General features: G+C 40.5%; 2 protein-coding genes across 8 annotated transcripts; one reads left to right on the forward strand and one right to left on the reverse strand.

The window, feature by feature from the left end:
- Positions 1-649: 649 nt before the first annotated feature.
- On the reverse strand, positions 650-6,785 carry CINP (cyclin dependent kinase 2 interacting protein). Of its 6 annotated transcripts, XM_078383795.1 has the most exons (6): positions 6,583-6,719; positions 4,390-4,549; positions 4,045-4,171; positions 3,381-3,504; positions 2,100-2,240; positions 650-961 (listed from the first exon to the last, which is right to left on the reverse strand). In XM_078383795.1, the coding sequence occupies exons 1-5, from the start codon at positions 6,587-6,589 to the stop codon at positions 2,125-2,127; spliced, it is 534 nt and encodes a 177-aa protein (XP_078239921.1). In that variant the 5' UTR covers positions 6,590-6,719; the 3' UTR covers positions 650-961; positions 2,100-2,124. The 6 variants fall into 6 exon arrangements, with proteins under 6 accessions (XP_078239921.1, XP_072842790.2, XP_020649279.1 ...); XM_072986689.2 differs by lacking the exon at positions 4,390-4,549 and having other exon boundaries at positions 6,583-6,785; XM_020793620.3 differs by lacking the exon at positions 2,100-2,240.
- TECPR2 (tectonin beta-propeller repeat containing 2) lies at positions 6,669-56,210 on the forward strand. 2 transcript variants are annotated; one of them, XM_072986687.2, is made up of 20 exons: positions 6,669-6,808; positions 10,838-11,084; positions 11,847-11,975; positions 12,297-12,428; positions 13,807-13,964; positions 14,784-15,096; positions 17,238-17,370; positions 18,820-19,299; positions 19,887-20,881; positions 22,091-22,274; positions 23,409-23,582; positions 24,072-24,252; positions 28,046-28,187; positions 29,687-29,915; positions 34,219-34,308; positions 35,584-35,817; positions 42,486-42,634; positions 50,873-51,014; positions 51,466-51,615; positions 53,986-56,210. In XM_072986687.2, exons 2-20 carry the CDS (start codon positions 10,866-10,868, stop codon positions 54,141-54,143), a joined length of 4,392 nt encoding a protein of 1,463 aa, XP_072842788.2. In that variant the 5' UTR covers positions 6,669-6,808; positions 10,838-10,865; the 3' UTR covers positions 54,144-56,210. The 2 variants fall into 2 exon arrangements, with proteins under 2 accessions (XP_072842788.2, XP_072842789.2); XM_072986688.2 differs by having other exon boundaries at positions 6,705-6,808; positions 10,845-11,084.
- Positions 56,211-71,821: the final 15,611 nt, after the last annotated feature.

A 71,821-nucleotide genomic window follows, 5' to 3' on the forward strand; every position in this document is an offset into this window, starting at 1 on the left:
TTTTAATATCTTCAGACCATGGATAAGTGATTCAGTGGATACTGATCCCATGGATAAGGGGGTTCCACGGTATACAGTATTAGCAGATATCTTGTTCAGAGCAACCTCTAAATTCACTTCGTCTCCCACATTTTATGTGCATGAATAGATGCCCTATTTAACTTTGTAGCAAATATACTTAGGGTTAAACATTCTAGACAGTTTGTAAGTGGGACTTGATCAAGTAGGTTTGTGACATAAAAAACAAAATGCATATATCTTTGACATGGCACACTGCAAAGCATGCTGCTTATGTACCACCCCATAGCACTTAAAGCACTCTCTGGGTAGTTTACAAGTTAATTACACAGGCTACACATTGCCCTGCCCCCAGCAAGCTGGGTACTCATTTTACTGCCCTCAGAAGGATAGAGGGCTGAGTCAACCTTGAGCGGGCTACTCAGGATAGAACCCTGGGTTGTGAGCACAGTTTTGGCTGCATTACAGCAGTTGCACCTCTGTGCCATGAAGCTCCTATACCTTGGACTATATCCTAAACATAAAATTTTTTTAGAAGACAGTGGAATTAATAACTCTATTTTAGAACTGCCTTTGCTACCTAAACCTTTTGCCAGACCAAAAGCTATGGGAAAGATTAAAGAAAAAAAAATTAAAGACTTAGATTTCTTTATTAAAAAGTACAAACACAATATATTCATATATACATCCATATATATTATATGTTCATAGAACACTATTTTCTAGTTCAATGGAAATGTTTAGACTGGTCTGTGTCCTGTTTCTAACAGCATACTTTCCAACAGGACTTTGCTGGTGTTCTCAATGTAGGGCTGGTACAACCATGATGATAAATAAACCATCAGAAGATCTTGATCAGTAGTATGAGCAATCTCTTGTACAATTGTTTGCTTGAGTTTTATTTCATTTAAGTACATATCCAATAGTTTGACAGAAACATCATCTGAAATGGAAAAACAAACCAAGTAATACTTCTGCAATTGTGCCTTCTTTTATATCTTATTCGTGGGAAGTTATTTCTGTATGATTATACTATTATCCAAATTGCCTGCCTAGGTTTCAAATCTATCAACGTTTCAGTGTCTAGTAAGTTTCTAAATGGGCAAATTTCTCCTGCTGTCCCTCCTTGGCCCCCAGTCTCTGAACAGGAGATCTTAGAACTTATTGCCTCCATAAAATCAGGGAAGCCTCTGGGACCAGAAGGGATTCCAGCTGATTTAATTAAAAACAATCCGCACTAATTGACTATTTTGGTATTTTTCCTGATTCCTGGTTAACATTATCATTATTCCAGTGTTTAAAAAGGGCAGTCCAAGTATACCAGCTAATTACCGCCCTATTAGCTTACTTTCAATACTTGGCAAAATATATGCTAAGCATCTAACGAAACCTTTCTTGGAGTAGATGACTGATCTTAGTCTGCCTGGTAAGGAACAGGTGGGCTTCCGAGTGGGATCCTCAATGCCTGATCACTTGCTCACTCTCGCGTTTCTAGCTGAGAAATATTATCTTCATTTCCATGGCAAGCTTTTTGTTGCCTTTATTGACCTTTGAGGAGCGTCTGACTCCATCAATCAATCTCTGCTCTGGAATAAAAGTGGCCAGCAAAGGAATAGACCCTTGTCTGCTGTTCTTGGTACGTAAACTTCACTCTGACAATAGTTGACAAGTACAGGTCAATAATAAAGGTCTTCTGACCAAAGATCTCAGTCTCTAAAGGAGTTAAACAAGGCTGTTTCCTTGATCCTGCTCTTTTTAATTCATTCATGTCAGATCTACCAGATCATATTACCATAACTGAACATCATGCTCCTAGGATAAACTTATCTTGTTCCGTTACTATTGTATGCCAATGATACTGTTCTCTTATCTACCACTAAGTCCCTCCTTATACAATTACTCTCAGGTTTTGCTGATTTCTGCTCCAAGAATAATTTAACCATCAACACCGATAAATCAAAGATCTTGATATTCTCCAAATCTTGGAAACGTACCAGTGGAAAATAAATGGGAAGCCAATAGAACAAGTGAAATCTTTTCGATATTTAGGCTTGTTTCATTACAAATTAAACTGCCCTTACCATCGTAAGGTGGCGGTTTCTTTGGCTATGAATCAACTTTCTGCATTAGCCCACTTCCATTTCCATAGTGGACATCAATATGTTCCTGTTCTCTCCAAGTTTTCCAGGCGAAAATCACTAACCAGCTCCCCTTTGGGGTCCCTGTTTGGATTACGGCGGCCAACTAAGAGATAGACCGCGTAGCTGCCCTCTTTCTGCGCAAGATTTTAGGCGTCCCAAATACAATTAGACTTGCAACATTATTAAGTAAACTTGAGCTTCATTTTCCAACTATCCTTGCCTGGTTATCCACTATTAAATTTTGGCTTCGTTTACACTTTCAGAAATCTTCCCAACCCTTTTTGACATATTTATTAAGTGATCCTTTTATCTCCACATGGTACTCTAACTCTAAAATCATTTCCATAGGTATTAACCTGAACTCCCTGACAAACTGTGGAGAAACTCAACTTTACCATATTATCCACCAAAGAATTCAGGACATTGAATTTCAGACTCTGGCCTGAATTTGAGACCATTTTTGTAGCTTGCCCCCTTTGTCTGTAACTGGTGCCAATTATTTCACCAATCTCATTAACTCACTGCGGCACCAGGCATTTATGCTGGCCAGATTTAATATATTTCCCTCAACTGTTCTTTCCGGCAGATATCATAACATTCCTTTTAAGAACTGCGGTGTAAGCGCTGCTTAGCGGAACCAGACTCAATTTTACATATTCTTCCCTGCCCTAAATTTAGCGAGCTCCGTCAATTAATACTTTGCTCTGTTATTTCTATGGCTCCTCTGAGAGCTTAATCCGAATGATGTTAGCAGATAAACAACCTGATTTGACTGAGCATGTAACTGAATATCTTGCTATTGTAATAAACTAGGCTGACTGTTTCAAGGAGCCTTGACGTAACTTGACCGTATTTATCTTATTGCAGTGGAAAGTATAATCTTGATTGTACGGTTACTGGTTTTAATGCCAATAAAGGTTTTTGATTGATTGACTGATTGATTGATTGATTGTCTAGTAAGTTTCCAAATTTGAGTTCCTGAAGTTCTGTGCCTTTCCTTCTGTGTGACTAAAATACAAGAGCAACCTTTGAATCATTTACCCTGGCTTCCTTACAGTATATGTAATCCTCTCAACTGTACTTGTGCGATTACATGAAATACAGTTCCCATAAAGAACTGAAATGTGACAAATAAAAACTATATGCCATTACATGCACATATATCAACTGTCATTTTCAAATACATTTTCCTCAGTGGAAAGAACAAAGAATTTAACTCACAAAAATATGGAGTGGGCCATGTGTTGAATAATGGTGTTCTGTTATCTCCATGATGATATGTTTCCAAGTCACAAATCCCTTTAGTTGTTGAACATAGTTTTTCCATTTTCAGGTAGATTTTTTCCTAAGAAGTATAAGATAAACACACATCGAAGACAGCTTTTATTTACGGTACTGATCAATTATTCAATATAATTTTCATCTGTATTGGTTATTTAATCACCGTATTCAGAAGCTTAGGCAATTCAGTTCAACAAAGAGAATGAGCAGTCAGTGCTAAACAAAGTTCAGCAGCCAAAGTCTTACAGGTATTTGAAATAACTTACTGTGGTTAACTGACAAGGTGCATCTTGGTTGTGCAATCAGGTGCATTAGCACCTTGTCAGTCAGCCTCAGCAAGTTACACAAATATATGTGAAAGCCCACAGGATTCAGGCCAGTGCACATCAAATGACATTTTTGAGAGGCATTAAGCATGGTGGTCCTTCTGAATGACTTGTATGGTACACATTCATTTTAAAGCAAGGTGATATTCATGAAGTACGTACTAAAAGGGCAACGTACAGCCTTTCTCTGGGTTTCCCTCCTGAGATCATGGCCTTACATGATCTAGAAAATGACAAGTAAATGTTCTGCAATATACATGTTCTTACATGAGTAGTACCATATTTTTGAAGGTCTCAAGTAGTTCTGTGCAACAGACTTCAAGTTCCACATTGTAGTCAGGTAGCAGCCTTTCAGATTCAAAGGCAGTATTATCATATTCTATCTCCAGCTTGTTTTCCTTAAATCTTAAAAAACAAAAACAAAAACTTGAGTATATAAGAACTAGCACCTTCCCATATTTTCTGCAGGTCTTTTACACCTTGATACATATAAACCTAAAGTCACCCGATTATTGAAAAAGCTTTGTATGTTTTCATCGCCTGTTTGAATATCACCAGTTTCAGTGTGATGGCAAAGATGAGATTTGTAGACGAACATCAATATACCCTTTTGGTACACTTACTCTGTGGCAATTTTGATGTTCACAATCTTTGTGGCTGTGGTAAATCCATTATCATTCAGAGTCTCCCACTTCATCATTAGGTTATGCCAGTCTGCTGCATTATCTTTAATTTTTCTTGCACTGACAGTTAAGACAGGTGTCCTTGGAGTTGAAATTTTGGCTAGTCAAAATCACAGGAGTTAAAATCTTTTTAATGACAATGGTTCAATGAGATATTCTCGTCCAAAAAATGTAGGTTAGAAACCTTTTACATTTTTACACATTCAGAAGGAAAATCACTCAAGCTGCTGCAGTCAACTGCCGTTAGTTTAAAAATATGCTGGATGCATGCAGGGCATACAATCAGGCATGTGCCCAGTACTGTACTGCATTAATGCGCCACACTACTTTCTATGAATCCTCTTCTACACAAATGAAAATTGTAGAATTCCAGCCTTCATTATATAATACACTGGTTACATTTCCACAAATTCAATTCAAGACTAAAAGTCCTATTAGTTTAATGGGACTGTCTGCTTGCATACACAAAGCTGAAACAACTCTTTTAAGTTAGCAACCAGTATGAAATAATTTTGAACCCCTCCACACAGATGAAACCTACTGCTAATAATGACATGACAGCATATTTGAGGAGAGAGGAGCGCATGCTTGTTCTCCTTGCAAATATTACCAGTGCCTTTACAGAGAAGAAAGCAGAGCCTGAAAAGCTACAATCCTATGGTCCCCAAATTTACCTTGGCATTTTGATTTTAAAAAATTAGTCTATAAAGTTATATCTACAGAAACAGTCAGTGACACAGCAGCAATTATGAAGAGCAAATTCCATCCATCGGCTTTGTCAGAATGACTACAATTGTATTACTGTAGTCTTGTTATTAAATTCCGTGGCACATGTACACATTCATTTTATAGACTGCACACTGTACAAAGCAACATTAAGTTTACAAGGTCTTTAAAAAAACTGTTTAGGATGCCCCCCCTTCCAATAACCAAGATTACTGTGTTGTGTCCTAAAAATAGACATCTGGTATAAAAGTTCTCATTATTTGTCTAGATGGGTGGGGTATAAATCTAATAAAATAAATAAAATAAATTATAAGTATTTGTCTATGACTAATAAACTGAATGATGCCCATATATAGCACATTTTCACAACTGATTATAGATATTCTTTACTGTATGCACTATAAAGTTTTGTTGCACTTCCAAGCCTAAAAGGCCACATCCCTTTGTGACCTGTAGGCTACTTGAATGAGTTACAGGCTACAAAAGTTTGTGCCAAATAAAAATTGGCATAAAAATAAAAAGAGCTATGAGGTGTTTCATTCTTTTTGCTTCAATGTAAGAATGCAGCTACTCTCCCAAGCTTTCGCAGCCATGCAGTGCTCCTTATGCTGGAACATTTGCTTTTACCATCATCATCAACATACAGTAGATCAGTTTCTAGGGCCATCATAGGCTTATCCAGGGATATTCTTTTGCACCACGATTTTCACAAGAGAGAAAACAAATCCAAACTGCCACATTAATCCTATTCTAAATTAATCCACAATAACTACCTTGTGTCAGCTCTTAACAATTTATAATATGGGTTGGAACCATATATATATATGAGACTCTCACCTATAGACTCTCACCGGCATGAAGCAATTAATATTGTGGGTACGCGTTTGCACTCCTTGTATTCTGATCCACAAAAGCTCACAATATGATGTTAGTTTTTTAAAGTGCTACAACATTTTGCCTTTTCTTCCCTTTTACTGTATTTTCCCTCTTCATTTTTTATTTTTTTTTTTGCCAGCATGCTAAATGCCCTCCCCTAGTATCGAGACGTCCCAGTTAAAAAAAAGTCGGTTACCTACTGAATACACAAAATCTGTGCAGGAGAGAAAACGAGAGGGGGTTAAAAAAAACAAGAACACCGCTCTCTACCTGTTTTCTCTCCCACAGATATAACTGTATACAACTCGCATTCTCCTGCCCGCAGGGCGATGATGCCCAAGAGGCATCTCTCCCCGCTAAATCGCCCGCGCAGAGGCGCCGAGGGCGGTGCTCGTCCTTCCCCACCTCTGGCGGGCACCCTTGCAAGGCAGAAACGGCGACTCGCTCCCGAGGGCCACGGCGTTACCTCAGGCCCGAAGAACGAGCCGCCGGCCCCGCTCCGCTTCTCCCCGGGCCTCCGGGACCACTTACCGGCCATCTTCGCTGGGCCTCAAAAAAGAGCCGCTCGAAGGCGGTTCGGCCACTCCCTTCGGAAGTGCGCTCACGTCCGGTCTGGCCCTGCCCGGCGCCGCTGCTGCCTCCTCCTGGAGGCCGCCTATCGGAGCGCCGGGCTTTCGCTTCTCAGCGCCGCCAGGCCTGGGGGGCCTCGACCGGGGCGCCGTCCGAGTTACCATGAGGGGCCGTGGGCTCTCCTGAGGTGAGTGGGGTGCCTTGCGGCCTAGTCGGGAGGAAGGGAGGCCGCCGCGTCTCCCTCGAAGTGGGTTGCTGGGGGGACGCTGGGCTGGTGCCCTCCTGGAGAACCACCCCCCATGGACCCCCTACTCCCATTCGTTGCGGGAGAGAAGCACTCTGTAGATGCTCAGGAGCGCTCTTTTTTAATTACTTCAGTGTTTCCAGAACTGTGGCATTGGCAACACGTGGGGGGGGGCCTTGAATCTTAGGGGTTCCCTGCTAAAGCCAAGCCTTATTTGTTTGTTAACGTTGCTGCTGCAGTGGCTGTGGCTGCCGTTTTTCTGTCAGTTATCTCTTGAAACGATGTGCATCGAAAATAGCAACAATTTGCAAACGCAGGTATGTCAGGATCAAAGGGGTGTAGGCTTCGAATCAGGTTGGTGTAAATAAAATAATTCATCAGCCTGATATATTTCAGGCAACTCTGTGCAGAAGAAGGAAAAGGAGTGGTTCCTTTTATTTTCCTGAAGCGAGGGAGGGCATCTGAGGAGTGTTACTGGTTGTAAATAGGGAACCAAACTGCGGGTCCTTGCTGTGGATCATTCCAGCCTGGAATAAAAAGGTGTGGTTTCATCATAGGAGGAGGTGATGGAATAATTGGACTACCTCTCTTTTTTTCTATGTTCTTCATTTCTTGTGGGTTAGCATTGTAACCTGGAAAAGGACCAGAGGGAAATTCATCCAGAAATTACTTTTTTTCCTTTAGTCCTTTTCCCCTTATTTTTTTCAAACCCATTCACTTCTCCCATCAACTGTTTATTGTATCCATTCCTTGTCATTAACAATAAATGATCATTGTCCTGCAGTTCAAGTATTTAAATGCTGACTTTTGAGATTCTTGAGGTCTTACACCAGATCATGTGAAAAGCCCATACATCATGACTATTAGTCAATCTCAGTGGACGGCTACTTAGTTATGATACTGAAAACCCAAATTGGCAATGTTCTTTCTGGATGTTTGTTGTCCTCATTTTTCTTTGCCCAGCTGGAAGTAAAACCAGGTAAAGTTAATAAAGTATATGTATTAGAGTTTCTTTTTTTCCCCAAGCATTAAAGAGCAAAAATTAACATCCCTTTAAGGTGTTTTCTTTCCTTCCATGGTTTGTAGAATTAACATTGTAGTATCCATCTGTATCAGCTTTTGAAGAACTGAGCCAGAACTAAAATCCTGGGGCCTTTTCTCTCTCTGCATGTGTGTGGAGTAGAAAGTGGCCAATTCCTAATCTTTGGGTATATTTGTATGTTTTGGATCCACTTCAAATGTTGCCTTTACTAAAATGGGGAATTAGGTAAGAGTTTCCTGTTGCTGTTTATTTCTTCCATATGGTACATGCTCAGCTGTACTGCCTTTATTTCTTCTGCATGGTGCATGTTCAGTTCTTCTGTTAATAAATTCCAGATATAATATTCATGTTTGATGCACAATTTTGGAAAAATGGTATCCAGTTTGACACTTGTTCTTTAAAGGCAAAACTGTTTGGGGATTAAGATTGACAGCAATTTATATTCATTGATGAGTTCTTCATTTCAGCCTTTCCTTTCTCTATTTTTGCTTCTACAGAGAATAACATACTTCAGAGTTTCCATTTCACATTCAGTAGCTGAAATATGGTAGTAAGTTGCAATTATAGTAGAGTCAGTGGGGATTTGGTGTCACCTCCACCACAATTAATTCAGTGGGCCTACTCTAGTTGCAATTTACCACTAGATTTCAGACATTGTTTTGTAATCTCTAGAACTACTGTACCATAAGACAGCTCAGTTAGTTACTTACAGTAATTTCTATTAATAGAGCAGGTTGATATGTTTATGCCAACTAATACTCAAGAGCATTTTGTTTGAAAAACTCTTTAAGTGTTAAAATGAAGAACTTTAGTGCTTCCAACCCTGGTTGTGCAATTTGGTTGTCACATGGAAACAGATTGTTGAAATTGATTAGTAGGGTATTTAAGGCTAGCCTCACTCATTAGTTGAAACTCTTGTTTTCCTGTGTGTACATTATTCTGGTAAATGAGAACCATAGTCATTGTGCTGCACAATTCATACATTATACTGAACAAGAAGTCCCCTGGGTATACAGAGAGGTTAAACTTTGTCATAATTTATTTGCGAAGGCTTTCACGGCCGGGATCTAATGGTTGTTCTGGGTTTTTCGGGCTCTTTGGCCGTGTTCTGAAGGTTGGTTGTTGTCCTCTGAAGATGCCAGCCACAGAGACTGGCGAAACGTCAGGAAGAACAACCTTCAGAAAACGGCCAAAGAGCCCAAAAAATCCAGAACAACCATTTGTCATAATTTATTTGGCATCAGCTACTAGATAGAATAAATGTTAAGATCCAATGCAAATTGAAAGCCAGGACTCACTAGACCCTCTTGTCAAAAATGGGCAATGTTTGTTGTGAATGTACCTTTCACCAAGGGATTTTGGAAGTTTATTAGCTGGCTCAGCTATTTTTAATCCTACATGTGATTTTTAATGCTATAACCTTTGGGCTATTACGTAGATATTGGTTCTGCGTAATTTATGTGTGCCTGCGTTGAATATCTGTGTGAATAAGCAAGATCGCTTATTGGAGACATAATCCGATAGAGACTCACTTGTGTAATAAGGCAGCACTCATGTCTACAACTGGATGGATTGACAGTGGTGGTAACATCACAGACCAAAATATTTGCTCACTGTCATCTAATAACACTGTTAAGTATTTATATAGCCCATTTCAAGTTAATCTTTATAATAAACATTTAGGTAGGTAGGTCACTATGGTTATCCTCATTTTACCATTTGAGAAGTAAGGTGGAAAGCAAACTCTTCTATGTAAAAACTTTATTTATTTATTTGCTCTTCTTATGCCCAAGAACACCCAGAATGGTGAAAGACATGATTAAAACAATAAACCATTTTAAAGATATATCATACATAATCCAGAAGCAGCATGTACATCTCTAAGTAGCTTTTAGATTAAGCACTGACATCAGGGATTACTTCTGCAGCAATTTCTTGGTTTCAGGCAAGATTATTTGCTTAATTTATGTGGAATTAGAAACAGAAACTGTGGATTAGGGTGTAGATCTTTACTCTTCTGGCACATTCTGCAAACATGGTAATTTTTGATTGGAAAAACTAGACTCTTACACATTAATTCACATTACTTTTCAGAATTTAGTGACCTGGTTTAGATATAGCATTAAGGTATTGTTTAATGTCACATACATGAAGTTCAGATATGTGAGTTTCTTCGTTTTGTGTGATTATGAAAAGAGTGAGCAGGTGGTTTCCATTTACCATAGTTTTGTGTCTTGTTCTGTACTCAACTGTACTAATTTAGCTGTGGTTCATTGAATCATCCCATATAAACCATTATTTCAAAGTTAACCTGTTTCAGTGAACCATAATTAAGATTAAGCAGTTTATCTGGGTTCAGGTACAATGCTAAACTATAGTTAGTTTAATATGGGAGTGAAAGTTTCTGATCTCCTCATAGTACGTATTCTAGAAGCAGCAGCTAAAACATTGCATGTTTATTCATATTAATGCTGAACAATGTCCCAACTGTCAATATATAGAATACCAGAAAAGTAGAACCAGATAGAGCATTTGCAACAGATTGTTATGTCCGTCATATTCTTACTCTTAGAACTGCAGAGCTTGAAGGGATCCTATGGATCATCAGGTCCAGCTCCTGTCAAGAAGACACAGTGAGGAATCAAACTCCCAACCTCTGGCTCTGCAGCTAGAGATCTAAACCCCAGAGCTATCCCGGTCTCTGTAGCTCTACATTTTTTAAAAAGGGGGGAATTGCATATTGTTGTTTTCCCAGTTTATGGGAATAAATTTTTTTACTAAGATTATGGTCATCTAAACAAATCCAAGGTCAGTAATGCAATAAAAACCATGAGACAGACAACATTATTCACTGTTTGAATTTCTTGTAATATAAGCAGAAACTGTCTTTGTTTTCTATGGTGAGAGTACCTGAAATGTATATTTTCCAGCCTTTAGGTAGCATAAACCTCATTGATCATGGCATCGGTGACTCCATCATTTACCTTCAAGGAGTTTTGCCCCCTTTACTACCTGCTCAATGCCATTCCTACAAAGATCCAAAAGGGATTCCGTTCCATTGTGGTATACCTCACAGCACTTGACACCAATGGGGACTACATCGCTGTGGGCAGCAGTATTGGAATGTTGTATTTATACTGCAGGCGCCTAAACCAGATTCAAAAATACAATTTTGAGGTAAGAACAAACCCTTCTACAGCATGGCTTCATGTTTTGGAATGTTTTTCTTCCATTTTTTTCTGAGTCTTTTGTCTTGAGTTGCTTCTCTGCCTTTCTCACCCTGTAAAATAACTTGTTAAGAGATGGAGAGGAACTGTGGCCCACTTGATTCTCTCAAATCTCTTAGTAACCTTCTCCTTCTGATGCTGGCACATTAGCTGTTGAATAGCTTGAACAGATAAGCTCTTCTACCAGCACTTTATATGTTTTAGCCAGGTAAAGTCTTTTGTTTACCTGGCTTTTAAAACAAACTTGTATTTAGAAGCACTTGGGTTATCAGTGTTTGTTTTATTTTATGATCTGAGAATTTGTTTGGCTTTATGTTTCCTTTGCTGTAAAGAAACTTTTAATACTATGTTTTACTATTGGCGATAGGTTGTCTTACTCTTTGATTTATATTCAATGATATCTGTTCACCAACCAGCATCCCTCCATACCATACAATAGGTTTCTCTTTCTTCCTCCAAGTCCCCCAAACCTCACCTCAAATGTGAGTGGGATCACGGAATCTTCCCAAGTCGCTTTTTAATGCACCATTTAATATATCTCCTTGTTACTGTTTGTTTTAAATGTAATGCTACGATATTTGCTTCTTCTGTGAGGCACTTGTAGAGCGTATGCTGATGGGCAATTTGTAAAAATTCATGAAGTTGATAAATAGTGCATTAAAAACATAAATATCAGCATTCTGTTTCTGTTAATTTATTCTTCTCTTAACAGGGGAAAAATGAATCTATTACTGTTGTGAAACTTTTGAGCTGCTTTGATGATCTTGTTGCTGTTGGAACAGCTTCGGGCAAGATTGCAATTTTTCAGCTTGTCTCTTCGTTGCCTGGGAGAAACAAACAAGTAAGTGCCAAACATGGTTCAAAACTGATGATGTTAAAGAGAGATTCAATTTAATTCTCCAGTTATTTAGCTATGATCACATAGAAGATACTGTATGTACTTAATGAAACACTTTGCAAATAGCATCATAGCAAGGTTTTTCCTGCCTTGAACACTGTAATCACAGAAGAGATTCTTCTACAGAAACATGTTTATGTGAGATTCCTGACATGTGTGATAGTGAAATAGCTGAACAGGTAAACCAACCCACTGTAGGTTTCTGTTTCCCTTCTAAGTCTCTTTTGTATGTTCATATGATTTGTTTGTTTGTTTATTTGGCAGCTTCGACGGTTCAATGTGTCTGGTTTCCACAAAAGTAGCATCACAGCCTTGGTATGGAGTCCTAATGGAATGAAACTATTTTCTGGAGATGACCGAGGGAAAATAGTCTATTCTGCGTTGGATTTCGATCAGGTAAATTATTTTTTGGCCCAAGCATTGTTTCCCAGCCTTTGAATAGCTCAGGCACAGCTTTGATTTTCCTATATAAAAAAAACCTCTGAGAATTGTAGCTGAAAATGTAACATTTATAGGCCCTAAAGAGAACATAAAAAGATCCATCCTGGATCAGATCAAAGACCTGTCTAGTTAGGCATTTCGTTTGCCACCATGGCTAAGCAAACAGCAGCAGAAAACTTACAAGTGTGATGTTTAAGCACCAGCCTCTCCTTCTGCTCAATGAGTGGCATTCAGAGCTTGTTTTTCTTGATTGTATAGGGGGTTTATATCCATCATGACTAGCGACAGTTGGTAGAATTATCTTCTGTGAGTTTCCTGATCCCCTATAAAACTTATGAGTTGCTGACCCATCACCACATGTTGTGTGAGCAAATCTCTAGAGATTATCTAGGCACAGCATAGATTTCTGACTGTTCAGAATTATACATTATTCTTCTCCACTGGATGACCCTGGTTCTTGTATTATGAGAGGAGAGAAAAATTAACTCTGCAGAATGCATGTTCTTGATATAGTAGAAGTGGCAGAGCCAGCTTTCTGTCACCAAATGGGATTGGGATTTTACATACATGCAAAATAAATTGTGTTAAATGCCATGGTTGATGGACAGGATCCTGGGCATGTGCCTAGAGTGCGCCTGGTATCTTGGCAGCCAAAAAAACCCCTGTGATTCTTCTTGCACACATGTAAAATCAAGAATAATCATGTAAAAAGATGCATGACTCAGTCCTGATGTCTCACTCCTGCGAGATAGCACTTACTGACCTGCTGCCCTACCTCTGTTATTATTGTTATAATGATAACAATTTGTAACTATTTCCAGCACAGTACCTACCCTATTTGTTGCAACCAGAACCCCAAAGTCTTGTATTAGGCAAATGAGGTTTGTTTGGGTTTTGTTTTGTTTTTTGTATCAGATGCATCTGATAAAAATAATTTACAATCCATGAGACCTTACACCAAATAAAATATATTAACATTTAGGGTACTCTAACTTCATTGCATTTGTAATTGTTAACCTTTCCCAGTGTGCATGCTTAGTCAAGTCCCAGATGAATAAGGTGATGGTTCTTGGAGACATTGACTACGTATTTGCTTGATCATGGCTTTGGCTTTAGCTGTCTCTCATCTTTAGGGTTTTTTTTACTTCTGGTTAGGAAGGCACATGTTTCACCTCCTTCTGCTGTGGCCTTGTGAATGCCAGTTGGCACCTACCACATGACCACGTGCTAGTCAAACCAGCTTTAAGCTGAGCCAGTTCAGACCTGTAGCAAGTTTATAAACATGTTTGTACCTAGAAAAATGATATTTGAATTAGTGATGTATCACCCTCAGGGCCGTTGCAACTCTACTTTGGTACTGGAGGAGCCATCTTCAATTGTACAGCTGGATTATAGCCAGAAAGTATTGCTCATCTCGACTTTACAGCGAAGTCTACTTTTTTATACCGAGGAAAAGTCTGTCAAGCAAGTTGGAACCCAACCCAGGAAAAAGTAAATGTTCCAAGCAGCTATTTTGGTTTCATTGAAAGAGACAGATTTGGAAAAGTAATGTAATCTGACATAATTCTCTTAAAGTCTTTTATAGAGAATGGAAATTAATGGGGCAACTCTAGTTGAAACTTCTGATTTCAGCGTATATTTCATGTTGTGCCACTGTGGTTCTTCCAAGAGATCATGGGCCCCAAGATCATGGGCTAATTCAGATTTCTAAAATTATTTGAGCTATTTCTTTCCCTTTAAAAAATAATTTAATTTTACTTTACTTTATATTTTATTACCTCAAACTCCAAAAAATACTTAACACAACAGAGCTGTGCAGAGCAGAATAAATTCTTCAAAATAAATAAAACTGTTCTTCCAAAAATTGTGGAACTCTGTTTTTTTCATATTACTGTATGAGGATTGAAATTTTTTAATCTTTTTCTTCAGATTTTTTGGCTAGGATCTGTGCAGTTCTATTTCTCTCCCTGTGTGTGTGTGTCCATAGTGTCTCCCACCATGCATTGCACTCTACCCTAGAGAATCTCCTGGCGTAAGAAGTAGCTTCTGCAGAATGGCCAAAGGGGGCCAAAGCAGGAGGGGGGGAACTGAAAAACTCCTTATGTGCACAGAGAATCCAAAGCTATATTCTTCATTTTTGATTTTAGCAGATGATTAATTACAAATATCCTGCAACTGTGTATTTGTACCACACTACACAGATCTTCATTTAATTCTCATTTGGAAAACTTTATCCTCTTAAACGTATAAATGACATGTTGTAGCATGTATCTTTTCTTTCTTAATTCTTCGTTTGCTTTTAAATTTTAGTACTGGTAAATTTGGAGCATGTTTTATACCTGGGTTATGTAAGCGAAGTGACATAACGCTGTTTGCTACAAGACCTGGGATTCGCCTTTGGAAATCAGATGTCCATGGGACTGTTGAAGCCACATTTATTTTGAAAGATGTATTTGCAGCTGGAATGAAGCCCTTTGAACTGTATCCTCGAGTGGAAACTTTTAACAGAAGCAGCTGTAATTTCCCAGAGAGACAGCTTGGACTCATTTCCTGCTTTTTCCAGGAGGGGTGGGTGCTGAGCTGGAATGAATATAGCATCTATCTATTAGACACTGTAAACCAGGTGAGTGAAACCTGAAGTGTTGTACTATATCTGCAGCACTTAAACCTACATTAACTGGCTGGTTTTCTGCAATGTTATCACAGTCGGGATCTGAACAGTGCTATTTCCATCTCTTCTGCCAGTTTTGGCCTGTGATTTCCTGGTCTTTCTTCTTGATCTTAACATATGCATTATGGGCATCTAATTACTTCAAAATTGAAACACTTTCCACATTGATTGGATGCCATGGAACACCTGAAAATATTGCAAAAGGGTTCTAGGGTATGTTCTGAGATGTGGTCTCAGTTCAAACAGGTTAGTCTGTTGGTTGCCCAAGGAGATGCCTAAAATAATCTCCAGTGTTCTGTTTTAATTGTGTTCTATTTTAATCATCTCCAGTGTTCTATTTTAATTGCATATCTGTAAGAGAAGATTAATAGTGATGGGCGACATTAAAGTGTCTTTCATGGAAGCTCATTACTGATCCTCCCATTGGGGAAACTTTGGTAAGCTAGCAAACCATTATGAAAAAACATTCTGCGAACTGAGGCCCTGGGTGGAATTAAAACATGTTTAAAGAGTAAGGGATGATTCAGTATCCCCAAATCCAAATTTTGAGGCCTGAAATAATAACTACAGCTTGCAAAATCTAGATTGTGTTTTCCCAGTAGACTCCAGTAGATGAGTGCCTGGTTGTTAGAAATCAAATGGAATGTGCAACCAACTCAGGAAGATGAGATTTCTAGCGCTGTTCAGTTATCTTGTGGGGGAGGGGGTTCAGGAATGGGAAATAAATCACTTCCTCCCATGGTTTGAGGTTATTTGTTCTATGGCATTATCCATCTTGGATATGGTTGTGTGCTCTAGACCTGAGAATTTGATAGGAACATAATGAGTGGAGAAGGAACATGCTAGAAAATGGTGAAGAGGAAAGGTGTTCTTCCTCCTTCCTGAAACACTTCTTTGTATGCTAGGTTTAACTCCATAGTAGGAATTTGTTCCACCAGATACTTAGTATATGTGATAAAGAATGCACAAACATTTCGTACATCCTGAAAGTTCATGTGTCTTTGTCAAACCATTCCGGAGATTTAATTAAAAATGAAATAAAATAAAGTTGTAAACTTTTACATCTTGCGTGTACTTAAAGAGCACCACTCGAGTCTGTGGAAGCCGCTACCTTATTTTAAGATGACCACATGACCTTGCTATTGCCCTTGGTATTAAAAAAATTGAAATCTAAATATATAACGCCAATCAATACAGTGTATGTGAGTCTCCATATTTTGCACATAAAGTTTTGAGCTGCAGTGTTTTATTCCTAGAGGAGCAGCATGATGTTGGTTTTTAGAGTACACTGTAATCCTGACTTCTTTCAGGAGCCACATTAAATCTGTTGTGAAATGGTAATCAATAGCTGAGCTAGGATTTGGAATTGTTTCCTTGTAAACTAAGAATACCATTCAGGGAATTAGTCAGTCTTTATTTCTGAAGGAGGTAGTTAACAGCAACAGAAGTCTTCTGATGAACAGGTCTCATTTGGCTGAAGCTTTCATATAAAAAGTTTAGAATTGCAGAGCGGGAAGGGACCCTATAGATCATCAAGTCCAGCCACTGTCAAGGAGGCACACTGGGGGATTGAACTCCCAGCCTCTGGCTCTACAGACAGTTACCTAAACCAGGGGTCCCCAACCCCTGGTCCATAGCCCGATGCCGGTCCATGGGCTTCCCAGGACTGGGCCGTGGAGACAGATCTCCACTTCCCCCTGCGCATGCATGGCGGATGTGTCATGCTCGTGAGGGGGAAGAGCTATCCAGCAGTTCATACTGTAGCTCATCTGGAAAATTAGCTCTTGCCAATGTTATGATACTTCAAGATTTGGTAGTGTATATAAATGTGGTTTGGAATTGCTGTTCTCATGCCAGCAGGAGCGAAATATTGCAACAGAGTTAAAATATTTGTATTCCATGATTATAGCCAAGTTCAATGTGGATCACATTGGTATTGGTCTTTTACTCCTGCCCCCCTGGTTTCCTTTTGCTAATTGTATAATATTGCTTGACAAAAATGCAGAAGAACCCTGAAGTATCATTTGCATCCTAAAGCTTTTCTTTAGCCATTTTCATACGTAGTTTATTTTTAACTTTCCTTGTTTTCACAGACAATGATTGGCAGTTTAGAAGGATCTGGCGATATCGTCTCTGTGTCCTGCACCGAGAATGAGATTTTTCTTTTAAAGGGGGACAGAGATATCATTAGAATCTCAAGCAGACCTGAAGGACTGGTGTCAATAGGTTGGCATACATAGTATACTAAGTTTTGTAATATATATGACAAATGTGTGGTTGACTGCCCTTGCATCATTCAGATAGATTCAGTTTGATCCCTTCACCTACACAAGGATCCATTCACCATTTAGCAAACAAATCCCATTGTCGACTGCTTTCTGCCTGCACTGAATTTGGTTAGACTGGCAAGGGAATGTAGGACGCTTGAAACTCTTGTCAGCATGCAGGTTGTAATTCTCAGTGAATCTTAAGATGAAGGTGATGGCTTGTTTCTACAGAAATATGGGTGAAGCAAGGCATTCTTTCCCACCACTTCACCTTGTTGCAATCCCTTGCATCTTCCAAAAATGCCACTACTGAAAACTGATAGTTTGATGTATAGCACGGTATCATGTTAAGGGCTACAAATTAGCTGAAATCAGAAATCTTCACCAGCACAATGCCTTATAAGGAGTTTTTCAAGGCCAAGAAATGAAGCTAACAGTGAACAGATTTGAGATTGTTATTAAGTCATTTCCATATGTAATTCTGCCTATAGAATCCACTGCTTTGTGTGTTTTTTATTCATCATCCTCATGAATACAATACTTGTGTGCTGTCAAGTCAATCCTGACTTATGGCAACCCTTTTTCAGGGTTTTCCAGGTAGAGAATACTCTGAATACCATTCCCTTCTTCTGGGGGCATCTTGGGACTGTGCAAGTTATCTAAGGCCATACAGGCTGGCATTTCTGAGATGCACAGTGGGGAGTCAAACTCTCAGCCTCTGGGTCTGCAACCAGAGACCTAATTCATTGAGCTAGCATGGGGTTAAATGTGAAGAGGAATTTATCATACTGTCTGGTAATATGCTATCTGTTGGGAGTCCATTGCCAGGTGTTTGTTAAGATGTTTTTGAGAAACTTAATCAATTAATCCCCCCCCCCATTAATTGTCCCTCCAGTATCTTGTATGAAAAGGAATCCTGCCTCCAGACATGGAGGCTTTGTTATCACCACTAATCCTAATAGCTCCGAGCTCTTCCTGGCTTGTTTATTTTTTTAAAAAAACTGTCTATGAGCCAAGCTGTATGGTTCCAATAGCCCATCATTAGAAAGAAATGTTAAGTGCTGGAAATTGCTGATGGTTGTAGCAGGAGCTTTTCACATTTTACACAGATTGCAAATTAGCTTGCTTTGTTTCATGATTGGTCTCCAAATTTGATTGCTGAGTCATGAAGGTCTACCTGAGTCACATATCAGGAGTACAGTACTAGCATTTCTTGAATATCCTAATCAACCATTTCATTGAGTAATTCAGAGTTCTAATTGTTACAAGAAAGGAATATAGTTCTGTCTCCTCATTCTACCTTATTCCTAATTTTATAGACCACCACCATAATTATTGTTTCCCTGCTTCTACATAGAGCACTGTTAATTGCCACCTAATGTTTATCTTTTCACATGTTACATTTCAGATATAAATTCAAGATTGGTGAGTCCATCGTCTGATTTGAGCCCGAAGTTACAGAGCCCCCACTCAGTCATTGCGTCTGTGTCATTTGATCCTTCTTTGGAAGCAAACCAAAAATTAAGCAGTTCCCCTTCGCCCCAAACTCCTGCTGATAAAAATGGCTCCCTTGGGAGAGCTGACCTGGAAGTGGAACTGCTAACTGAGAAAATTCGCTCCCAGAGCTTTGATGGGCTTGGGGACCTGAACACTGACCCAAGGAGAAGAAGAGGGTATTCAGTCACAAGTGAATCAAGAAGCAGGAGCAGTTCTGTGAATTCTGTGGATAGCAGCTCCAGTTTTTTGACCTGTGGAGATCAAACTTCCGAAGTGCAGAGGGACGGTCAGCTTTCTTCGCAGCGGTTCAGCCTGATCAGCTCTGAAGATTTCAACCAAGAATTGATTGTCAAACCAGTGAAAGTGAAGAAGAAAAAGAAGAGACGACCAGGTAAATAAATAGGAAAGCCTACTCTGGGATTATCATTTTGTGCCAAACTACTTAAAAATACATCAGGGCCAATGCAATATAATAGAAAGAATAGAATATTAATGAAATCAAGTTTTGTCTCTTGATAGTTTTTTGTCTCAGATTAGTTTAACTGTACCTATATCGTGAAATAAAACCAAAGGATTTCAGATTTGATTTCTATTTTGCTTTCTTTTCCTATTTCATCTTTCAAGTTTGAAAGTCCATATTGGGTTAACACCTTAACAGACCTTTTCTTCAGGCATTACAAAAAATAGATGAGGGAAAGGAAAACTTGATGCAACAGTCATGTAGTCTGTGTTCTATTTCAAGATGTAATGTTGATCTGTACTTAAGTTATGTTTAGTGGTTTTTACCTTAGTTTCATAGGTATCATTTTATGCATGCAAGTCATTCTGCAGATAGTATGTTTTCTTGGATTAATTGCGGCAACAAATATGTATTTTCTTCTGTTGAACCTAAAATGGTATCCCTTAAATTAACACACTTTTCATTCTTTTTGTCCAACCTCTCCCACCATTGCCTTTCTAATCCGTATGTGATCTTAGAAAATGGGGCAAGGAGAAATCCTAGCTCTTTGGACAGCACACCATGCTCTGAGCCTCAAAGCTTCACTGCTGGCCCATTGTTTCTAAATGCCGACTCATTCTCTATCAATTCTAGCCTGATGGGCAGCATTGCAGACCGCTTAAGCATGAGTTCTGCGGACCGGGAAAGCATATTCAGTGTAGAATCCCAGAACATGTTGCAGGAGGAAAATGGCTCTGAAACATTCAGCGTGCTTCCATCTCCCGAGTCAGGTGCTGCTCTTACGCCAGAGAACAACGGTACACCTGACCTGATGAAAATTTCTAAGGATGTGGGTGAAGTACGTGCATCACCTGCTCTGTATTGCTTGACATCGAATTCTCCCTTCCTTCTCACAGAAGACAAAGCAGGCAGTGATGAACCTGAACATAATCAAAAACCCCACTCTGAAAGAACTGAGCCTGACTCAAAGCTGTCATTACAAAATGAAGAGCATGTTCCTTTCCCATGTAAAACGGAGGGCACTTCAGATACATTGGATCTTCTGGGCAGCTTAGATTATCTCAAAGGGACAGGTTCAGAGAACACTATGCCTGTGAATGTACAGATGGCCTCCAGTACAGTGGATGGGTCACTTGGTTGGGTTGCAAGTGTTGAAACAGAGCAGAAGCAGAAGGAGCTTCTAGTGGACCCAGTTCTCCCAAATTTCCCTGATCTACCGCCTCCTGCTCTTCTTGAAGAAAAGCCGTACCCTCAAGGAAGTTTATTATCTGGTCAGGACTTTGGGGAGGCATTCAGTGTCAACTCCAACCCTAACACCCCCAGGGAGTGGATAAGCGACACCCATGAAACCAGAGCTGAGAAATCGGCGTCAAGTGATGAGGAGGATATCTATGGACACAGCTTACCTTATTCTTCTTCTGAGACGAGTGTGGCAGAAATGGGGGTCTGCCATCCTTCGCAGGATAAAGCCAAAGCCAGCGTAGACGAGGGAGCCCTTTTAAAGTCTGATCAGGTATGTTCTCAAAAGTCCACTTACCACACGCACCAGGGGGCCCTAGTTCACATTTAAAGCACATTTCATAGGAGCCCCCTTTTCCCAAGGCTCCCATTACCCCCCCCACACACACACACTTCAGCATCCACAGAGTTTTCAAGGAGAGCAGCCCTTAGGAATGGCTTTTGGAGGAACGTGAAAGGGGATGCTGAAGGAAAAGAGAGTGAGGCAAGTTAAAACTTCTCCATGTGTGAACAGAATTGGACTTCCGCATCTCATGGTCCAAGCCGTGAATGCGTTGTACTTCCTTTTTTTGAGGAAGCACGTTGGTTAGGGCAGACCTGGGCAAAGTGCGGCCGGAGGGCCACACACGGCCCGCGAGCCACTCCTGTCCAGCCTGCGGACAGTTTTGAACATCAAAACCATTTATAGCTTTTTGTCTAAAGTTGATCAGTTGCTTATCTTTAACATGCTGCAAAAAAACTTTAGTGTTTGTGAAGATTAACAAGTTTAAAATAAAAACAGTCATAACATCACTGATTCATTTAATTTTTAAGTAAAGTTGGTTCAGCCCCTGTACACAGTTCAGATTTTTCATGTGCCCCCCCCCATAGAAATTAATTGCCCACCCCTGGATTAGGGTGTTGGAGCCAGTTTTCCTTAACTGGGCCACTGTTTTGTCCACCACAAGCATGCCAGTTGAGTTGGTTCATTAAAAAAAAAAACTACAATCTACCAGAAGCCCCAAGATAATGAAGTTGGATGATATATATGTTCAGTTAAATTTTTATTTCACAGATCCATTTCACATGACTGAAGCTGTACCTGAAACCATTAATGAATTCTCACTGGCCTGGGAAATTTGATATTAAATTGGGATTTTGATGTCATTAGATTGCATGTGAGAATTTATAGTATTTCCCTGGCCTAGTAGTTCTCCAGAAATTGGAGAATTTATGAGTATGGAACTAAGTTACCAAAGTATGTAATAAATAGGGAAATTAATATTGTATACAAATTTGGAAAACCCATTGCTAGGGGCTGCATATTTAAAAGTAGCTGAAGTTGGTTGTTTTACAGCAGTCAGATAGGCATTTTGCTTGAGCAGAAATCAAGGATGGTTTAAACAAATATAGTAACTATGTTTTCCTTCTGTGATTTCAGATGTTTTCATTTGTCTTGTGCCAATAAAGATACCTCACCTTACTCTAACTCCCCAGTCTTTAGTTTGCAGAAAGCTGGATGGGCTACACAGGTCCTGGTTATGGAATACTCAGCCTGGTTGTCTCCGATAAATACATCTGGTGCCTGGATTACAAAGGTGGTCTGTACTGTAGTGTTTTGCCTAGTGCAGGTTTGCGCTGGCAGAGATTTGAAGATAATGTCCAGCAGGTGGCAGTCTCTCCTTCAGGTTGGTTAGGCTTTTATTTCCAAACTTTGTCTCTTTGATTAGCGATTTAATTGATTTAACCAACAAAACTGTTTGGTTAAATCAACAAAACTGTTTGGTTAAATCCTGTTGTTCTTGTATATGGGGGCGAATCCTTAAAGCAGGTAAGATCAGCTATGATTTGTTGACATACCGTGTTTCCCTGAAAATTAATTTTTCTACATGGCAAATTTTTAGGGCTCATTTTCATGGGATGTTTTACTTTTTTCAGGTACAACAATCCACATTTATTCAAATACAGTCATGTCATCTTCTTCTGATTGCTGCACAGTGGTGGAGGGCGGGGTTTCACTTAAGTGGGGCTTATTTTGGGGGTAGGGCTTATATTACGAGCATCCTGAAAAATCATACTAGGGCTTATTTTCAGGTTAGGGCTTATTTTCGGGGAAACGGGGTAGAATACAGGGCCTGTACAGTGTATTGCCTTAGTACAACAAAAACAGTAACGCAATAGACTGAAAATAACAAGGTGATTATCTTTGGGGGGGGGACTGGGGGAGGGAGTTCTCCTAGATTGGACTGCTAGTGTCAAAAAGGCTCCCCAGAATACAAAGACTGATAATTAAGACATCTCTTGCTCCCAAGTGTAAATTTAATATCATGGGACAAAAGGAAAAATGATTGGGAGGGGAGCAGAAAAAGTGTTTTGGTTCCTCCTTGCACTTTTTAAAAAATTTTCACCAGTGTTGTATGAATAGGAGTACTTGACAGCAAGGCAGTAATACCTGCCAGTTCTTCCCCCATGTAAGGAATCCTTTGAGGGCATGAAATCTGTTTTTTTAGTTGACTTCGTTGGGAAATAAAGTTTTTATTCGTGGACATAGCATTCAAAAAGAACTTTAACTTAAGGTCATTTCCCCTTTTGTGTTGTTTTGAAGCTCTCGCCTCCTGATTCCCACACCTGGATTGTGCCTACTCTTCTGAACAGCTTGGTCTTGTATTCATTCCTTCCTCCATAAAAAATAGATTTCCAAGAAGCCTTTGAAATTTTTACCAACTGCAACTACTGAAAAATGGAGGAAGTAAAAAGATAGACAGGTGTTACCTTTTTCTAAATGTGAGTCAATTTATTCATTTGACATTATACCTCCTCAGGGACTCTTCTCTGGAAGGTTGAACAAAAAACCTATAAAGCTTTTGCCTGTGGAAAAGTAACAATAAAAGGAAAACGTCACTGGTATGAAGCTTTACCCCAAACAGCGTTTGTATCTTTGAGCGATGACACTGCCTGGATTATCCGAACTAACGGTGATCTGTATCTGCAGACAGGTACCTAAGTTAGTTGCTCTTCTTCCTCTGGAGGGGTGTCTTTCTTATTCTGAACTGGAGAGTAGTATGGTTCCTTCCCAGTGAAAAATGCTAAGTAGATAGGTTTTCCTGAAAGAAATCTTCCTGCCCTCACCTACCTTCAACATTTTTTCCTTGGTGTATTATAGAGTACTGTAATAGCTGACATGAAAGTGAATTACTGCTTTCTCTTGTCAGGCATCCTCTTATGTACTATTTCTTAGGATGATTACACACTTCTCTGGATGCTCAATCTCACTCTCTTTTTTTGCACTTATACACACCTGCATTTTGGTTCAGCCAGCAAACTCACTCAAGTTCTTATATTATCTACTCAGTGAGTGTATCTGATATTAGAGCTAGTGTTATAAATGTAACACCGGGAAGAGATATAGCAAAGACTGCAGAGATTTTTAAAACAACAACACATAAAATGATACGATTAACTGCTGGTCTGTACTTTACTTAAAGGCCTGAGTGTGGATCGTCCTTGTGCCAGAGCAGTAAAGGTGGACTGTCCATCTCCACTGTCGCAGGTTACAGCCAGAAATAATGTGGTCTGGGCATTAACTGAGCAGCGTGGACTTCTGTACCGTGAAGGTGTGAGCAGCTTTTGTCCTGAAGGGGAGCAGTGGAAGTGTGATATCATCAGGTAAGCAATATTTAATCAGCAGGTATGTTCTCTAACAGTTGGTTTTGATTTTGCAACTGCTGGGTTTTTTGGGGGGGGTTGTTTTTTTTGTTTGTTTGTTTGTTTGGTGTTCTTAATTTGAACTTGCACATGTTCACAGAAGGTGCATCATGTGAGAAAGCTGGTTTCCTAATGAGAGCAGTAGGTTCCATTGACCTTTTGCAGTCTGTTTTGAAACTGTAATGGAAGAAGACGTATCTATGCTTTAATGCAATAGTACTGAGTATGATGCAAGTTGGCATCTAATATTACTCAGGCTTGGATTGAATTCACTCCAGCTGTGCATTTTATGTGGCTACATTGCAGTGGAGAGTTATTCAATGCTGCTTTAGTTTAGAACATAATATTTAAGGCTGTATGTATTCTCTGCACAAGAATTTAATTTAAAAGCCAGTTTCCAGGAAGATAAAAAATTCTGCCCACAAAACATCTAAGCTCTATTTCCTCTACAAATTATACAAAATAAGCAAATTTGCCTGCATTCTTTTCAGTCACAAGTCCTGAGGGATTGTGTGGTTCACTGAACTCAGCTTGCTGGTGGGCAAAGTAATTTTTGCATAATTATAAATCCCCAGAGAGTGCTTTAGTATAATGTGGCAGTATATAAATTGAAACAGTAACAACTGATGGCTGTCAATGGAAATATTGCAGATTTTGCATATGACTTATTTAAAATCCAGTGGTGCTGAATCAGTTGGGGCACACAGCCACAAACACTAAGAAGTACTGCTATAGCCCTATTCTACTCCACAGCCCAATATGAACTACTCCAGTTCATATCATACAGAATAGGTAAACACAGCAATCAAGGAAAGTTGTATTTGTGCCCCGAGCCAACCTCTATTGATAAAATCAACTAGTTAACAGGCATTGCACCCAGTGAAATATAGAGAGAGGGTGTGGTTAATAATGAAAGATGGAAAGCATCTACATCAAATGTGCATCCACTCTTTGGACAATGTCTGACCCCTCCTGCCAGATTGCAGTCAAGGAAAAATATTTTTCAGAATATCTGTGAATGTCAGGAGTATAATGTGAAAAGAAAGAACTACCCGTCTCTTAACATGAGAGGAACCCTAGGAAAGTCTAACCTTTGGTCACATGGAGTACTGGAGTATTTGGAAGTCACTTAGCCTAATAGAATGAAATGTACAGCATACCCATTTCTTTTAGATTCGTGGTTCCTAGCCTTGGGTAAGGCAGGTGTTCTTGGACTGGAGTTCCCAGAAGTCTTCACCACCAGCTGTGCTGGCCAGGGTTTCTGGGAGTTGCAGTCCAAGAACATTTCATTACCTAAAGTTGGGAACTGTTGGTTCAGATCGATTGATAGTTTTTCACAATTCACACAGTCAGAGATTTTAGTGTAATCTACCAAGCACGAACTGTCCTTTGTTTGCAATTCGGTATGTCCTTTTTTGGTGATCTTGTTCTTTTTTGTTGTTCTCTTCAATTTCTTTGCTGTGATTGTTATAATAATACTTTTTGATCCTATATGCAAGTTATGAAATGTTTCATGTAGCAATTTGACCCAACTTCTGTCCGCTTCTCCTTCTGCTTCACATCTGTAAGCTATTTTAAGAGTTTCATCTGTTTTCCTTTGAGGCGGGATATAATTGTTTACAATTTGCAGTTCTTTTGGTTCACAGTGAATTGAGACTAGTAATGCAACTATGTTCATATATGATCATTAAATTCTTCAGGAATGTTATTTATGTTATATTTTTGTTTTAGTGTGCATCTTTAGTTTTACTCTTATTTACTCTTATTTTTACTCACTTTTTTGATATTAATGGTTCAAGGTCTGTAGCCAATCTAATCCTAGTTTTGCTTTTGCAGAGAGAAAAGAGCTTCCCCCTCTACTGTTTCTAATTACAGTAATACCTCTGTTTGCGAAATGGGTCCATTGTACACGACGTTACATAGTACGGAAATTTTGCAAACTGAAATGCCAATTGTGCTGAGAAAGGGGTGGCACTATAGGCACAGTGCACCCTGGGAAAGCCCTTTTGTAGTACAAAAAAACAGCATATACTGGGGCTTTATTTCCTATGGATTTCGGTTCATAAACCGAAAATTATGTAAACTGAGACGTTCACAAACCGAGGTACTTCTGTATATAATCTACAGTGGTGCCCCACATAACGAGCGATTTGTTTAACGATGAATCCGCATAGTGATGTGTTTTTTGCAATCCCATTCCCTTCTTCTGGGAGCACTCAGACTGTGGAGCTTGGCTAAGGCTACACAGGTTGGCTGTTCCCTCTCAAGAGGGACAGTGAGTAATCAAAGTCCTCACCTTTGGCTCCATAACCAGGTACACAACTCACTAAGCTATCCAGCCAGCTTCTACTTTAGTTTGCTCACCCTAAATAGTGCAATATGTGGTATACTGTTTCTTGTGTTTCAAGTTTGAGCTTATTTATAACTTATTATTTTACATTGTAAGTTCCAGTTGTATGCCTGATGTAATACTGGACTTCCTGTTCGTCTCTCTGCACATTGTCAGTTCAGTGACCTTCAACTTTAATCCATTGACTTCGTTGGCAGCAGCATTGTTTGTACTTATATTTCTTCTTCCCAGTACCTCATTGAGTCTTTTCTGTTGAGGAAGTCTCATCATTCAACATTATTTGTGGTGTATAATATTCAGAAGTTGTTTATTTTTGCCATCTTCTGTGCAAATGCTAATATATGTTAAGAGTGTCACTGCTGCAGTCCATGGTTCCCCAACCCCTGGTCTGTGGCCCGGTGCCAGCCCGTGGCCATGGCAGGACCAGGCCGCGTAGATAGGTCTCCTACCCACCTCCACATGCACTGCCCCCACCCGCATGCACAGCCCACCACCTGCACGCATGGGTGCCCCCCACCCGCGAGCGCGCCCCTCCCCTCCATGCATGCGAGCGCCCCTACCTCTTCACGTGAGTGCACTCCACGCATGCGTGCAAGCACAGCCCTTCCCTCCGTGAGTGTGCTCCACCCCTTCGCGCATGTGCGTGAGCGCACCCCTCCCCTCTGAGTGCGCTGTATCTACCTGCACGTGCGTGCGAGCGTGCTCCGCCCCTCTGCAAGTTCACCCCACCTACCCATGAACACAGGGGGGTGCCCCCACCTAACCCACACACAGACCTCACCCCCCCAGCTGGTCCACAACTCAGAAAAGTTTGGGGACAATTGCTGTAGTCTATGAGAGATCATCCACCAGTTTCATCTTCCATTAATGCCAGTGAAATGTCCAGTAGTTGTCCTTCTAGAATTTCTCAAACCTCATCACCATTGGAATGATCAGTTCTTTTCTGCTGATCTGACCATTAACTCATGAAGAAGTTAAACTAGTCTCCCTGCTTTGATCATTGCATCTTGGGTTACACTGCCTGGTGTCTAGCCTTATAACAGAATCTAGCCTCCTGAAAATACTGTTTTCTGTTTCCCTTGCACACTCAAGCCCCATCACTAGATGGAGGGTGTGCATCCAAGAGAAAGATTTAGTGGAATCTAGTTGCAAATGCTGAATTATGTCCTTTTTTCTAAAACAGTAAAGTTGGCTTCAGCAGTGCAACTTACAGAGCTGTATATAAGCAGATGAGGCACAGCACAGGCCTTTTGTTTTTTTGTTTCTTGTTTTTTTTTGGTGGGCTGTATATAAGCAGATGAGGCACAGCACAGGCCTTTTGTTTTTTTGTTTCTTGTTTTTTTTTGGTGGGGGCAAGGAAGCACGATGTGCAAATGTGTTATGAATTCTGTTGTTTGTTTCCAGTGAAATGCAAGCTCTAGAGCCAGTGTGTGTTACTTTAGGAGACCAGCAGACATTGTGGGTTTTAGACATCCATGGGAACCTCTGGTTCAGAACAGGCATTGCTTCAAAGAAACCACAAGGAGATGACAGCCACTGGTGGCAAGTAAGCTTTCTTTATTCTACTTTCACAGAATGCCCTAGCTTGGCAGTAAACTACATGTTCTGTATAAGTATGTTTGTCGATTCAGTCCTCCCATGGGATCTCAGGAGTCATGCCTGGAGTCAAGACTTCTGTGTGAGAACTTGGAAAGTAGCTGTTCTTCAAATGGTGCCTAGGTGAAGTGATAATATAACCAGAGCCAGCCCTATCAATAGCTAGACTGTGGCAAGTTAGCTGAGGTGCTAAAGACTGTGAAATGGCCATAGGTTGTCAGAGGGCAAAAATGTGTGATAAAAGGCATGTGTTGCCCCATTGGCACCACTTTTCTATTTACCATGCTATCGCTGGTCACATTGGCTGTTGCGTGTGGAATAAGAGCGGGGGGCATGTTGTTCTTTGCCTCAGGCAGGAAATTTGGGGTGGGCTTTTACAAAGTATTGGACAGATTCTTGCGCTTATTATTCTTGTTGTACTACTGACACTTTCTTCCCCACCTTCAGTAAGGATCCTAGCAAGAAACTGCTACAAATATGACTATATATATGACTAATCATCAAGGGGGCCTTCATCTGCAGATGATTTTAGTTCCTAAGTATCAAGGGCGGGTTAGTCTGATACTCTACCAAAGGTGAACAATACATTTTAGTACCTTTTTCACCTAGAGAGATGACTGGGGGAGCAATGCTGTAGGCTGGATAGCGTGCTAAAAGCCAACAAAAAGAAGATGTTTATTTGCCAGGATAAGCATTTCCTTGGTGTGTAGTTTTAAAATCTTTTTTCACTTTGGCTGCTTCTTTGGGATGAGTTGAGTCAATTTCCATGAACGGAGTTTTCATATCCGATAGGACTTTCCACCCTTTTACTTGTTTTGCATATTCCTTCCCCTAAGAAGTAGCTTGTGGTTCCAATCCAAGGAATTACAGGGCATTCTTTTCATTTTGAGAGGAGCATTCATCTACCATTTGCTAGGAGCCATTAATTTTACTATTAACATACCAGTTGGCTCATTGTGGTGCTCTAACATGTGTGCCTTTCTCATGTTCCTGGTTCCGAAGCACATAACTCATTCTTTTGTGAGCGTCCTAGAACGCTGCTTCCCCTACTTTTTGTTTTGTTTTTTGTCAGTGGCCAAAATAATTGAAATTATGGAACACAGTGGAGCCAAGATGGATCTCCTAAGGCTCTTTTTTATTCTTTTCCCCAAATTGGACAAAATCTCCTGCATTTAAATTGGGAGACTTAGAAAAGATCTCACCACCAGTTGAGGAGGGAAGTTGAGAATTGTTTTCCTTCGTCCATGTCACGAAACAATGTGAATGGTGGAAGCTCATCATTGAGAGCAGGTTGTTCTGGCTAAGGAATTCCGGGAGCTGTAGTGCAGCGTATCTGAAAGACCCCAGATTGGAGAAGGTTGAATGAGATAGGACCTTGGTTTTACCTAGCCAGGGCTAGTCTTAACATTTCCTTGGACTGAACTGGGGCTTTTGAATGTCCTCCCCTAGGTAAGCATTACAGATTACGTCGTCTTTGACCAGAACAGCCTTTTCCAGACCATAATGCAAGCAACCCAAACAGTAGCCACCGCAGCCCAGGTACCTGTTGAGAAACTCCGGACAGCTTTCTGGTCCCAGCCACTTCAGTGTCAGCCAAGCCTCCTTGCTGTCAACAGCAACGGCGTCTGGATCTCTTCAGGGAAGAATGAGTTTCATGTAGCAAAGGGAAGCCTCATAGGTAAGTGCTTATTTCCCCTTGCTCGTACTGACAAAATCTGAAAGTTTATATTCATTTATCATCAGATAGACCAGCAGTATCCACAGCAGTCATGCATTAACAGCTGCCAGCCCCTCAAAGTACCAGATGTGAGAAACAGCAAACAGTGCTCTTACATCCTGTAGTATTATCAGATAATTATTTCCATGCTCTACTTTTTCATTGTGGAATATAATGAGCAGACTCAAGGCAGATAGTCTACTGTCTCTTCCCTTTTACTCTGGAAGTTCCTTATGCCTCTGAAAGGTTTATGTTGGCTGCGGAAATACACCCTTTGAAACCAGTTTTGGTTTTTCCAAGGCACCAGTTGGTCTACAGCAGGCACTCTCTCCACTCACTTTCATCAGCAAAGACAGCCAGTGATCATGCTGGCTAAAAATTATAAGAGTTGCAATCCAAACCATCTGGAAACCATGATATTGGGAAAGGCTGCAGTGAGGCATGAAATGTATCAGAGACTTCAGGTATCTCATTCCCTGGACTACTTTGGACAGAATTAAATTAGGCTAATTTGTCAGGATTTGGTGACAGGAAAATACGCAGAGTTAATTGAAGACACTGACACATTCTTCTTCTTTAGCAAGACGGGTGTATTATACAATATTTACAAACATATACAGGCTGGCATCACTTCAGCATGGCAGGAAATCATTAAACAAACCGGCATAGAGGATAGCAGCAAGTGATAGAGAGAGAAGAGAAATCTATGAACACACTGTTCTCTTATATACATATACAAGGCTTCTTCAGTCCAATCACAGGACACATTACATCATCTTCTGCACCTGGGTCTCATCTCATCTTCAGACATTGCATCATCTCTTCAGTAGACACAGTGACTCAGCAGTCACACATCTGTTCATAATGGCAGCTCATTAATAACACATTTTATCCAGGTTCAGGCCTATAAAAATTACAATATCCTGACATAGTTTGTATTCTGTCCTGGGCTCTTTCGAATCAATGGGCAAAGTGTAACTAAAAGCACCACAAAGATTTAGGTCAGTAGTGGCCCTCTTGATATTGGATTACAGACCCCATCAGGCCTATCCAGCAATGAGAAAAGATGAAAGGTGCAGTCCAACAGCATGTAGAGCAGTGGTTGGGAAACAGGGGTAAATTACCCCAAATTGGATAAAAGTTAAAATCCTGGGGGTAATGAGCAGGGTGCTACCCCCTCTCACCCCCTCCCCCTGTAATCAAACCTCAAATTGTAAGCCACCTCTCCCTGTTACTTCCTTGTTTGCGGCACTTGTAAATTCTCCGTTCTTTCAGAGATCGGAGATAAGCCTGCTTGATTTGTTACAGCTGTAGATTAGCCCCGGGCAGTCAATCATTCCGGGGCTTCTGAATGACTGATTCCTCTGGAAATGACTGCAAGCAAGCAGGAAGTGGGAAAGGTTCAAGTTAACAAGGGAAGGAGGGAAGGGAGGTGTGAGAGACCAAGGGCTTCATCAAGCTTATTTAAATGTATGGAGAAAATGTATGGAGAAAAGGGAGGGAGGGTAGGTGGATGGATGTGTATGTGTGTGAGAGAGAGAGGGAGAGTGAGTGAGAGAGACTGACTCAAAACTATGAAAAAGATGAGGCAAGTGTGGAACCCAAGCCTCGGGTCAGGAGGTGCTGGTAGGAGTGCCATCCCGCCCCAGGGCGACTGTAGGAACTCAGACTGCTCCGCGTCCCTTCCCTCCCAAGTTGATACATCAAGCCGTCAAAACCACCGACTTGGAAAAGGGATTGAAAGGGTTATCGGTGGCAACCCAGACAACACTGGTTTGGGCGGGAAAGGAGGAGGGGGAAAGTGTGGCAGAGGCGGGAGTAGGGGAGATAGGAAGAACCCGGGACAGTATCCCGGGTGGTTGGGAGATGGTGTGGATGCAGGACTGGGAAGTGGAAGCAGGTTAGAGTGCCGAAGCAGGAGGCTGAAAGCTGGAGAAAGAAAGGACTTCCCCAGCGCCCGTTGTACTGGGGTGAGACTAAGACCCGCGAGTGGAGGCGTAAGCTGTGGAAAGAGAAAGAAGCAGCGGAGAGGGAACGCGAAGCAAAAAGGGCATGGCATATGGAGGAGTTGAGAAAGATGGGGTGCTTCCTGGGCCCTGGGACACCCGGTTTGGTGAAGGATCCACGTTCTGGGGATGGAGTGGGGATGAGGAGACCACCCCTCTATTAATCCCAAACCCTGAAGACATCGTGCCCCAAGAACCCGAAAGGGTTCAGGCTCGTCCATGGGCTCCGAAGTCAACTAACCCTTTTGAGAAAGAAGACTGGTTGCCCCTGTCTGAGCCGTTGCTCTCTCAGGAGAAGTTTGTTCCCAGTTTATTGGATGTTTCTGTACCAATGCCACCGTTAATAAATGAAGACGAGTTTGTTGGTTTTAAAACGTCTCATGGTTTATTTGGAACGGGGGGGGGGGGGTTAGGACTGGTGAACCCTCACAGCAAGCAAAAGAGAACATTTGAATTAAGGCAGGACGGAAGGGTGGCTTTTTAAGGTGCTGTCTAGGTTTATCATTGCTTTCCCTCCAAGAAGCAGGCGTCTTTTAATTTCGTGGCTGCTGTCTCCAGTGATCATGGAGCCATGGAAAGTAAAATCTGTTACTGCCACCATATCTTCCCCTTCTATTTGACAAGAGGTGATGGGACCAGTAGGCATGATCTTAGTTGTTTTGATGTTGAGCTTCAGACCATTTTTTGTGCTCTCCTCTTTCACTCTCATAAGAGGTTCTTTAAGTCCTCCTCACTTTCTGCCGTGCTTTTGCGTAGTCAATGAAGCAGAAGTAGATGTTTTTCTGGAACTCTCTGGCTTTCTCCATAATCCAGCGCATGTTAGCAATTTGGTCTCTAGTTCTTCTGCCCCTTCAAAATCCAGCTTGTACTTCTGGGAGTTCTTGGTCCACATACTGCTGAAGCCTACCTTGTAGGATTTTGAGCATAACCTTGCTAGCGTGTGAAATGAGTGCAATTGTACAATAGTTGGAGCATTCTTTGGCACTTCCCTTCTTTGGGATTGGGATGTAGACTGGTCTTTTCCAATCCTCTGGCCACTGCTGAGTTTTCCATTGATGATGATAAAAAAAGGCACACTGGTCCTTTGATATTGGGCAATGGCACCAGGGTGGGTGAAATGACCTTTAGCCTGGTTTGTTCCTTTTTGCACACCACACATAGAATGATTAAAGTGGTAGGGAAAAACATACACACCCCAATTCTGCGTTGGCTGTCTCTAGCAAGCATGTCATTGCTAGCACCGCTCTGGCAGCCACTGATGATGATTAAATCTTCTGCGAGCTAGCAAATTTTAATGCAACTTGCTAGCCACATTGGACACCTTACTATTCCCTATACCACACCATGGCTGGAGTGCCATGTGTACCAGCAAAAATAGTGCACATATTTATCAAATTTGGTGCATTCTGCTACACAGCCCGTGTAGATTCAGTAATATTTTTAATTCAAATAATGTATGATTTCCTTCCTTTCGAATCAAGGGGGTAATGCTGGTGTATATAAATTTTTGGGGGGAGTAAAAGGTAAAAAAGTTCCCTGACCCCTGATGTAGAGGGCTGTGAGTTCTCACCTCTATTCTAAGTTGCAAGAGTTGTTCCCATGGGAAGAACTGTTATTGAGCCTGAGTTATGAATGGTATCTTTTTGGAAAATGTCACTGAATGGGAGCTTCCCCCTAAATGCATCAAGGTGAAGGCTGAAATTCAGAGCACATGAGGCATGTAACTCGGAGCAGAAAATTTCATAATTGAAAAGGAATTTATGATAGACATGGGCACTTCACATTCATATCTATGAAATACGAACCATGGCATCTGCCCAATTCCCACCCCTGAAACCAACTGGGCCACTCACCAGGCTCCTCGCAGCACTGGAGTTCTTTGGCATCAGCACACCAATCCCAGCAGAAGCCTGGCCAGCCTTTCTCTGCCTCCCCAGGCAGCCAACCACTTCAGTATGGAGGCAAGATGGGGAGTTACCCCACTCAGTCAATGAGTGGTTTGGCTGCACAGGGAGGTGGGGAAAGGCTGGCTGGGCTCCTGCCAGGATTGGTGCAGCACCACCAAAGAAGGACCCCAGCACAACACAGAGTCCAATGAGTGGCCCAGCCAGTTCTGGGGCTGGAAATTGGGTTAATGCCGATTTATATTTCATATCCCTAGCTATGAATACGAAGTACCCATGTGTAGTTTTTAACAGAGGTGATTTTATTTAGTGGATTTGTTTTCATGTGGACACTATTCCTGTTTCCTTCTCAAGGTACATACTGGAATAATGTTGTGCCTCGTGGCACTGCATCAGCCACAAAGTGGTCTTTTGTGTTGGCTTCTGCAGCTCCAACAAAAGAAGGTAAAATCTGTCTTGTGAGTTTATGATGCATTTCTGACAGGTTAATATAGGTCTTGTTCTTGGCAGACCCATGGATTTAGTTATTAATAATAAATAATAAAGCACAGTTTGGAAAATACTGTCAAGGTCTACATTAGAAACACAAATACATGTCAGACAGAAAAGAAACATAAAACAGAGGAATTTTTGCCTTGCATGATCATCTTTCATTTGAACATTGACGTAAGGTCGTAAAAAGAACAGATTGTCCTAATCCGTCTTATAAAACTGTTCATTAACTTAGAAACTACATTTAAAGGTCATAGGTTATTATCTAAAATTATAGCTTTAAAATTTGCAGTGGATATTTGTGCTATCTTCTTTCCAAAATTAATTACAAAGATATTTGCTATGAAAAAGGCAGTAGTTCTTCTCAGTTTTGTAGAATTTTTTGTTTCTTTTTTAACATTGCTGTTACCATTTTATTTTAGAGCAGTGCCAAAGACTTCACATGCCTGTCTAATTGCATAGGCAAATAAAGGGGATATGGTAAAAGTTTGTAAAGTTATGCATGGCATTATTTATTTATTTATTTATTTATTTTATTTTATTTTATTTTATTTTATTTTATTTTATTTTATTTTATTTTATTTTATTTTATTTATATGCCGCCCACTCTACCCAGAGGCATAGGGTAAAGTGATTAGGATAAATCTTTCCCTCTCTCATAGTACTGGAATCCAGGGTTGTCCACTAAAGCTGAATGGTGGGAAGGTCAGAAAAGAATAGAGAACAAAGTACTAAACTAATTTTGCTACTGTGATGGCTGCCAGTATGGAGATTAAGACATTCATGGATGAGAAGACTATTGATGGCTATCAGTTATGATGACTGTATATTATCCCAGTGATCACAGGCAGCATGTCATTCATTTGCCAAAGTATAACACCAGGAAAGAACTCTTGCAGTCAGCTCCCAGAGGTTGGCCACTGGGGGCAATGGGATGCCAGACTAAGCAGACCTTTGATCTGAATCAGCAGTAGTCTCCTTAAAGAGCAGTATTTGAGACTCAGCCTTCCATGTGGAAGGTAAGCATAAGACTGGTGTACCTTACAGATCTGTTCTTAAGTTTGTCAATACAGTATACGTGAGGTACACTAGAGAAACAGTAACCAGTTTTTTAAGTCTTGAAGTATAGTTTACTTCTATAAATGCACAACATGGAATAAACCAGTAACCAGAAAGAGCTTCTGAAATAACAGATTTGATAATAAAGATTTTTGTCCTTCCCCATAGGAAGCTTTCTGTGGCTATGCCAGAGTAACAAGGACTTGTTCTGTGTCAGTGATCAGAATCCACAATTCCATCCTTCAACTGTTCAGCTGCCGCCTGATGGCGAAATTGTATACTACTCAGCCTGCCAGGATGCCATATGGAGCCTGGATAGTCTGGGACAGGTCTTCATCAGAACACTTTCACCAACTTGCCCAGCTGGGATGCACTGGACCAAACTGGACCTCTCTCAGTTAGGTAAGGCTTCCATGTGTACAGTCTTGTTGCTGTTTTTTTCTTTTAAATTCCAGTTTAGAAGCAAGGAAGTGCATTTCCTCATCGTGATGGATGGATATTTAAACACAGACGTCTGGAGGTGTTACATATGCCTACTGCATAAAATGTAGGCAAAGTATTGCTGAATATGATGACTCCAGACAGTGTTCAGTTATGGTTGGTGAGCGGTTTCCATGTTGTTTTTCTCAGAGAAACGAATGGGGGAGACGATAGATGGGCAGGAACTGCTGAACTGGCAGTTTGTGCTGGTTCTTTTTTCGGCTGAACGTGTGTTCAGGGCTTCCCAGCCAAACCTCTTCTGGCGGGTGCCCACTCAGAGGCAGTGCCATGTCTTCTCTGCCCCATCTCCTAGAAGTGCTGCCTCTGAGTGGGTGGTCACCAGAGGCGGCAGGACTGAGAAGCATCAAACATCTGTTCAGCAAAAAAGAAGAAGAAGAAGAAGAAGGAAAGAAAGAAAGAAAGAAAGAAAGAAAGAAAGAAAGAAAGAAAAAAAAAAACTCAACCCCCCCCCGAACTGTCACAAACCATCAAAACAGCAGTTTGTGCCCATCTCTAGTGGAGACTGTTGTTTTTCAGTTTTGGCATTTTTTGATTATAGCTGTTATTCACTGATGCTGCAGTTTTGCTCACAATCCTGCCATCTTCTGAAATCTAGATATCTCTACTTCTGCCTTGTGCTTAAGCAAATGTTTCAAGGTAGCAATATGGGGTGGGAGAAACCTTACTCTGAAATGAGTTTCCTGAGGAAAAGTATTAGCAGTTCTGCTCAGCTGGTGATGTGGGGAACAGATCTGTAAGTAACATCTTGTAGCATCCTTTATAGTAGGAGTGCTTTACTTAGAAAGTCAACTTTGTGAGAAGTTTGTGAGATCCAAGTGCTTTGTTACTGTAGTCTATTTGATTTGTTTAATTATACAGTGTATTTTTTAAAAAAAATCACTTCAGTTTTTTAATAAAAATACTTTTCCTAACATTAATGTTCCCATTTTTTCTGCATTTAAAAAATAAGCAGATTTTCAGAAAAGATTCTCCTTAGGAAAAAGGTTTTCTTGAGAGAATCATAAATTAAAGCTCACCTCTTATATTTACTTGGGGTAAAAGTTAAGGTACAAGCAATGTACATCAAATGTGTGTGTATAGATTTACCAGATGAGCGGGATATAAATCAAATAAATAAATAAAATAAAATAAATAAATATTTTCTTCTGATGTGCTCATGTGGGGGGGTTGAATTTACTTCCTTTGGGGGCTGTACAGCTTCCACCACAACGAATTTAAACTGTTTTTTGGCTAACCAAATCCTTTCCGTGCTGTTCCTGCAGAAGAGATTGGGCAACAAACTGGATGATCACTTTCACATGGCTGAATTTTGTTAATGAAAGAAAAGTGATCAAAATTTTCAGTAAGAGAAATAATACTATCAATGTTACACACACTATTTGACTTCTTGTTTAAAGGAATGCCTGTACAGCAGGGATGTGGCAACTTATAGCTCCATGGTGTGTTTTGAAGCCATTACCATCTGTGCCAAACCAGAATTGCCTTCATGGCCAAAGCTGTACCTCTATACAATTTTATTTCCCTCCATTGAAATATCCAGTGAATCTGAAAATGCAGAGTCTTAATGCCTAGCTTTGTGATTTCTTTGCCGTGGAAGCTGTGTATTCGTGCTCTGCTGGGTGAGACATGCAAACGTAATGCTGTCAAGACCAATGTACCAAGAAAAGCAGTCATCACCACTTTTTGTGTCACCATTGCAAACTACTCTAGCACAGAATTTGGAAAAGTTTATCTTTTGTACACCATTGTCTGTGGGAACCTGTCAGTTATAAAGCATCACAATGAATGATTATCTCCTTTTTAAAAAAGTTCTATTCAAAATCTAAGTGTGACCTGTGGAAAATAGTTCAGAGACAATTAACTTCTGTTTTAATGACATTCAGAAATGATTTGCTATACCAATACATTTTTAAACTTCAGTTTTCTGCATATCCAGCTCTGTGTATTTACACGGAGTCCTGGGTCTGAATATTCGGCATGATTAAGGTTGTGATGTTACATTTCAGAGTTTCTAAGCAAAGCCCGATGGGTTTTGACAAGGTGTCTGTGAGCAGATGATTTTGTTTCTCAATAAACAAGGAGCATTAGCATTCACAGAGGAGACATTCAAATTGGATTTTTTTAAAAAAAGAACAAAAAATGGTTACATAAGGAGTACCCTTTTGGATATCAGATTGTGCTGCACATGTAAATAAGTGCCCAGCAATGCAGAACAGGTGATATGTGACTCCTTGTTCAAAAGGCCCTGATGCTTATTTAGATCAAAACCAACAGCTGAGCCATTCAGTGTTGAAGTCACAGTGATCCAGCATGCTTTGTGCCATGAGGAGTAATGAGATTTTATTTTAACTAGCACTGCTGAATGTCAAACCCAGAGGAGCAGCAGAATTATGCTGAGGACTGTTTTCCCCGGCTGTGGCTATTTTCAGCTGGGCAGGTCTTACATAATAGTGCTAAAATAAAGACCAAATTCAAGAAACTGTAAAGGAATAAACAAGACAGTTTTGATACCATACAGTTCTTTCTGCATTAATCCGGTTTCAACAGCCGTTCTCAAACATTATTTTATCCATTTATTTAATGCATTTTTATCTCGTTTTTCTTTTACAGAGTTTGGGATAGCATTTGTAGATTTCTTCTTTACTGTCTTTGTGTCAGCTCACATGCAGATTCATGTACCTGTGCACAGCTCGCTTGAAGAACCTTTATGGCCAATGCACAAGAACAGGCACTCATGTATCTTCTTTTGTGTGGGAAAGTTTTGCCTCCATTCCATGGATACCCCATGGAATATTTTTTTTTCTGTCAAGGCCTGCATTCTCTTAGGGTTACTCCAATCTGCCAAGCAGAGGGGGATTTTCAGGTGAAGCAGGGGCAGTGTATAGGAGGAGGATATTGTTGTCTGTCCAACAGCTGTGGGAGACCTGATGTCCTTTGGATCCTACCCATTAATGATGTTCTGCATTAAAAGGTATTTCAGGGCTTCCCACTGGCAGGAAACAGAGGACACTATGCCTTTTTGTCCTTCTTGTGTAATATAGGATGAAGTTTCGAGTTTTGTAATTTCTGAAAACCAGTGATATAAATCCAACTGGAGTAAACTCATAGAATCAATAGGAGTGGCATAACCCTTGATTTACCATGTCCTGTTCATTTTGTTGGTTTATCCCAATTGGGATAAATGGTTGGGTTTTGCCCAGTTAAATTGAATTCCTATATTGGAATAAACAGTTTGAGTTATGGATTGTAGGGAACACTGCCTACAAATTGTAGTGCAAAATTGCACTGTCTACTCTGAGTAAATGGGTTGTTCCTGATCATTAATATGCATGGACCACTGCCCTTTTTTAAAAAGAGAGCACTATATCTGATAATAGGGTATCCTAGTCACCCTTCAGAACATTCTGTTTATCAGTGAGATTCACTTTGGCTGTAGGGGTTTGCTTATTTTTTAATGTTCACCATCTCATCAGAAAGCTATGATGACCTGCATTAGCTGACTTTTTGGCTGTTGCATCTGTGTGTAGTCACTGCTTTCCCTCCCTCCCTAGCATTTCTTATTTGGAGTGCAGAAATTCTGGACCTGATAATATATCTCAGTTGATAACCTCTAGGCCTTTTTTACACCATTTTAGATATAAATAAAATGGTTGCTGTATCTAGGAAAATGTACTGTGTTGGTAGGTGATTAACGAATAACATAAGAGAGTGATTTCACAGCTTTACATTTTCTGTTTTGAGCCCTAAGAAAAGCATCAAAGTTTGTTTGACTAACAGAATAGAAAAACACCTTGTTGATTATATAGCCCTCTTAGGAAATAGCTTCTGACTCACATGGAGTACTAGAAATCAAAGCTTGGCTAACCTTGGAATATTTCTCCCATAGATCCATCTCTGATCCACTGTTTAATAGTAGCAGTTGGAATGTTAAACACTGAAATGTATTTATAGACCAAGCGTGTGAGCATGACTGGTTCTGAGGGAAAGTTCACTTGAGGTCATGTGAAAACTTGGATCTTTAATTCATATACGAAATTACTGTCCAGTTAGCAAAGCAGAGAGTTGCTCTCCCCAGTTCTTTGAAGATTATCATTTCAGTTGCAACTGCTGTAGAATAAATTGAACTTGTTACTCTGCAAGGACTCAAAAAACTTGCAAAGTGAAGGAAGCAATGCTTTAGCCCCCTTCTCCCCAGTTCTTTGAAAATTATCATTTCAGTTGCAACTGCTGTAGAATAAACTGAACTTGTTACTAAAGTTGTTACTCAACTTGTTATCCTACAAGAACTCAAAAAAAAAAAAACTTGCAAAGTGAAGGAAACAATGCTTTAGCTCCCCTTTCCATTTCTTTGGCTTCAGTGATAGTGTTGTAGCTTGGCACATACAACCTATCTTCTGACCATGTTCAATTGGTTATTTCACTGGTTCTCAGCCTTGGGTCTGCAGATGGTCTTGGACTACAGCTCCCAGAAATCCTGGCCAGCACAGCTAGTGGTGAAGACTTCTGGGAGTTTCAAAGACTATCTGGGGACCCAAGGTTGGGACTACTGGGTTGTATGATCTTTTTGTGGGAGGAATAATTCATTTCAAGTGGTCCTGTTTCTGGATAGTGATTACAGGTGACAAGAGAAACTAATTATGCTAGGCAGCTCAGGCTGCTGTGTGTTTGGAATCTATGTGTAAAAGACCTGTTCTGTTTTTACAGTGACATGTAAAATTGATTAGACTTGAAAGGTGTGGACTCTCTCCCCAGCCAGATACAGATTTTAGTTTAGGGGCAGGCAACCTTTTGCCCTCCAGATGTTTTAAGTTGCTGCTCCTGCAGTTTCTGACTTTTAGTTAGTTTGACTGGGGTTTAGGGGAGTTGAGGTCCAAAACATCTGGAGGGTATCACATGACCTCCATTGCTGTGGCTCTGGAGGAGATAATTCAAATGGAAAGTCCCATTAGGTTCATTGAAGGGGACAGTTTAATGTGTGAATTCCTCTGCAGGCATAGAAATCTCATTCATCAAAACAAGGGCAAAGAACTCTCTATACTCTCAAAGGCCCTGTATACTTTCTGGAAAGTCTGGATTTGGGCATATTCTACATTGGGTTAGGACACAATACTAGAGTGGGCTTATACTTTAATGTTGCACCTATAAAGTTGTACTCTAGATAGGAAACTTCTGCTTTCAACTAACTGCTTTTTGTCACTATCTGTAGACCCAGAGAAAATGAGATAATTGCTATTTGGCATAACAAGCAAACTTGAAACCACAGTTTCTGAATCTGGCTTGTTTACATAGTTAAAACTAACCATAGTTTTGGCTACTCCTATAATAGAAAAGCAGAGTTAGTTAGAAATGGAAACAAAAGCTTCTAGCCTTATTTATTAGAATCATAGAATAGTGAAGTTGGAAGTGACCCATTAGGTCATAAAGTCCAACCCCTTGCTTGATGCAGGAATACAAATCAAAATATATCTACCAGGTAGTTGTCTAAGTTTCTTTTGAATATTTCTAGTGTTGGAGCACTCAACACTTCTTAAGGTAATTGTTTCCACTTATTTATCTGTTTATTGCACATATGTGCTGCTTTTCTTCCAGAACTGGGATCTAAGGCGGATTACAAAACAGTTTAAATCAGAAGCATATTAAAATACCCAAAAAAATCACAAACATTAAAACTGAATTAAATTCCAGTACTGTATATAATTAAAAGGCAATAAAAATTCATTAAAATAAATTAAAAAATAACAATAAAATTTTATTAGTTATTAAATCAATGTCAGCTGAACTATTATAATTGGAGGCTCTTAATCGGTGGAGGTCTGTGTATATAAAGAAGCCTTTGCTTGTTGTCAAAGGAAGAGCAGGGAATGGGCATGGAGTCCCGATGCAGTCACCAAGAGTCCCCACCAGATAGGTTTTGGAAGATGGAGGAACCGTGAGAGGGGCCTGTCCAACAGAACTTAAAGCCCAGGTGGATTCTGTGGGAGGATATGGTATAACCTGGACCCTAGTCATATAGGGCTTTATAGATCATAAGCAGCAATTTGAATTGTAGCCAGTAGAGCTGTTGGAGGGAAGGGAGTTATATGATCCCTATAACTTGCCCCAGCCAGCAGTTTGCACAGTTTTGGACCAGCCAAAGTTTCAGTACACTCTTTAAATGTAGTTCCATTTAGATCATATTGTGGTAACCCAGATGGGTTTTAACTAAGGCATTTGGCCCTATAGCGAAGTTGGACATCTCGAGGAATGGGCACAACTTATGCACTAACTATATATGTGCAAAATACAGTCCTGGGCACCACAATTCCCTGAATACAACAGGTAGCAGACTACAGGATTTCAGGAGCTGTAATCCTAAAAGTAACCTTTCGAGCCCTGGATTGGAGCTGTTGCATTATGGATTGGCTGACTCTCCCATCCTTCCAACACTATATTTCTGATAAAAATTGCTCCCTGCTCTTGATGCTGGTGTCAGCCCCATGAAGAAATAAAATGCAACAACTGTGTTACATCATACAGCTGAAGACTTTAAGTCGTGTAACAAAGTCAAGATCTCTCTTTCTCTCAAATAGGTGGTGTAAAACTTAGAAGTTTGGCATGTGGAAATCAGCACATCTGGGCCTGTGACAGTTCTGGCGGGATCTACTTTCGAGTTGGAACTCAACCTCTTAACCCAAGTTTGATGCTTCCTGCATGGATAATGATTGAGCCACCAGTTCAGGTGAAGCAGCTGCCTTTTAATTCTGTAAATTTCCTGTATTTGGCTCTGACATGAAAAGATTCCTGTGTTTTGGACTTGGAAATGTTTAGCAAACTTTGTGCAATCCTGCCAAGTTGGAGAGAGGAGAATACATAAAATTAGACTGGGGAAGGAATTACTCCATCACAGCTGTTCCCCTAATAAAATAAAATAAAATACTTTTATAGGCTTAAGTTTACCAACACTTCTTAACTAAAATATCTTCATTCTTCCTTCCCCAGTGCCCTCCAGATGTTCTAGACCAGTGGTCCCCAACCTTTTTAACTCCACGGACTGGTTGGGGAAGGCGGGCCACCGCCACGCTCGTGCACATGTGCAGAGTGGGCGCGTGCTTGCACAGGCACACGCACACTCCTGTGCATGTTTGAAGGAACAGGGCGCTCAGGGACATTCTTGTGGATGGACTTGTGCGCATGCGCAAAGGGACTATGCGGGAGGCATGTGGGGAGTGGGAGATCTGTCTCTGCGGCCTGCTCCAGCCCAGGCCATGGACCAGCACCAGTCCACAGACAGGGGGTTGGGGACCCCTGTTCTAGACTACAACTCCCATCCTTTGAAGCTTTTTCCTTCAGGGCCATCTGCCTGTAGGCAAGATGAGAAAGTTACATCAGGCAACAACCACCCATTTACAGTGGTGCCTCGCTTGATGAGGATAATTCGTTCCATTGAAATCGCTGTTGAATGAAATCCACATCAAGCGAAACGAAAAAGCCCATTGAAATACATTGAAAACCAGTTCAATGCGTTCCAATGGGCTAAATACCTCAGCGTCCAGCGAAGATCCTCCATAGGACAGCCATTTTCGGTGCCTGTAAAGCGAGGAATCCGTCCTAAAGCACAGCGGGGAGCCGTTTTGCACAACGGGCGGCCATTTTAGAGCCACTGATCAGCTGTTTTAGAATCCGTCTAGCGAAAAATCGGTTCCTGAAGCAGGGAATCGATCATTGTCAAGCGAAATGTCCCTATCTAAACATCGTTTTGCGATTGCTATTGTGATCGCAAAAACCTCATCGTAAAGCGGATTCATCGTTTAACGAGGTAATTGTTAAGTGAGGCATCACTGTATATTCTTTATGAAGATATCCCTAGCCTAGCCTACCCATAAAAATCTCTGGTTATTGGTAATGTTGGGCAGCGGCAGCAAAATGCTTGAAGGGGGACGTTTTTGTGTCTCGAATGGTGCAGCTCCTCTGTAGCAAAATATCAGAGCAAATTCTGAGCACTATTGCAATCCCACGTTCTCTCACATCATTGTTCTGTAAGCTCTTTTTATCTCATGACATACGGTTGCTGCTGGTATGAGAGGTAAGCATGGAAAGGACAGAAGGGGAAGGAGAAAATAAATACAGTGGTGCCTCGCTTAGCGATTGCTTCGTTTAACGATGTATTCGCTTTGCAATGGGTTTCTTTGAGGAAATTTCCCCATCGTTTAATGTTTGAAACCTGTTCTAAATGCTTGGATTCGGTAGTGCACCTTCTGAAACATGTGCAAACTTAATTTGGTTTTGTTCTGCGTCTTCATTAATTTTTGGTGATTTTTTGTTTTCCCCATTTAAATCCATTGAAGACACTTAAAAATGAGCGAAAACAGACATCGGAAAGGGCTTCAAAAGCACTGGAGCCGGCTTCAGTGCTTTTGAATGGCTTTCCCTTGAGGGAAACATTGTTTCACTTAGCGATGTTTCCTATGGGGATTTTCGCTTAAGGACGGCAATCCGTTCCCATTGGAACGGATTAACCGGTTTTCAATGCATTCCTATGGGAAATAGTGTTTCGCTTAACGATGTTTTCCCATAGCGATTTTTTTTAACCAATTAACATCGTTAAGCGAGGCACCACTGTATTGGTCGTCCATTTCCCTCTGACGCGACATAGTACAGTCCCCTTAACTGTCCCATGTGCAGTATTAAATAAGGGATCTGGACCAAGGCTTTGAAAGATTATTTGTTAACAAGAAATGGGATTTGGCAAGCATCATATGATACTTTCTCCAATGGATTTTTCCCTCCCAAATGCTACAATGGGTCTGCATCAGAAAAATAATATGAATGGTCAGCTTCATAAATCAAGAACTGAGTACAGAATTATTTTGTTTATTTGATTAAATGTATATTCTGCTTTTCACTCGAAAACTGGGACTCAGGGTAGTTCACAGTATAATTTTTTTTTAAAAAAATAAGCTTTTTAAGTACTTTGCAAATACTAAAACGTAATTAAATCAGTTACCATATTAAAATAAATTGATTTAACAACCATTTTAAAACATTTTGACCATTTTGCAAATATATTTTAAAATAGTACAGTTAAAAAATAATAATTACAATTGTACTAATATGTGTTGCTTTAAAAAGGAGCTCTACCCAGAAGTCACAGTATTACTTTTTTCGATTTTTTAATTTTTTAGAAAACTTCAAAAAAAAAAAACAATAATAAGGCTTATAATGCAAGACCTATAACCCAGTTACCTGTTCATTTACATACAGTAATGAAGTTATACTTATGAATAATAATATCCATTCCTGTAGTCTATTAATACAGTGATTCTATCAAGCTTCAGAGACAGTACTGCAGCCAATACTTCAAAATGTTATCTTCTATGTAATTCCAAACCAAAAAAATGAAATTATCTTGACTCAAAACATGTTTTTATATATTAGATATAATATAAAATTATGTTGACTCATAATATGTTTATATATTGCATATTAGATTTTCATTCAGCTCTGAATGTTTCCATAGAAGAACCTGTTCCTGGTTATCTGGAGTTCTTTTATATTCAGTGGTATAATTTAGAATGTGGGGAATTATTTGCTTTATTTGTTAAACAGCTGACTCATGGCAAATCATTAGATCCAGATCTGTCATCTGCCATCCCCGGCATAAAATGCAAAACAACTTTCAAAATACAGTCTCTGTGATTAGCACGGTAGAGCAATGTAAAATGGCAGTCAGATCGAATTATTTGCCTTATCTGAGAACTCATGAGTCATAAAATGTGCCTATGAGCTGCTGCATTTTGTTTTTCAGTGCTTCTGGTTGTGTAATGTGCTAGAAGTCTGGGGTTATGTGACTTCTGTCATTATTGCTACAGATCATAAAGATGTCGTCTGAAATAAAGTGGCCTTGCTTTGATTTTTCACCAGCTTTTTTTAGTAATTAAATCTTACCTTTGCTAGTGAATCTAACCTTGGATAACAGTGGTTGTCATTAAATCTAGGCTAATTACTAATAGAACCCTTCAGAAGTCATAAATTCATAGAGTTGCCATAAGTTGGAAACCACTTGACAGCACACATCAGCAGCAATGACTGAGAAATGTGTTCAATGTGTTCACGGTCCTCATGTCCTCCTTGCAGCCTATGGGATGACTGTTGTTTTCTCCTCTTTTTTTCTCTGGTGTGAAAGCTGATCCCTTGTTTACTGTCCTTTCCTCCTGTTTGCAGAGCTGAGAAGAGCAATCAGTAGAATGACAGAGAGGAGAACTATTGAAATATTTAATAGTTTCATCAGAATATAGTATGTGCTGCACTTTTTAAAAGTTATAAAGAAGTGTCAGAATGGCAGCTGGTTTTTTAAAAAATCACGGGCCATTTTGATGAAAAGTAGCTCTTCTGCACAGTCATTTTGAGAGTTTTCAAAGTAAAGCTGTCCTCTTGCAATGATTTGCTACAAAGGTGTGTTTCTACTTTAACATGAATGTTAACATTTAACGTCAGAGTTTGGTTAAATTTTGTAGAATTTGTTCTTGAGTAATAAATGCGTTAGATAACTGGATAAGTACTCCTAACATTGTACTGGACTTTGTACTTCACAGAATGTTGGTCAGCATGTTGGTTAGAAGCTAAGGCCTTTTAATTAAAGTTTCTTCTTTATATCCGAAGTGATTTGTGGGTATAAAAGCCAGGGAGAAATTTGCCTTGTTGATGTTTACTTACACAACTGCTTGTTTAATTCCTACTTCATTCTTTAATGGTATGTCAGATCATCATGGACAATTCTGTTCTTGCCCTGATGAACTTCTATAACATCATCATTTGAGGTTTCTCAAGATATTTTGAATATGTTAAAAATCTGGACCTCAATCCTAAAACAAATTAGCCCGAAGACAATCCTGAAAGAAAGTTTCCTATCCTTGCTTGACATCCTCCCTGCAGATTACTGTAAGACACACACGTACTGTAGCTTCTCCAAAGAGTTAAGGATTCCTTTCTGAACAATGTGGCATGGAACACAGGTAGCAGCTAGGAGATAAAGGTAATAAGGAACTTTGCTTCCATAAACTTCTTTACCTTTACTTTTTGTAGGATCTAAGCCCAGTGTGGGGTCATTTCTTTTGCCTCAACAGTATCTGGTACTCCATGCCATAATGTTCATAGGAGAAAATAATGATCTACTGATCTTCTAGAGGAGTTTTTTGGGGAGAGTGGGGAGGAGATGGATGATTTTCATTTCATGCAGTTTCTTTTCTTTGCTAAGAATTAAGATATTTTCTCTTTTTGTCTTTCATTCTTGGCTGATTCAGAAGATATGTAATATTTAAAACAGTGAGAGAGAGAAAACTGCATGCAGGAAATTATTAAATTATGATCATCTTGTCAGAGGTTTATTATATAAGCCTTAAGCAGAGAAGGACTGCCACATTTTGATCCTTTTCTAAATATCACCTCTTAGGGGAATAAAAATGAAGCTATAAGCAGGGCAAATGGCAGTTAGCCATCACCAAGGGTGGGTCTGCTTCACCTTACCTAGGGCTAAAACTCTGCTCAGCATTTGGAAGGCAAGGGAGAAGATGATTAAATAAAACATGTATTGCATTGTTTACGCATGAGAGATTGGTTTATGCTATTTTTGGTGTTGGGAGTGGTTTTTGGTAATTTGTCATTTTTTTCCTACTTTCTCTCTGTATAAGAGATAAAGAAGGGTGGTGATCTTGTCTGGTCATGTACAGTAGGTGAAACTGAAAAACGAACAGCTGACAGATGATGTTCAGCTTCAAATGCTGAAGTAATCGTGATCTTATTTAAGAGACACTTGGAATTTAAATCTCTGTGAAAAAAAAAACTTTAGAGTTTGAAATCAAAGCCAGAAGAGGTGTTTAAATGAGCATGTAAGGCAACACAGTAGTTGCCGGAGAGAACTGTAAATGAATCTCCCACATACGGAATGCCTTGAAGCATGGTGAATTCATATGCAATAAGATTTTGGTGTGAGAGCATTTCATCAGTGTCTACTTCAATAAATGCTAATAGCATCTTACTCGCTACATCCTGAAACAGCTGCCACAGATCAGGCTAGGATGCAAAACTGTGTTTAGAGGAAAGGGGAGTATGGAGGTTGGTTATGGTGGGCGAGTAATCGTCAGAGTAAGTTATAAGCATCGTGCCTATAGTTTTTGCTCCCCCCAATGCCATTTTGCAGAGGAAAACTGAGAAGCTGATGTTTAGAGATACACTTTTTGGGCTAGGTTATTATTGAACTAAGAAAAAAAATGCCTGACATGTCAAGTACAGTAGCTCCTTTTTCAGCTCTGTTTTTTTCCTACTACTCTTAAAGAAGGCAGTCCCTCTCTGGTAGTGTGGGTTAATGGGGTTCCGCAATTTGCAGCAAGCACACCGTGACTCATAGTAGTGGGTGTGTGGATAATAATACCCTGGAAACTAGTTATGTGACTTTGTCCCGCTGAACTCGCCATGTGAAGACTGATGCTCGTTTGCTGTCTTATCAGTTTGGCTTACAAAGTCTGCCAACGCATGATAAGGCATTTTGTGCTTCTGCAGAAGATGTTGATGAATAGGACTGAACTGTCTGTCCTTAGAGACCTCCAGGAGAAGGGCTAAGCATTTCTCATGCTGTAGCACTCAAAATGTTTTTCAAGTGAGCAGCATTCATGATATTTGTAATAGCTGTTTTTCTTGTACAAAGTGATCTTTCCAGGGATTCAGCAGAAGCTGCATTTATAAAAGTTTGCTTTTCAGAGAATTGAGATTTCTTGCCAATGTCTTTTGAGTCCCACAATCCAGACCATGGTATATGACAATGAACTGCATAGTGATCAGATCTAAGGTTGTAAAGCACAGATCTAGGGCTGTGTGCCTCATCTTAAGGGGCGCTGTGCTGACATAGATGGTGTACAATTTCCTTTGAATAGAGTTCTCTCCTTGGCAAGAACGATGTACTGTGCAAAAAATACCCATTTTTGCAAAATATTTACTAGCCCTCCCTGGTTTTTGTTAGGCAGGTTGCATAATTTGTCCAAAATTAAAGTGATTTTATTTTTTCATGTGCAGCAGTCTACATTTATTCAAATTACGGTCCTATCATCTTCTGGTTGCTGCACAATGGTGGAGGGCGGGGTTTCACTTGTGGGGCTTATTTTGGGGTAAGGCTTCTATTACGGGCATCCTGAAAAATTATACAGGGACTTATTTTCAGGTTAGGTCTTATTTTCAGGAAAACAGGGTAATTTTTGAGTGGAGGAGGGTTTTTTTTTTTGTCTCCTAGATAGCTCAGTGGTTTAGACATTTGGCTGCAGAGTCAGAGGTTGGGGGTTTGGTTCCCCACTGTGACTCCTGGGAGAACAGCCAGCCTGTGTAGTCAAGGGCAAGCTGCACAGTCCCAGGGTATCTCCAGAAGAAGAGAATGGTGAACCACTTCTGTGTATTTTCTACCTGGAAAACCTTGGAGAGGATCCTCAGAAGTCTGAATTGGCTTGATGGCATGCAGTTGTTGTTGTTGTTGACTGAAGCCAAGAAATCATGCAGGGATTTAAAACTACTAGTCACAGGGTTTCTTTGTGTTGTTACAACATAAATCAACAAGGACAAGGAAATCGTCAATTATTCTTTCCATTCCCACTCAGGTTCCAACTATCATAACAACTGGAAGCCTCCTGTAAAGATATCTAATTGTCTAATTCACTGGTTCTTAACCTTTGTTACTCAGATGTTTTTGGACTGCAACTCCCAGAAGCCTTCACCATCAGCTCTGCTGGCTGGGGTTTCTGGGAGTTGCAGTTCAAAAACACCTGAGTAACAAAGGTTAAGAACCACTTTAATGATAGCATTCAGGGAGAAGAGAGGAATAAAATTTGTCTACTGAGTTTAGGTGGTAGCCTGACATTACTTTCAGTGTGCCACCATGTAGGGCAGGAGTGGGGTAACTTTGGTGGCCAAAGTTTTATTCTAACACCCTCCATGAGAAGAAACAGGTACAGAAATGATCAGATATCAGCCTACACTTTTGATAGGGAAGTAGGATGTACAAACCATCACCACCACTAAGAAAGTCCTCTAGGAGTGGGAAAGGCATTTGTATGGTATTAAAAAAGAGCACATAAGGCGATCCTAAGTCCATAGGGACTAGGGAGGGCAAAATGCCCAGCTCTTTGGAGGCACAGGGAGACCATAGACCATATATTACCATTGCCTTGGACCAGAGGTGGGCAACATTCAGAAAGACTTGCATGCGTCTTCCAATTTAGGAAGAAAAAAAAGGATGGAGGTTTCCAAATAAGAATGTACTTGGGCAGTTCCTCTCAGCCACCACTTCCTAATAAAATTAATGTTGCAACAGAAGAACCACACGTAATGTTACAACAGAAGAACCACACATGGATATTATAAGACAAGTGTTCCCAACCCTATTGATGTTTTGAATTATAGGTCACAATGTCCACAGCTTGTAGGACTAATGGTCATGCCAAGTTAGGATTTTGAGAATTGTAAGATAGCATATGGTTTGAGGGGGCATCAGACATGAAAGACCAGTCTTGAAGTCAGTGGTCAGTCTTAAGTTGGAGCAAAATTCTTCCAACCTCCTATCTTCTATCAGCATCTAGGTATTGGTGTTTTCTACCAGCAGAAGCATTGAAACATCTTAATTTATAGTTTTGTTGTTGTTGTTGTTATTGGCATGGCAGATTTGCTCTGGATTCATTAATGCAGTGGTGATTTTAAAATGATTTTGAAATAAACTATAGGATCTATATAAATATTACTGGAGGAAATGCTGTCAAACTCAAATATTAGGAGTGTCTTTTTTCCCATCCAGATAAAACAAGCAGAGTGTTCGGCTCTCAAACGCTTTGCATTCAGAACATTTTCTTCACTCTTCTAATGGTCTTGTTTAATCCCCCTCCTTGGATTATCTGTATAGAGTAGGGTTTCATAATATTAAACCCTATTTTTTTAACTTTTGTAGCCAGTTGGAGTCAATTTGATCAGTGTGTATTCGAGTCCTAACGACCAGAGTCTGTGGGCAATTGACAGCAAATGGAACATTCATGTACGCGCAGGGATCACCGAGGAAATGCCTGTGGGCACAGACTGGGAACAGGTTCCAGGTAAGTGAACTTGATGGGCTTATTCAGATACTGTGATCAGAAAATCACAGTTGGATGACAAAATGATTCAACCACCAAAATATCAAGTTATTTTAATGCGCTAAAATGTCAGCAATGGCTGATAGTGCACAACAACAAAATATCATGTTTCATCTCCTGCAATGCAGAATCGGTTGTTTCTCTTGATCTATCTAGACAAACAGCTGCCAGTCACTCAAAGAATTCTCTCTACTGGGAGTCCAAACTTAGTAATCCTTAGAGAAGGCCTGTAGGGCATGGAGGCAAATGTGGCAAATGAATGTAAACACAAATATCAATACTCTCATGTCAGCAAATGTTCTTTTTTTCTTCTTCTGCCTGATATTAAATGTTAGAGAAAGCCATGTACAATCTGCAGATCAGTTTTGGAATAGTTTGAGCAAGTGTGTCCTTCACATGTCTTTGGGTTTAGGACTTCAGGCGTGTGAGCTGGCCATAAGTACACGGACTGTTTGGGCACGCTGTCCAAATGGGGATATTGCACGGCGCTATGGCATCACAGATAAGAATCCTGCCGGAGATTATTGGAAGAAGATTCCAGGAAACGTTTCTTGTTTAACAGGTGTGTTCTTTGATATGCTCAGTGGTGTTAAAGGAACCGTGGTAGGGATTCTGGGAACTTCGTTTTTGAAGTGTGGTGCATGGTCGCTATTTTAATCTCCTTGGCTTTTGTGTTTGCTGTGTCCCAGGTCTGCAGAGGGGCATAATATCTGGATGTTAAAGTGTATAGTCTTCCTCTAAATGTTCTTAAAAGAGGACATACAGTCGTGCCCTGCTTTACAATTACCCCATTTAACGACGAATCCGCTTGACAACGATGTTTTTGCGATTGCAAAACAATGATTTGAATGGGGGTTTTCCGCTTTGTGATGATCGGTTCCCTGCTTCGGGAACCGATTTTCGCTTTACGACGATCAAAAACAGCTGATCGTCGAGTTTCAAAATGGCCACCGGGTGTACAAAATGGCTCCCCGCTGTGTTTAGGAGCCATTTTTTGCTTTACAGGCACCTGAAAATGGCCGCCCCTATGGAGGATCTACGCTGGACGGTGGGTTTTCAGCCCATTGGAACGCATTGAACGGTTTTCAATGCATTTCAATGGGCTTTTTTTTTTGCTGTACAGCGCTTTCACTGGAACGAATTAATGTCGTTAAGCGAGGCACCACTGTACAGAGATTATGCAGAAAGCTTTGCACAGAGTTTATTAATCTGCCTCTATCCTCATTTCTCAGCACAGCAGTAAAATTTGCAGCAGTGCCTTTGGAACATCAGGCTGTCTCTGGGTCTTCTGTATTCTGGATGACTAATGAAATATCCCTAACTCATGTTATTCACTGAGAACACCAGCGCTTCAAAAGTTAATTCTACAAAGACTGCCCAAAATTCTCCCCAAATCACCTCTTAAAAGTAGTGTTTTTAAAGGCAATGAGAAAATGTTACACACATAAAAAGACATAACATTACCAGTTCTTAATGTTGCTTTTAATGAGTAACGTCTTACTTTTTAAAAATGTTACTTGTAATATGTTACATTCCAGCTTTGTCTGAAATATCTAAGCTCTCACGCCTCCTTTATTATCATCCAGCAATTTTATTTATTAAAAATAAAGACAAAAAAACTTTATTTTTAAATTAAAATAAATGCAAATACATTTGGTTGAGAAATTTTAAATTCTGTGATCACTTTCACAGAAATTTGTTCAAGCTGATAAAAATACTTTGTCTTTCAAATTTACCCCTTACTTTATTATATTAAAAAATACAAATGTCTGCAACCATTTTTAAAAAGCAAAAAGAGTATGTTCCATTTCTCACTTTCTTGTTCCAATGCAAAACAAATATTGCCCATTGCTCATAAATTGTGTGCATACCTTGCAATGTACCCTCTAAGCTTTGTGGCTGCACGGCATTGTATTGGTGCTGCACACCCACAGTTGCCACTCATTTAGTTGTGATCACAGCTGGAATTTGACGCATGGAGGATGGAGTTTCTGCTCTGTGCTGGTGGAAAATTAGAGTGAGCATTGATACCTTGCAAATAAGTTTTTTTTCATCCTCTGATAATGTGTCAATTTTAGCTTAAAAATTGATACATTATTGGTATTCCAGATAGGATAAAACCAGTCATTTGCAGGTAAATATTATGTCTAAATGTGCTCTACTTTGGAATTTGTTTGCACATCCCCAAGTTAGGGAATCATTGTGGTCGACAAATACTTTGATGGTGGGCAAAGTACAGACCCACATTTTCATGTGGCTGTTTTCATGTCCCCTGGCCCTCTTATGCCTTCTCTTTTTCCAGCAAAAAAAAAAAAAAAAAAAAGATGAAATGCAACTCCTAGGAGTGGCTATTTACCTTTTAAATGGGACACAGCCCCCCAGCACCATTAGCTCCCCAAAATATTTGTTCATACATCTAACCGCATCTGTTATCCTTTCTTTCTTTCCCCCCCCCCCCATTTCATTAGTCTCTGTGGTTTCCAGAAGGTGATAGGGGCAGAAATTGGTCCTTAGACCCATCCAGGTTGCCCACCCCTTTTGTAACGGAAGACAGATACTTAATTTGATCCCATTACGGTGGTTGGATCCAGTTATAGTTGTACTTTGAGTATACTCACTGCAATCAACAGAAGTCATGACTTAGTGAAAACCCACTGATTTCAGTGGATATGCTCTAAGTGTGACAGTGACTTGATCCAATCCAGTATTGTTGATGAAGGCTAAGAGGGATGCTTAGATAAGTATGGGCCTGCAGAGGTTAATACCTATCTCATCACCTTCACTAATGGTCAGACTAGCTAGGGCTGATGGAAGTTGGGGTCCAACACATCTGGAAAGCTACAGCTTCCCCACCCCTGCATTAGACCACTCTCTGGTGAAGAGCCCCTGCTGTCATGCTAACTGAATCCAGTCATTTTTTGTGTTTCCACAGTTACTCCTGTAGATGAATTGTGGGCCATTGGTCCTCCAGGGTACCTCCTTCAGCGTCTCACAAAGACTTTCCACCATTCTCACACCTTGACGAAACACACCGATGCTTCAATGGCATTTCATTGCGACGATTTTGAAGATGAGTGGGAAGTAATATGAAGTCTTCAAGAATGTAAAACAGTAAAAATAACAAAACAAAATGTGTATGGGAATCCTGTTACATGCCAGATGTCAGGCTTTTGAAGCCACGGACATATGACAGTATTAGCACTTTGGTTTAAAAAAAAACTTTAACAAAAACACGACTTGGTTCAATAGCACCCCAGATTGTGTAGTGAGGTGTCTTGTTTTGCTGTCTCTCAGGCGGGACGGGCAATGTGGCTTCAAGAAATTGTGAGCTTGTCTTAACTGTAGCCGTTCCATTTTAAAGTCCAACTTACCAATTTAACCATATTAGCAGGGAAAACTTTTTTGATCTAGCATGCAGTCAAATATCTGTTACTACACTGGCAAGGACATCTGTTACATTAACAAGCCACTGAAATGTTTTCTTTTTTCAGCTTTCTTCCAGTGCTTAGAAACACTGAGTAGAAGGAAATGGGTACAATGTGGATGCTGATCATATTTCAACTTTGCCCTTGGCAGAAACTTATTACAAGACAACTTGGCTCTTGGAACATAGCCAGAATGGGGATGCACAGTTTGGTGCTGGGCTGAAAATATTTGGGTATCATTTTCATTTCAATCTCCAGAACTTCCTTGAACCATTTGATGGGATCAACTGGGTTTGTGTATTTGGGGTTTTTAATTACAATTTCACACATCACTGAGGAGCTGGGATTCATTCCAGTTTTGTCCAAACAACTGTTTCCCTTATACATTCAGCGAGGACGTTAATGTTCCTTGATACCTAAGAGAGGAGTAAACAGAACACTAAGAGAGGCCTCTAAAAGGGAGGGCAGTTAGGTATCATTTAGCACCACACTTTGACTGACTGAACTGTGCCTGTAACCGGAGTAGACTCTGAATTTTCTCTTTTTGTACCATAATTTAAAGTGAAAAAAGAATGTGAAAGTCATAGTAATAAAAGAATAATAAAATAAATTTATCCCATAAGAGAGTTTGTGATATTCATCAGGATTTGTCTTCACAATGGTCAGTGTTTAGCTACATTAGCTAAATGTTTTGCAATGTCTTATGTTTGAGATGTTTCAGCAGAGGTGCTTAACTTTAAAATTTACTAATCACTGCAACTTATACTTCACCAAGACTAATTTTCTTAAAACAACTATTAGAACATGCTTCCCCCCCCTCCTAGGAGTTTAAGCTTATCATTTTAAATATATGTATATATTTATTTATTTGAGGCTTCATCAGAATATTTTAGACAGCTTCTAATTATCTGCAAATGAGCCTGCTACCAGGGGTAGATGGGGTGAAGCCTTTGCACCAGAGGTGGAAGTAAAAGAACATGGGTTTTTTCTTTCTTTCTTAGGCTGCCCTATAGTCCGTGTGTTGGCAAAACTAATGCAAACCAGGAACATAATTCAGTCTGTGTATTGAGCGGCAACACTGATCACCATGCATACAGTACCTGTTTTGCAACAGTACTTACATAATTAGAGCTTGGTACCCAGTCTGCTCTTTACGTTTAGGATGACTAGAAGATCATGTTTGTTTTCCTGGGAGAGGTGATCTGTTTTGCTTGATCTCTTCCTCGTCTATATATGGAGTTGACCTCAAGAGTTTCTTTTTTTAGTCTGTCACTGGATTGTAAGTAACCCCACTGCTAAAATTTACCGAGCTCACTTGGCAGACTGTTCTGAGGAATTCCTTGGAAACGATAGCTTCAGAGTTGTGAAACAACACTCCGCACCTTGAAGTTGGAAACTCCTGATGGGTGAGGCCACTACTGTTTTGCATTCTTCCTGGCCAAATACTCACATGGGGTGGGGGATTTTTATGTATATGACACTTCTATTAAAAACAACAACCCTGGCCTAGCTCAATAGCTGTTTGTATTCTGTGTATTAGTGTGCCTGGCTTTGTTCATGCATATTAACTGATGTTGAAAGACCTTTTTAAGCCAACTAGATTTCTTTTTGTATTATCTTACCTAGTAATCTGAACTGTTTACCATCCTTAGTTTTATTTCTGTAAATTCGTGGGGTTTTTTCATAGTGCTTTCAGATAAGTGCAATAAACTAGTATTTTTTATTTTAAAAATTATGCTTGGATGTTTAATTCTAACACAACAATACTAAATGGGTGTTGAGGGGCCCTGAAATGATTACACTGGAGCTGAAAAGATTATAATTGTTCTTTAGACCTGGTTACAGGACAATGACTGCTTTGGGCACTTTGCTGGACAATCTACACTGAGGACTAGACAGAGGGCATGTGTCCCAGTTCATTCTACTGGAGCTCTTAGCAGCTTTTGAGACCATTGACCCTGGTATCCTTTTGTGCCACCTTACTGGGATGGGTCTTGTTGGCACATTGCATTGCAGTGGCCCAGTCATTCCTGGAGAAGCAAATCCAGAAAGTGCTTTTGAGGGGACACCTGTTCAACGCCTGTTCAAATTTGAAGATCATTTCTGTAAGATGTATAGTAGATATTACAGTAGTGAGGAAATTCTGCTGAGATTTCTGAGTATAATACATAATACAAAAGTTCTTTCATGTTGAATCAACTGATTTTAAAAGTACAAACGTAGTTCACACCATATTTAGCAGAGTACTCATTACAACATCATTGCTCTTATATGCCATCAAGTTGCCTCAGATCCATGACAGACAACCTTATGAATGATCAACCTCATTTTGCCCAAAATTAATATTTTTACACTTTCATTTCTTATGGTTCAAATCCCAGGTAGCCGGCTCAAGGTTGACTCAGCCTTCCATCCTTCCGAGGTCGGTAAAATGAGTACCCAGCTTGCTGGGGGGGCAATGTGTAGCCTGTATAATTTTAAAAATTGTAAACCGCCCGGAGAGTGCTTGTAGCGCTATGGGGTGGTATATAAGTCCAATAAATAAATAAATAAAATTTCTGTATGGTAGCCACTTTTAGGGAGAACAGTTCTTAATTTGAAAGGCTATCAGATGGTGATCGTCCTTTTTTTAAAATATTGTCCATTGAAGGACTGCCTAGTTCAAGTCACATTACTTGACCATTGAGATGCATTACATATATGTTTAAATTATAAAAATCATATCTGCATTTGTATTTTTGAATACAGTATTATGAAAATCAGTTATTCATTTCCTCCTTTTTGGTAATGTGTAAGTGATAACCCTGTCTTGAATTAATTGGTACTAATGTACCGAAATGCATAAATAACTGTATCAGAGACTGTTCAATATGTACCAAGATCAGATTAGGCTTAAACAGTGAGGGAAAGATATTACCTCTGTAATCTTTTCAGCAAGATTTCAGAGGAAGAGGCAACAGAGTTTAGTAATGTGTTGAATGTGAAAAGTGGCAACATAACTCTCTCAGCACAGTTTTATACAAGTGCTGCTTAATCTTAGCAGTCACGTTAATATCTAATGAACCCACTCTTGTCGTTTTTATAGCTATAAAATGAATTATTCATGGTCTAGAACACTTTCCAACTAAGTATCACATTCCAGTTAAAAAACAGGTTTTCCGTCAAAGGCAAAGAACAGATAATTCACAAAATATTGGATGGCAGGTACGGAAGTGAAGGTGATACACACTAGCAGACAAGTTACTTTACCTCCGTGTGCAAAGTAGATAGATTTGGAAGTAACATAGAAGAAGAACATTCCCCCCCTATTGATAAGCAGCATGTAAAATTAATGTCTGTCTGTTGCACTGGCAGTACACCAAGAAAATATTTTTATACGATCTGTAAAATATCTGTTTTGGACCTAAACTGTGATAAAATCCATTTGCTGTATTGTACTATCAGCTTTCCTGTCATCCTTATTTGATACAGATCATTTTGGGGCTTCAAGCTGAAAAAGGATACAGTGTTTTCTTAAAGGTGTTCAAAGCAATTTCTGGAGAGGTTGGTAGGTAAAAGAGCTATCACACAAAACACAGTACATTGTGGAGGATTTTCCCTTCAATCTGTGAGTAGGGTATTTGTGTTTGTGTTTGAATGTTCTCCCATCAAAGAGAGAAACAAAGGCTTGCAAAGATAGGAAGAGTTATTTTTTTAGAAGGAATTATCTTGGTGTCCCTTGGCCTTTATGATTATGCCAGCTGATCATACCAAGCTGAATTTGACCCAACTCCAGGAGGCAGTGGAAGACAGGAGGGCCTGGCATGCTCTGGTCCATGGGGCCACGAAGAGTCGGACACGACTAAACAACAACAAATCTTGGTGTCCCTTGGCCTTTATGATCATGCCAGCTGATGGATTCTGGAACATTGACCAGAAAGGTAACTTATATCATCTCTGGAGAAAAAATACTACTATCTTCTCTCTGTACATTGATTAAGAATGTTGAGTACTTTCAGCATGGATACGTCTTCAAAATGATGACTCAAATTGCAATCTAGACTGTACAGTTCCAGAATTTAGCCCTAAAGCACCTGACATGGGGAGTCATAGCAAACATATCTGAGAACAGCATAACGTTAGCAAGCCTATATACTGTGGGAACGCTGGGTGACTTTTTATATATAGGAGAGAAATAGAAGTTTCATGTTCTGTGAATGATGGCACTATGTCTGAACAACTTGGGCTGCAGCGTGACTTGAAGCAACATGTTATTCAAGGCAGTAGCATTTTGCCAATTGTTGCACCAAACAGTTGAAAACTTGCTGGTTGCACCCTTTTTACCCAAAGCATAGAACATTACTAATAGATGGAGAGGGGGAATATATACCCAGCTCAGCTCATTGTAATTAATAGACCCAATAAACCCAAGAAATGCACTCAAGCTTGTTTGCAAATTTAAGTACTTAGAAATTCAGTTGAATGAACTCAGTGTTCTGAGTTGCAGCAATCGGGAACTCCAGCCCACATACCAGAAATCATATGTGCACCTTGCTACCCGTCCCATGAAACTGGGTTGTGCACTTTGCAGGTACTTTGCAAGCTTTTGTCAAGAACTAAGCTGTTCTCTTCACTACTATGCAGCCTGTACCTTTTAAATGCTTTAAAAAATCAAACAGTTAAGGACTGTATGCCCCTCCCAGCCTGCCTTGTCTTGTCCCTGTCCTCTTGGCCTCATTTCCTTCTCCAATGCAGCCCCTTTTCCCCAACTGGAATCTGGTCCCTGGATGAAATCTGCTCTTTTCTTAGACAGCTGCATTTCCTCTTACGAAAGAAGAATGTGAACAGGCCAGTATGGAAAGAAATGCATGTTGCTGATGCAAGGCAGGCCCTGTTAACACTATGCAACGTCTTCACTTTCCCATATTTGGCTCTAGTAGCTGTACTAGATCCTTGTAAAATAAACATTCTTCATGAGCCCCATCCCGAGTGGCAGCTGAAGGCCTTTTTCTCTTTAGAAGAGTCCCCTCAGACACTGGGAAGGGAAGAAAACCTCTGAGTCATCCTCTTTAAACTTTGTTTGCTGTCAATCTTCCTTCTGAGCACCGAGGCAGGCTGTGTGCCTGAGGAGCTGATGTGAGACTCTAACCGGGAGATCAGACTCCAAGGAGGTCTAAAGCTGAATGCGGTCTTTCTCCAATATTTTTTTTCCACCACTTACAATGTATGTCTTACATGGAAACACTATACAAGATTTGGTCGGTATCTGGGCAACTGTTTCCAACACATCCCTGCCAAAGTAGGAGGCAGAGAAAGACTCTTTTGACTCCGGAACAAAAGGCTGTGGATTACACTGAGTCAAGATTTCTCACAGCTGTTGTGCTAGTTCCTACCGCCCGGCAGGAGCCCGTGCCACATTCAGAGCAAGGCTGTAGTGCAAAATGTATGGACAATACACCCATGGAAGTTTTGCATTCTTCACAGCTGAGATTTTAACAGTGCTCCTTGCAATGACAAATAAATTAAAAAGTTTACCTTTGGGGACTGCAGAAAAATACTTTTTCCAGGCTCTTTGGTTGTGACTTGTGCATTGCTTTAGTGCAAAATCAGAATAAAACCTGCAAATGATGACCAGCATACTGTTAAGGAGGAGGAGAACTACTGGAGCATAGCTGCCATTATCTCTTTAAAAACATGTTAGTGTTCCTGGGAGAAAATATCAGGCTGAAAATGGCATTTATGGTCAGAATCCTACTGGGTTTGTGCAGGGTGAGACCAAAATCGTATAACTAGTACGTGTACTTGTTCTGTCTGGTTGTCTCACAGTCACTTGTGTTGTGCACTCAGGTACGTGATAGAGAGGAAACTGCCAAAACTGCTTGTACAGTTTCCCCTACATATGGAATGTTTTGAAATAGGATTCTGGCCTATGGCTCTTAAATAAACAAATCAAGAGAGCATGTGGCTGAATATCACAACAAAACAGTGCTTGCAGGTAAATGTGTCTGCTCAATAGGTGGACAGAATAGCTTTCAAATCTAATAGCACATGCAACCCAGCAGTATGGCTACTATATAAACAGCAGGAGGCACAGCAGAATAATATTGCTGGATATCCACAAGTGGCTGGGCTATGGCATTTGCAGAAATCATGCAAATTGTTTAGTTTTCTACACAGTTGCTGTTGGCTTTGCGCCTTCTGCTCCACCACCTGTAACTGATGCAATAATATATGCCAGTGGTTGTTTTAGATTTTTTGGGCTGTTTGGCCATGTTCTAGAGGTTTTTCTTCCTAATGTTTCGCCAGTCTCTGTGGCTGGCATTTTCAGAGGACAGGAGCTAGAACTCTGTTCTGGTGTAATGTGTGGGATTGTTGAGTATTTGTAGCTATGGGATCAGGTTTTTGTTCTTTTCAAGAGATTGGGTTATTATTGAGATCAGGGTATTTTTTGTTATGGGTGTATTGTGATTATGGGGGAGATGATCTATCACTGTGGTTGATGGGTGTCATTAGCTAGTCTTTTGTGTGCAGTGATCACTGATCCTCATGGCTGGGTAGAGTTCATTGACCTTTTTGCAGGCTGTATTTTCAGTGTTGGGAGCCAGGCTTTGTTGATTTTTAAACTTTCTTCTTTTTTGTTGCAGCTGTGCGGGTGTTGACATGGATTTCAATGGCTTCCCTGTGTAGTCTAACATAATGATTGCTGGTGTTGTCCAGTACTTCTGTGTTTTGAAATAGGATTTCATGTCCAGTTTGTTTCAGGGCATGTTCAGCTACTACCGATTTTTCTGGTTGTTTTAGTCTGCAAGTTCTTTGAGAATACAATATATGCCAGTGTTTAATCCAAGTTTTACAGATAGCTATAGGAAGGTCAAGGCAGAGGAGTGGGCAACTGGTGACCCTCCAGATGTTGCTACACTGCAAATTGCTTTATCCCTAGCCAACACAGCTAATAGTGAGGGAGGATGGGATTTCTATTCCAACCATGTTCCGATGGCTACAGATTGCGCACCTCTGTGTGATGGTGCCACCATTCCCTTTGCCTGCCTCTGTATTAGGCAAAAGAAGCAAACAGATGTAATAAAACATAATTTATACTGTGCTATAAGAATAACAGATTTAATCAGAGACCGTGATGCTTTTAACTAGGAACAATTTATTTGTTACAGACTGGGAGATGATCCAGAGCAAAAGCCTAGACCGAGGCAATATAAGACAATGGAAAGCTTAGCTGGGGTTTCATCTGATCGGTCTCTTGACGAAGGCCTTGAGATCATATAACACAGCAACCAGCTTTTCCTTGAAAGCATTGGGTACCGAAGAAACAGATCCAAATGCTGGAAAAAAAAGTGCTGTAAAACTGCTTCAGCTCAATACTAGATAAAATAAATAAATAAATACATCTAGAAATAAATCTATATTTCCCCCAAAGGAGGACAGTGCTCTTCATGGAATCCCATAACCAAATTAATATAGACAGGTACAAAATTAAAACACAGGTTTTATCCTTTAAATATACATACAATGTTGTTTCGTCAGAGTGGGGAAGACTGGCAACAGGTTAACTGTGTGTCTGCTGAGTTTACTGTCTTGGTGCTGTTCTCTGTGGATGGGCCATTTCAGGGTCCCTGGTGTCCCTCCTTCTGGTTCCTTGTCTTTAAATTTGACTTGGACTGGACATGCCTTCAAATGGAAGAAATCTTCAAAAAGAAGGTTGTCCTCTGACAGTGCTTTAGACCAGGCTTGTCCAACCTGCGGCCCAAGGGCCGCATGCATCCCAGGTCAGCTCGTAATGCAGCCCAGTGCAATTTTTTATTTTTAAAGAAATTCCAAAGTTTCAAGTTACACTGCTGACGCTTACGGCCGGAATGTGGCCGGGGCATGTCACAACAGTAGAGGGGGAGAGAGGGAAGAAAAGAAGGAGGGGGAGGGGAGGGGAGAGGGGGGCTGCGTGACTGCATTGCGCCGTCCCCGTCAATAGGCGGACCCCCTCCCGGCCCCATAAAGCCACCGGAGTTGAAGCTGGCAGCCTCTGCTGCCTGAGATCGCAGCTGCCGGTAAGCGTGCTTGGAGCGGGGCTGCGGAGGATGGCTAGGGCTGCCCCCCCATGCGGCCCAAACCAAATGTATGTGCGGCCCAAACCAAATTTTCATCTTCTAATGTGGCCCAGGGAAGGTGAAAGGTTGGACACCCCTGCTTTAGACAGAGGACCGCACTCCTTTAAAAAAGGAAGTGTGGCCATCCTAGCACTATAGAGCCAGAGTGTTGTGGTGGTTGGATTCAGGAGCTCTGGGTTCAGCCCCCCCAGCTCTGAAATTAACTAATTAACGGCACATTATAGTGAGACACTGCACTGTACTCACATTCCAGCATGACTCCTATACCCATATTCCAGCATTTGGATTTTCCTCACACAAGCTGGAGGATAAATGTTGATGGAGCCTGAGATGCTAAAAAGCAAGAGATGCTAAAAGCAACAAAAACAACAAAATATTCTTCAGGTACATGCATGGCACAAGACTGAGAAAAGAAACAGTTGCTCATCTACTCAATGGGGATGGAAAAATTATAAGAGGCTACAAAGAAAAGGCGGAAGTGCTCAATTCCTACTTTACCACAGTCTTTTCTGGAAAAAAAATAAGAACAGTGTGTTGCTCTCCTGGTAAATGCAAAGAACAATACTACTATGAACAAGTTCAGATCTCCATGCTGGATGAACTGCATCCAAGGATATTGAAAGAATTAGCTGAAGTGATCACAGAACCACTGTCCATTATTTTTGTGAAAAAAATTGGATGATGTATGAAGAACCAGATGGCTGGAGGATGGCTAGCTTATCCTTATCTTCCAAAAGGCAAAAAGGAGGAACCAGGGAGGTACAGACCAGTCAGACCAGTCAGCCTGACATCAATCCCAGGGAAAAACCTGGAGGTGATTATAAAGCGGCCACTCTACAAGTACCTTGAAACTGATGCTATAATAACTAAAAGCCAACACGGATTTGTCAACAACAAATCCTGCCAGACTAAACTTATCTCATTCTTTGATCGGGTAACCTCCGTGGTAGGCAGAGGGAGTGATGTAGATGTAATATATCTTGACTTCAGCAAAGCCTTTGACAAAGTTTCCCATTATGTTCTGGTTTGCAAGCTGATTTGGTGTGAGATGGCTAGAACAACTGTCAGGTAGATACACAGTTGTTTGCAAATCGTACTCGGAGAGTGCTTATCAATGGCTCCTTCTCAAAGTGGGAGGAGGTAGCAAGTAGGGTACCACAAGGCTCAGTCCTGGGCTTGGCGCGCTTCAACATTTTGGGTGAGTGAGCGCAGGGAATGCTTTACAAACTTGTGGAGGACACAAAATTGGGAGGAATAGCTAGTACCCTGGAAGACAGAAACAAAATTCAAAAGTATCTTGATAGGCTTGAGCACTGTCCTAGCTTGCATACCTGACTGAGAGGAATGATGGGAATTTAAAGTCCAACAACATCTGGAGAACTATATTTTGTTGACCTTGGTTCTAAATGTATTCTTTTTGCATGTGAGAATAGGAGGATTCCTCTAGGGCAGCCATTCTCAATAGGGACCATATGAACCCCTGAGGGGCCTGGCACATTCGAAGAGGGCCACAGACTGGAAACAATTCTTCACACAACACCTTAAAAAATTCATTATGTGACTAATACAATCCTAATTCAGTCTATATTTATTTCGTATTGTGCTTATGGTTGTGTCCAAAAAATGGCTGAGAATGGTTTCTCTAGAAGAATGCTTCTATCTCCTTTCCCTCTCTGCTTCTACTCTCTCCAGAATCCACCCTTCAGTGCCTGTTAGTTTGGTTGACATAGCAATCCCATGAGGCTTTATTAGGCTTGACTGTGCCTTCCTAATGGGCCTTAATTGGCATTTATTTTATTCAGCAGTCCCTGAAGAAAAAGCCATCAAGACAAGAGTGAAGTACCATGAACAGAGAAACTATGAAAGGCTCTTGGACTGGTTGCCAAGTGTTAGGGGAAACAAAATGGTTGCTTATGAGGTAACATCAGATGCCAGAATAGTAGCCCCATTGTTCCAAAGCCAGGACAATTCAGCCTTCTAATGATGTGTTCAGGTTATTCAGCAAGGATTTTTTTTTGTGGAGGGGTAAAAGGTAAAGGTTCCCCTTGACATTTTTTGTCCAGTCGTGTTCGACTCTAGGAGGTGGTGCTCATCCCCGTTTCCAAGCCATAGAGCCAGCGTTTGTCCGAAGACAATCTCCCGTGGTCACATGGCCAGTGCGACTTAGACACGGAACGCTGTTACCTTCCCACCGAGGTGGTCCCTATTTATCTACTTGCATTTGCATGCTTTTGAACCGCTAGGTTGGCGGGAGCTGGGACAATCGACGGGCGCTCACTCCGTCCCTGGATTCGATCTTACGACTGCTTGGTCTTCTGACCCTGCAGCACAGGCTTCTGCGATTTAGCCCGCAGCGCCACCACGTCCCTGCAGCGGCCACCACGTGTGGAGGGGTAGATTGGCTAAATTTGTCGTTGTTGTTTGGTAAGTGATTCAGCTATGGTTCCAGCCACTTACCTTACCTTTGAATAGGCAACAGTATAGGAAAATGGGCAACAACTAGGCAAAATATCCACAGGATGCATAGCTAACGCCATCAGAATTCACTGTTACTGATGGGCAGGCATGAGATGAGTAATTATGTAGCCAAAATGGTGCCACCCACTCAAAAGACAGAAGTTCAGTGGAAACTCCAAAGTTTGCAGAAGTACAATATTAGGGGGCAAAAACCGTACAGGTTAACCCTCCCCCAAACATCCCAATGGATGGCCAGGATGACTGGCTACTGGGGGTATAGATGAAAAGTTCAGTGGGAGGGGGCAAGGAGTAGAGTGTTGTGGAACAGGGCATTGGTGGTCAACTGGAAAAGTGAATGGATGTTCAGTGTTGCAGTTCCCACTAGTTACTGGGTTTATTTTTTTCAGGCCCAACATATTTCAAGATGTATAGCTCTTTCTCAAGGGTCTACTTCCTTCCATGTAACATTTTTGAGAGAAGATACACTCTGCTTCATCACTTCTTCTTCCTCGTCCTCTTCCTCTTCTTCTTCTTGGAGCCTCATGACTCAGTGGTTAAACTGCAGTACTGCAGTGAAGACTCTGCTCACAACCTGAGTTCCATCACTACGGGTTCAGGTAGCTGGCTCACGGTTGACTCAGCCATCTGTCCTTCTGAGGCTGGTAAACTGAGTACCCAGCTTGCTGGGGGAGCAAATTTTAGCCCACATAATTAAATTGTAAATATAATTAGATTGTAAATTTAATTAAATTTTAAGTGCTATGGGGTCAACCAGTCATTTAAAAAAAAGATATTCATCTGCTTGTGGAAGGACAGCAAAGATGAAGCCAACCTAGTCTCTGGTGGCATGGAGTTCCAGAGTCTGGGAGCAGCAACAGAGAGGGTGCTTTCCAGTGTTCCCGTCAAGCATGCCTGTTAGGGTGGTAGGACTGAAGCAAGGCCTCTCCTGATGATCTTAAATACCTGGATAAGTTCATAAATACTGAGATACAGTCTTTTAGATAGCTTGGACCCTAGTTGTGTGAAGTGTTCCTGTGGCCCTCTGGTGCTGTCTTGTGATGAAATCAGCAGCTGGTGCGGGTTTTAAGGGAAGGGATTGCATATCTGGAAGAAACTTTTTCCAGAGTACAATCCAAATAATAACTCTATGAACTCTCTCTAAGCTGCAATGTTTGTGTGCTGTTGGATTTTTGGAGCACAGAGTGCCTATGGACAAAAGGCAGGCAAGTCTGAAAACAAGATGAGATTTCCTTGTTTCTGGACTGAATTTATGGTTTTCTTCAGCCAGAAATCAAGACGTGATGCCCAAATGGCACCCATGGGAGATACTACGTTGGCTAGCTGTTTTACTCACTTCTGTGTTTGCCTTTCAAAAGCAGGCTGCTAGAGATAGGCTCTAGCTGTAAGAATGTACAGTATTTGAAAGGTTCCAGGTTAGGCCAAGAAAGTCAATACCCCAGAGACCTGCCACTGGATCTGTTGGAGGGGAATCTGGACTCCTTCTAATACATGACATCATCATCTGATGGCTTCCCAGCTGTTGTATTTTTTTAAATTGCTTCTTATGAAAAACTTCAGACAATTCTTGAAGTACTTAGTTACCAGCAATGAAATACTTTAATCCAGGGATGCTGGCAAATCTTTGGGTCTGAGACTTTGGGTCCGAGTCCCAAGTCTGAACTCCAATTAAAAATAAGCCGCGCAGTTGTATTTATTCCTCCTCCCTGCCTCCTTCCCTTGCCCAGCCCATCCTTGTGCTCAAAGGCGTGGCTAATATGAAAAACAACAACAACAACTCATTGAGCCTGCCTCACCTTACCTCACCATTCCACCCCCCACCCTCTCAAAAGAAACTTTCCTCCCCTTCGTTGCCTCCGCTGTCGCCATTTGCCTGCCTCTCCTGCCTCTTCCGGTGAACATCGCAAAGCTTCTTCCAGGTTGACAGTGTCCTTCAATAGAAGAATAAATGCCATTTGGAAAAATGGGTCCAAGTTGCGAATTGAGTCTGGGTCATTGAAAAAGAAAACACAGGTAAAGTCTGAGTTGAGTCGCCCATGCAACTTAAGTCTGACGCAACAGCGAGTCACACAACTCAAGTCCCCCATCCCTGCTTTAATCTAAAATAGGCCGGTATTTTCAGTCTCCAGGCTGGAGTATTAGAGAGAGTTACAGTCTGGGGCCCTCTATGGAATCCCTGTTCAGCTGTGGAAAGTCACTTGGAGGGTGGCATTTGTGCAACCAATCCATACTTCGCTTTTCTTAAAACCCTATTAGGATCTCTATAATTTGGGTGTAACTTGATGACGTGGAACATTTTCAGTCCCACCCTTTTGGCCTTCTAGAAGAGATCTTCTTCAAAATTAAAAGAGGGCGTGGATGTGAACTGGGAAGTATATATGGGACAGAGGAAGTACTTTAGGAATATAATGGGAATGGGCAAGATATGGATCCCAACACCCACACATCCCAATTCCTCGTAAAAGCAGATATTTTTAAACATATATATATAACTGCAACTTTTAAAAAAAGATTAAAATTGTTTTTTTCTGAGAAAAAAACAATTAAAATATTTTTGTTGTTGTTCAAAAAGTCACTTTACACCTTCTAAGATGTGTGAGATCAGTTCTGTTTCAAGGGTCCCCAGTTGGAGGTCGCCCACCTCTGGAGTAGACAATGCTAAACTATAAGATGAATGAATGGCCCTGTGTTCTTATCAGATACGGTAGGTTATTATCAGCTATGATAGGCCATAATGCAGTAGAATATCACATACTTTGCCTGCAGAATATCTCCAGTCTACCTTTTGGCATCTCCATTGGTAGGTCTATGAAACCCCCGGAGAACCAATATCAGCCGATACAGAGATGACTGAGCCAAATGGACCAATGGAATAATCTGGTAGGAGGCCACTTCCTATGTACCTAGCAGTGTGATTGGAATAAGTTTGTTTGGGTATATATTTGACAGCTGATGCTCATCTTTGTGCCCCTAAACAGCTGGCTCTGGAGCTCAAGCTGCTATTAGACACTAGAAGAACCACCTTGCAGTCCGAAAACCAGGACGATCCAAAAAGATATGAGATGAAAAAGAATGAATTTGGATACATAAGAAAGAGATGGCTGTCATAAAATAAGCCAAAGCTGCTGTCTTTAAGCTGCGCTTCAACCATGGGTGGGGACTAAGCAGAGGACCAAGTGAACCTCATACCTAGTACTGAAACATTTCCAACAAACATACAAAATGCAGATAAATTCTAGTCACGTCTGTGAGGAAGTGAACCCCAGTACACCACCTTTCACACATGCAAAGAACAGCTGATTCTATGTATGTCTACTGTGACTTAAGCAACACACCATCCTCCGTGGCAAACCACAGTCCAATTCTGCGCAACAATTTCTCAGCAAGTCAAGGTAACGGCATATGAAGCTTGAGACTAGATGGGGAACCTCGGCAGTCTGCACCCTATTTGTGACCTGGAGATTTTGTCATGCCCAGCATGAATCACTGAAGGAGAATAGCCGCACAAAGAGGGAAAACTGGACCCAAGTGATGGCTTGCATTATGAGTTAATTCGTGGAATTGTGACAAGATGCAATGGACGGTAGCACAGACACAGGCAACTTGTGACCAGACCTGGGGCTCTCCCCAAAGTTTTTAGGGTGAGGGAGTCCTTCCTGCCATTCAGTGCTGAAGCCATTGCGAATCTTTACATCTACTAGAAATGAATGTCAGAACTGACATGTAGTTCTTTGAATAATCCCTGTATTGGTGGTGTGGTAGTGGACCCTGCCTAAAAGCAGGAAACAATGCATTCTCCAGATTTCATGCCGTGAGATTCATATCAAATGCTTTGAGTAAGATTTTGTGTTTATTTTGAATTTCAAATAATTAATTTTTCAAAATACAATATCCATAGTTTCCTTTTTTCTTCTTTTCTTTCTTTCTACCTTTTTGTTGTTGGTGTTGAAAACCATGTTGGATATTAGTAAGAGAGACATGGATATTTCTCAAAAATCAAAAAGGGGGCTGTGATGCCCATAAGTCTGGAAACCCCTACACTAGAACAATTCTCCTTCATGCACTAGTTTACAAAATAAAATAAAATTTAAACATTTTAAAATGGTTATTCCCTGATCATACCAAAGTACGAAATCCATTTTACCACTGCATTTCCCTGCATAGGCAGTTGGGCCCTGAGAGGAATTCTTTTTGGGAGGGAGGGGAAATAATGGAGGGTTAGGTCTCTCAACAACAATATGACGGTGAAGTGGAGCCTGTCAAAGGAAGTCTTCTGGCACTTTATTTATTTATTTAGAATAATAATCATCATGAGGCTTCAAGTCAATTCAGACTTATGGCAACTCTTTTCATCGTTCTCCAGGTAAAGAATACTCAGAAGTAGTTTACCATTTCCTTCTTCTCAGTGCGCCCTGGGATTGTGCCCCTGAGCTATCCAGCCAGCTGCAATTGCTATCAACAGTGTCTTACATGTCTAAAGATGAGCATTGGCCAAATTCTTTATTTTACACACATACAGACACATACTGAAACACCTTTACACCTGCCCCAATCGTGATCTTCAAGACATGTCCAGTACATCTATATTTAAGTGAAACCTGATTATCGTTGCCTGATGAGGAACTGCATACACAAGAATGGAAACACTTCTGATGCAAAAACAAAGTCCTCCAATACTGAAAATGCAGGAGTGGCGCTATCAAAGGCTAGTACTGTAGATGTATTAAAAGCAAAATAATACTATTTAGAAATAGTGGTTATTATGCATAACTAAAACCACAATAAAGCTTAAAACAGAGTACAAAAGCTGAGTTTTAAAGTTTTTCATGCTTTGATTTAAAAAAAAACCTGAAACCATTAAATGGCAATGGAGTTGCAAATGCCTTCTTCGAGTTTCAATCCTTTTAATAGTTTTGGTTGGTTATATAGAATTAGCTATTGTTATGAAATAGTTTTCCTTTGGTTTTAATACATTTACCAGCCTATTTGATGGGATAGAAATTTTCAAAATAAAATTAATGAAGGTAGAAAATTGTACATGCCAACAGACATTAAATCTGCAGATCAGCTTCATTCAACTGTTATAGTTGCACACATTTGTTTGTTTGTTTGCTTGTTTGTTTGACATTTCTATGCCACCTTTCTCCCAGTTGAAGGGATTCCTTCCATCCAGATGTCCAGGAAAATGTTAGGACACTGAATCATGCTTAAATGCTAGTTTGTGCTATCGTTGACTATACAACAGAGGACTTAGCAGCTACATACACACACATTTAGAAAGATGGTGGTTTTTTCCAGACTTCTCCCTACTCCACTGGATTTCAATTAGCCACAAGTATTGTTAACTTTTGGGGGACTGTGCCACTCCTCTGAGATGTTATTCATTTATTGTACTTATATGCCACCTTTCTCCCAGAATTGGGACTCAAAGCAGTTTACAAAACAGTTATAATGTATTCTAATAGATTCTTCCAAGCTTAGGTGCAACCTTCAGCTGAACACAGAAGACTGATGGAGGGGTGGATTTTCCAGCAATAACTTATTGTTGTACAATATCACTGTCACATTGCAGGAAGTACCTTGCTCTCGAATGGATGATTAGGAACCATTTGCTTTTCAAAAGACATGCTCCTCATGTAAGTGAAAACTGTCAGAACTGTGGTGGTTTGAACAGTGCACAGTAGCTTGGAATTTTTCTTTCCTTCAGGTCGTGGCTGTTGGGGCTGCAGTTGCACTTCAAAATGTATCACAAAAGATCCCCTTGTGAAAATAAGCAACAACTTTGCACAGGGTTTTCCCCCTTTATCGTACCTACCTTACAGCATGCCTGGAGGCTCAGCAACCCTTGCTATTCAGTTGTTTTAGACAACAATGTTAACTTGTAAACTGCTCAGAGTAGGGCTTGCAGTAATGGGGCAGAATACAAAATCAACCAATCAAACAAACGAACTGGCTATGGGTATAGGCTGAACGTTTCCTGGTTTATTTTTCACATTTCCTTAGTGTTGAGAGTTTCCCAGAAATGTTTAATTTTATTAGCCTAGTGTGTTAATATTGTGACATTGCACTGAATAAGTTGCTCTCTGTATTTTAATATATTGTTTATTTGTTAGCCACACCAAGTTCCTTGTGGAAATAAAATGAAGTTAGAAAATGAAATAATTATTCAAGAAAGAAAGAAAGAAAGAAGTAGATTTCTTGTTTATAGCAGCGGCGGGTTTTTTTTTGCAAAAATTACCTAATGAGATTTAAATCCTTTCTTTTTTTCAGTCCCTTTATTTAATGTTCCCAATTTCTGTCAATGATTTGTGTTTTTTGTCTGAAACATGTGAGGTGTCAATTAGTTATGGCTGATTTAAATTCAACTGATTTCAATCAATGTATAACCAAGTCTAGATCCAGCACCATATGTTAAAAAACATATTCACACTGTTTTAGAGTGGTACCCCGCTTGACGACGATAATCCGTTCCAGCAAAATCCCTGTAGAATGAATCGTCGTCAAGCGAAAGTAAAAAGCCCATTGAAATGCATTGAAAACCGCTTAATGCGTTCCAGTGGGCTAAATACCTCATCGTAAAGTGAAGATCCTCCATAGGGCGGCCATTTTCCAGTGCCTGTAAAGCGAGGAAACACAGTGGGGAGCCATTTTGAAACAGCGGGCGGCCATTTTGAAACCCGACAATCAGTTGTTTTGATTGTCGTAAAGCAAAAAATTGGTTCCCAAAGCAGGGAACCGATCGTCAAGCAGATTTTCCCCATTTAAACATTGT

Source organism: Pogona vitticeps, chromosome 1 (genome assembly GCF_051106095.1).
Source record: "Pogona vitticeps strain Pit_001003342236 chromosome 1, PviZW2.1, whole genome shotgun sequence".
In the NCBI taxonomy this organism is placed as follows: Eukaryota; Metazoa; Chordata; class Lepidosauria; order Squamata; family Agamidae; genus Pogona; species Pogona vitticeps.

Bases quoted from the DNA above. Each gene is read 5' to 3' on its own strand.
- CINP (XM_020793619.3), bottom strand. From the start codon at position 6,785: ATGGTAACTCGGACGGCGCCCCGGTCGAGGCCCCCCAGGCCTGGCGGC. The intron at 4,172-6,582 runs GTAAGTGGTCCC...TTGTTTTTTAAG, and splicing joins AGGCCCAGCGAAGATGGCCG to ATTTAAGGAAAACAAGCTGG. The intron at 962-3,380 runs GTGAGTTAAATT...TTTCCATTTCAG, and splicing joins ATGGCCCACTCCATATTTTT to ATGATGTTTCTGTCAAACTA.
- TECPR2 (XM_072986687.2), top strand. From the start codon at position 10,866: ATGGCATCGGTGACTCCATCATTTACCTTCAAGGAGTTTTGCCCCCTT. The intron at 22,275-23,408 runs GTTGGTTAGGCT...ATACCTCCTCAG, and splicing joins GGTGGCAGTCTCTCCTTCAG to GGACTCTTCTCTGGAAGGTT. The intron at 51,015-51,465 runs GTAAGTGAACTT...CTTTGGGTTTAG, and splicing joins AGACTGGGAACAGGTTCCAG to GACTTCAGGCGTGTGAGCTG.